Here is a 60,447-nt window from a genome sequence, read left to right as displayed (position 1 = left end):
AGGGCATTTGGATTCTCGAGTAAATGTTGGTATGTTAGCCATGTAAACCTTTTTTTTTTTGCCATCTGTTTGTATATCTCTAAGGCCTGTTGTTGCAGTGCATGTGGCAGTGGCCCCTGCAGCAGAGCATTCAGAGGACTGGTGGACAGCCCTCCAGAACACAGAGGTCTGATTCTCACCCCGTGGTTACGGCAAGTTCCCATGTTCCTAGTGGTTCTTAGTTTATATGTTTTAAGTTTATTGGGTCAGGAATTCTCCATCAAGTTTTATGCATAAGCTCATGTTTATGCATTTCCCTTAATTGCTTATGTATTAGTTCTGGAAAGTTGTCCCTTCTTCTATGCCCCATTGGTCGGTTCATGTAATTCCCTCCCTTAAGTTATCTCTATTGGATAGTCCTCTGTTAACTCCTCCTCATTCAATCCCCATTGGTTGTTTACCGTTGTTCCACCCCCCTATAAAATGCTGTGCTCTCCCTTCGTTGCTGGTCTTTGTCCCTGGACCCTCCACCGGCGATAAAGTGGCTGGAACCTATACAGAGATACCTCTGTCGTCCTTTGCTTCTGCCAACGCTTTTACACCACCTTTGTTTGGGGCTCGCTCCTTGCGAAGGAGCCAGCTTTCCCTGCTTGCTGCAGCTGCCAGCTTTCCCTGCAGCCTGCAGCTGACCGCTTTCCCTGCAAGCTGCAGCTGACCCCTGCCCCTGCAAGCTGCAGCCGACCCCTGCCTGCAGCAGCAGAAGCCAAGGACGTCTGCAGCTGGACGCTGTGCTGCCTCGGGCAGCCCCAACAGTGTCAGTCTGTGGCTGTAATATTACTGTTTTGACCACGTTTTTTCTATTTGCATCAGCCCGTACTCTTAATAACCTGGTCAACTCTAGCTCTAATAATTTCAAAATTTAGTTAGAGCTGGTAATTAATTATTTTTCCCAGCTGATAATTTTGTTTTGGTAGTGTGATCTTTATTGCATTTATCCTTTCTTAACTGTGTAGGTTTGAACCGTGCTCGGTGTTTTAAAAGAAAGTACTTTGAGTTGTTAGGCTCTATTTATATGCCTGAGAACGTGTTCAGTCTTCTAAGATTTAATTCCATTTTATGAAGAGATTGTGTTGCGTTTTAATACTTACATGGTAATATAAAATGTTCAAAGTTCAGAAATGAGATTTTTCTAATTAGATCCATAGCAAGTAAGCCGGAAACCAGGAGAGAAAGGTGTTAGATATCTGTCATGCTTGAGCATGTCAAATTTGATCTTTTATTTTAACATAGCCATTCCTTTGAAATGAGTAGATTTCAACCTAGCCCCAAGTCTTCTGTAAACTTGCTTCTAGCTATGTCAGTGAGTAGAATGCTCAAGAGAAAAGGAATCTTTAAAAAGCTACTGAAGGAGCTAAGCCACCTACAGTCAACAGGGTCAGCATCCACTGGAACTTCTCTGTGTGACCTGGGAATGATCCTGACTGCTGAAGTTGCAATAACATTGGTCTCAGGTTGTATCACTTTGCCTTCTGTCCCGCCCCGGTGCATTTGGTAAAAGACAGCAACTCTTATATATTAACTAATGTTTCAATTAAGTGTTTTTCCTACTCAAATACAATCGCTAGGATGGACAGAGGAGCTCTGATCTTTGAAACCTGTGGAATTATTTGGTCCAACCAAGGACCAAAATACATTTCTGTCGGTGACTAACTACTCTGGGTGGGTTTTCTCTTTTAAAAGCCTGTTTGGTATGCATGGGATCTCATTAAGTAGGAGGCTGTTCCTCACCCAAATATAGGTTATGTCTATATAAAAATATATTGCTGAGCTGCTGTTGTGTTCTCTCTGTGCTTCTCTCACTGAATCAAGAACTGTATGGTTAGAGCAACAGATTGTTTTACACCTGTGCTCAATTACCAATCTTGGTTTACTAATCTTTATTATGAAGGGATTAATTCTAGTATATTAAATGCATTATGAAATATGGTTGTTATAGACCTCAATATAGAATTAAATATCTAGTAATGTTTTCCTACTTTTCCAAGAATTCAACATTTAAAAAGTGTGTTTTCAGCCTCTTAATGACTTCTTTTCCATCAGATTTATTTTAGATTACAGCAACAAATCTGGCACTCTGATCCTGAAGTCAGTCAAACCATGAGTGTTATTCTGAGGCCAATTAGATGAAGAGCATGTATGTTTCAGAGCTACTGTAACAGATGAAAAAATGAGGTAGATTCTCATATTTCTGAAACAAAAATCCCTCAGGCAGATTTAAAGCAAGCAGTAATGACTCTGGAATTATTCAGAGGTCAATGAGAAACCAATGGAATTCATAAATAAACAGAAGTACTGCTGTTCTAGCAACACTTCTGGCACTGTCTGGAGACTCGAGAAATCATCAAGGCAATCTGTGGCTGGAGTTTAGTGAACTCCTTTCTAAAAAGGTCAAAGAAAAATTGTTGACACTAATCAAGGCTCACATGAAAAAAGGCATTCTGAACTGAGAAAACTTCCTGGCATCTTGTCTTGATGGCTCTAAGTTCTGTGTCATAAATTACATTATTTATGGATGTCATGCACTGAGTCAGCTGTGAAAGTCTGGGCCACAGCTAAGTTAAAATTTTACACTGGAATAAAATCTAGTGTAACATGTCAAAAATATGATCTGTGATTCTGGCTGATTCTAGACTCAAAGCAGAAAAGAGATCTAAGGAGAAATTAAACACAGATCTATATATGAAGAGAAATTAGGCAGTATATGTACACTCATTTTTAAAAGCTTCCTGGCTAATTAGTTTTGAAAGCTAAGGCAGGAGGGCAGAGAAAATTCAAGTAGTTTTCTTTGTCTTCTGTTTCAGATTCTATCCTTTCTTTTCCATTCTCTTCTCCTTTTGAATAATATTGAAAGGGGAATGATGTTGGATATTATTAGTACCAACTATGAAACAGGTGCAATGAAGGAATGAACTGTTATAAAGGACATTGGATGCAAGTTCTGTGTTTTGGGTTCAAATTTTGCCCGATTCAGCTGAGCCTGAAGGAGGCATCCTAAAAATACAATGGATTATTTGCTATTTTCCTTTTGTCCTTCTTGAGCTGTTTGTACCATGGTAAGTATTAGTTCTCCTGAGCATACCCAGACTAGATTTGTTTACATGGGAAGTGATATCAGATTAAGTCTGTTTCTGCTTCAGAACAAAGTAAGGGGGGTCCCATTTGAAGTTACTCACTTCTGGATCACATCTTGTACTTCCACATCTAAATTGTCACAGCTTGAATTTCATTATTTGGGTTGCAGTGAGTGAAAGAATAAAATTGGGTTGCTCTTAGTTTTGTTGAGTTTGGGAGAACCTATGAATAACTTAGAAATTTTATCATGTGCCATTTATATGAACATAAATGTAACAAAAGGCTATTCAGATGTATTTAATAAATTTTATAATAATAAAAAATTATTTCATAAATGTAATGGAAGGAAATTATGCTATATTCATTGTTGTAACAGGATCTAGAGCCAGCCAATGCTGCCTGCACATTTCCTAACACTGCTAAAGCTAAAGCTTTTAGAAGATGACCTTGAACAACATCCCTTTTGCATTGCTTATCTATTGTTCCATCACCTCAAGTGAAGCATTCACTTGTGGTTCTGATGTATAATATAATGACTAACCTGCTAAAATTGCTTTCATCACCATCTATGGCACTTTGATAATCTTGGGGCAACTATCAGGAGAGAGGCTAGAGGTTAAAAATTAAAATTAATGATTTTTTTTCCCAAGAAAAAAAACGAAGTCCTTTTTTCATGGATGATTTCATTAGCTCCCATCATTACTAGTTACCATTGTTGTACCAATCTCTCTGATTTCTCTTTAAATCTGTTCATTCACTTCGAAGTCCAGACTCCTGTCCAGCAGTCTTCCTATCCATGTAAGGATGCTCCCTCATCTTCCAGTGCAGTGTTGTCCCTCCCCTTTCTTCCTGCTGCTTCTCCAGTATTTCTGGCTTTGTCCATCTGGCTTCAGTTTCCTCCTTCTCCCTTGCATCTTATGTTTGGACTGCACCCAATGCTTTCTGTCTCCTCACATGTAAGTGTTCAGAATTCCTCTTGATATTTCTGTTCCAACGTTTTCAAATAATCTTAATGGATTTGTTCTCTCCTTTACTAGGAAAGACAATGAACTCTTTCAAGGTTTAGATTAAGGAGTCAATGTAGAGTACAGAGTGGTGGCAACACGAAAGGCAAGAGGCAGGAATTTGATGACAACAGATTAAACACATGCTTATTTGTGTTATCCTCTTCTCTTTTTAGGACAAATTAAACAAGTGGTTTTTTAATGGGAACCTAATTTTTAGGTACTCCTCTTTTGTGTTTCAAGGTAAGGGTGGAAGCCACCAAGTTCAAAAATATATTTTCTGCCACATAGGAAAAACAAATATATACTTCTTTTAGAGGAATAATACAAATTTTTCAGTGGTAAAAATAGCAGTTCAAATGGATGTAGTGAGGTGTTTTTTACAAGGGTTGATCCAAATAGTCAATGTAAAGATAGTCTTACTTTTTTTCTGAATATCTTTCTGTCCAAAGAAAGAAAAAAATTTAGATGATTCTGTCTTACAAACTTACTCAGAACTGTTTAAATTGTATACATATTTGTGCCTGTTTTAAGACACATTTCATTGTGTAGTTGGCAATCTTTGATGCTTTTTTCTGAAGACTTGTTCAGTCTTCCTTTAAAAGTTTTCTTTCATATGGATGCAGTCTCTGAATTAGGGGAAATCTGAAACCTTTCAACAAAAGTTGGAAACCTTTCAACAAAAATGGACCAGGCATACTTTGCTTTCTGTAACATCTTTGACTTCCAGATGAGCATGTGAGTGCAAATATCAAAATAGCTTGAGCAGGTGTTTTGGTGATATTTTGGGTCTGAATGAAAAACTCATGATATCAGCTGATTCATTACTGAGCCACATAGAGAAAATAATCATCTAGGTGTTTGCAATAATGCATTAGAAGCTTGGTAGGTGAGAAATGCTTATTCATCCCTACCGTGATCTGTCTTAAACCCCCGCGATGTTCCCATCCTAAGACACCAAAATTACTAAATAGTCCTCCTTACATATTTACTGGTTCATGTTAATCAGTACTTTGGGTGAGACCTGGAGAACCTGGTTCTTTGAGTAGGGGAGACCTTTGTGACTAGGGAATATGTGCTGGATCCCAATTCAGTCAGTTGTACTAGAAATGAAGCAGAAATTCAAGATGGTATTAACAGCACTATAGCTACGCATCCCTTTTGTCTTTCTGTATGTCTCTGACATGAATTTCGGCCATCACTAGTTCCTCTAGGAAGCCAGGCATTTATCTCAAGTCTGGAAAATAGGTATTTCTTTCTTATGATGTTCATAGTCATGACGCTTGTCCTGTAGTTAGGAAAATAATGCAATCTACATGGTGGTGGGGAAGAGAAAAGGGGTGTTGAAAGGAGAAAATGAGTTAATGGCTTGGGAAATTTTTAGAAAGGAGGAGAAGTGTGCTCACCTCCTGTGAATTCCTGTGAGTTTCCAGGATTGGAACAGCTGTCAAATTTTAATTTTTTATTTTCAAGCAGAAAAAGGAGCTAGCTTTGATTTTCTTCATTCCAAGTAGATTTTTAACCACAGTGTTAATAAGCAAAAGTATGCTGCCATTGTTGCTTCTCCTTTGCTGGTGTGTGGGCAAATACTACTCTGAGAGTTGCCTCATTCAACTCGGAAGGGGAGATCTTCATTTGTTAATTTTGCTGGAACTCCTGTACAGTGACAATGTCTGGCTCATCATCAAATATATAATGACTCTATAATAACAGAAGTGCCTTCAGACTACAGATGCAATCATGATTAGGTGACAGATAAGAGAGGTATCTTGAGGATCTAGAGATTTGACTTAGGTATTTAAAGGAGAAGTAAAATGTTTAAGTCCTTTAATGGATCTGTGATGATTAGTCAATTCAAAGGCTCCTGATGACTCAAGAAATGTTTGGAAAGGGTCCATTTTCCTCTAAGACAGTGGAAAGTAAACCACTGAGAGTGGTCATGGAAGTAGTGAAAACAAAGAATATAGTTAACTCCTTCTACCAAAGCTATGAGATGTTTTGATATGGACTGAAATATGCTGGGAGAAGGTACATCTGTCAGAGATAAGATTTGAGCTGAAGTCACCTTGTGTCTTGGCAAGCTGTGCAAATGCTGAAAGAGAAAATTTTGAATATGTTGCATATTTCACCATTTGCATACTCAGACCCTTCAAGAGGCTGGCTGATCTTTGTGAAGGAGTGAATGTTTGCATGCTCTGAGTTACTCAAGAAAATACTTCCGTGCTGCTGACAGCTACAGAGGACTCAAGCCCAGTAGGTACCATCTGGATCAGAAAAAAACCCCAACAGTGACTTGGTGAGGGTTTGCTTTTCTCTTCTGTTGCTTTCGTGCTGATGGCACAGCAAACCCAGCTGATTTCTGTTTTGCTTACAGGAAGTGAGTGAAAGAAGAAATTTTGAAACTATCTCATACACCAGATGAGAAGATCCTTTGCATCACCAGTGACACAAGCCCCCTATCTATTCAGGTAATTCACCATTCTCAGCCCCCAAAATTTCCTATCCATCAAGTCTGCTCTTGACTGTACTTTTCCAAAGAGAGTGGCTACTGCCTGCTGAGTCACCCTTGGCAGCCCATTAAGCAAGAGAGACATGTCAAAAACCAGAAAGGGAAGACTGCAGGGAAGACATGCCTACAAACTGTGATATGAGGTAGCAAAGGAAGCACACCTGCCTGCGTGCCTCCTGGGCAGGGATGAATAGTGTATGGGAAGGCTTCAGGCCAGTAGGCTGGCACCAGGCCATGGAGCTGACTTCAAAGGAAGCATCAAAAGAGGTTCCCTTAATCCAAGGACTACCTGATACTGGAACATACGAAGGTATGCAAATGTTCTTGCTGAAAGCCCAGTAGTAATAGCTTCAGGATTTATGAAAGGATCTGCCCGAATACCCACCCGTCTCCCGACACTTGACTTGTTACACAGTTTATATTCCTGAAGGAAACTGAGTGATCACTGCCATCTATTGGCAACAAATAAGCTAACATTACTATCCCACTGAGAAGATTCACTAGAAATTACACAATTAACCTGAAATTGAACATGCTACTGTTAAAGTTGATTTTTTTTTTTTTAAATAGGAGTATTAAACCATGTGAAATGTGCACTTCTTATGCTAGTTTTCTTTGTCTTACTTGGATTTTTTTGTGTCTTACAACACAAATCTCCATTTGTATGATTCGCATTAGATTGTGCTCCTGTTTCCAACAAACACCTGGCTAGGACAGCTCCAGGGGATTAAAAAATTGGAATTTCCAAGTATGAGATGACTTGGTTGCCTGAGGAAAAAATTTGTGCTCATGACACAAATCTTGTGAGAAGAAATACCATGAGATCTTCTCAAAGTAGGCACTGATTACCACCTTTAATTCCTTGTTCATGGCACAAATCTTATGAGAAGAAACACCATGAGATATTCTCAAAGAAGTGCCCCATTGTCACATTTTTGTTTATTATTATCACACTGGTCTTAACCAAAAAAAGAGGAAACCCTTGCTGAATGAGAGTTCTACCAACTCAAACTTGTAAAAGAGAACTGTCCCTACCAGCAACTATGGAATTAATCACAGACAAAACAAAGAAGTGACAAACATCTTACTAATATCTAAAATATTTATCTTTGACATCTGAATATCTAAGGGTACTAATTATACAGAACTAACAAATGTAATAATGCACTAAGTCTTCAACACCTTTATTTTGAATGTTCAGTGTTCAAAATATTTTCATACCTACAAATAAATAATTCAAAACTGATTTTAGACATCCTCAATGGCTCAGTATCACTAACTTTATTAGAAGTTGGAGCTATTTATGCTAGAAAGATGATAATATGAATTTACCATGAGTGATGCCATAATTGAAGTTGTGTCATAACTAACACCAAAAAAAAGTTTTTCTGCTGCATGTAAATTTGTATTTGAAGACATTATTGGGACTATAGATTAGGGAATTAGTCAAAACAAATTTGGAAGACAAAAGTTTTTTCCAATTTTTAGTCAATGGCATATAGACCTTCCTAAACACATTGAAGGAAATTAGTTCCTCTCAAAAATTAACTGATGTATTTTTTCAGAAGCCCCAAATTTCATCCATATTTGTGTTCCATTTACAGATTGGAATTTGAATTATTTCAGCTGACATCCTTTCTTCTAAACAATCAGTGTATATTCACCAAGTAAGATGAAAACTGATACTCTATGTAAAATCAGAAGTGTTGATCAAGTAGCCTAAAATTTCCTTTCTCATTCATTTAAAATGCATGTTTTTCATTTACTGCTTGGAGCAGTAAAGAAAACTTAGTGAACTTGAACCACAAAAAAATTTAAGCCTACTAGCTTGCAGGAGGAAACTGCTAAGCACAGACCAAGGATTTCAGGGTCTTCTGCTGTGGAAATACAAGGCAAATAAAGCTGCCTGACAAGCTTTATGAATGGTTGTTTGAATTCTGTAAGAGAATATTTTCATAGAGTTGTAATCCTTTTATCTTGAAAGGATTGTTGCTTAAATTACTGTTAAGAAAATCAAGAGTGGGAGGCAACAGAGGCTTCCCAGTATTAAGGGGATCAAAGCATGCTGGCGTCAATAGACATATTTATGTTGCAGGTTTACTGTATTAAGTTATTGAGGTATTTCAGAAGAGAAAAAAACTTCACTATCAATAAAAGAAATATTATATTGCTAACTTTAGTTTGAACTTATTTATCTTTTTAAAGAATGTCTTCTTAATTTGCCATTATCTAATAAATTTGCCGTCAACAGCAAATTGGGAGGAGCTGTCAACTTCCTCAAGGGCAGAGAGGCTCTGCAGAGAGACCTCGATAAATTAGAAGCCTGAGCAATCAACAACAGTATGAAGTTCAGTGAGGGACGTGCTGGATTCTACACCTGGAACGGGGCAACCCTGGATGTGTGTAGACTGGGGAGGAAGAGGCTGGAGAGCAGTGCTGCAGAAAGGGACCTGGGGGTCGTGGTTGGTGGAAAGTTGAACATGAATCAGCAGTGCCCTGGCAGCCAGGAGGGCCAACCCTGTCCTGGGGGGCATCAGGCACAGCATCGCCAGCTGGACAAGGGAGGAGATTGTCCTGCTCTGCTCTGCACTGGGGCAGCCTCACCTGGGGGCAGGTCTGGATGCCACAGTATAAGATTTTAAGGTATTAGAGAGCGTTGAAAGGAGGGCTAAGAGCATGGTGAAGGAGGGGAAACCTTTTCAGGAGAGGGTGAGGTCACTTGGTCTGCTCAGCCTGGAGAAGAGGAAACACAAGGAAAGCCTCATTGCAGTTACAGCTTCCTTGAGAAGGGAAGCAGAGGGGCAGGCACTGATCTCTTCACTCTTGCGACCAGTGACAGGACTTGAGGGAATGGCCTGAAGCTGTGTCAGTGGAGGTTTAGGTTGGATATCAGGGAAAAGTTTTCCACCCAGAGGGTGGTTGGGCACTGGAACAGGCTCCCCAGGGAAGTGGTCACAGCACCAAGCCTGACAGAGCTCAAGAAGCATTTGGACAATGCTCTTAGGCACAAGGTATGACTCTTGCGGTATCCTTCAGGGGCCAGGAGTTGGACTCAATGATCCTGGTGGGTCCCTTACAACACAGCATATTCTATGGTTCTATGAAATAATGTTCAATTATTTTTTTCTTTAAAAGAAAACAAAATACAACATTTTTCTGTACTTGTTTAAGGCTTAGGAGAAGGAGTGGTTTCCATATCCAAGATAACCAAATCTTCATATGAGGAGGTTTCCTTCATCTTTCACACTTCTTTCTTGTTATAACTTCCCTTTGTTGTACATACAAGGAGAGGAAAACAGTTTCTAAAATGCAGTAATTGTGGGTTTGTGTCGTTTGTCCTTCAGGCCAGTCACTTGTGCTTTGAAGGCACAGAATTACACAGAATCACAGAATGGATCAGGTGGGAAGGGACCACAGTGGGCCATCTGGTCCAACCTTCCTGTTCAAGTAGGGTCATCCTAGAGAACTTTGAACAGGATTGCATCCAGATGGTTCTCCAGTATCATCAGGGAGGGAGACTCCATAACCTCTCTGGGCACTCTGTTCCAGTGCATGGTCACCCATGCAGTGGACACCCGTGTGTCTCTGCCTCAGTCTTCTCTCTCCCTGCTACTCTGTACATTGGCTAGACAAAACTCTGGCTGGTTGGTCCAGCCAGCCAGGACTGCATTCCTCAAAATGCTGTTTATGCTTTTGGTCAGCTGAAAGCAACATCCTCAGGATGGCTCTGCTGGCCACCTCCACCAGTAGCTGCCAAAATGGAGAGCTTGCTCCTCTGTTTGAAGCAGTGATGTACATATTACAGCATTTTCAGCCTTTGCTATTCTATTTTTTTAGTATTCCATTAATTTGCCCTTTGGTTTAAAGAACCAGGATCAGAAAGTCCTCAGAAAGAGCTTAGAATCATCTCAGCTCATGCTTTATCTTTTTTTTCTCAACGTTGTCAAATTGAGGAATGTTTTTTCTTAACAATAGGAACAGGAGAAATATAAGAACAAACACTGCTGACATGGAAGCCCTCCTTCAAATACTTTTTTTTATTTTTAAATTAAATTACTTACATTTATTTCCTCTTGCCTTCCTATTTTCCCCATACTTAATAAAGCTTGGAAAAGCGTTTAGTGATGGTTGTTTAATGCAGGACTAAAAAAACTCTGCTCTATCAATTTAACCTCATGCCCTGGATCATATTTTATTGTAATGATGTGCAGTGAGAACATCATGACATTTTTTATAATCAGCTGGGGTCCCTGAAATTATCTTGCCTAATTTTGGCTTTTAGTTGCCTAAAACATAAAGTTTTAGAAACTTCATGGCAGAGAACAGCAAAAATTCATTATGGTCAACTGGAATAAGGATAACATTTCTCACAAGAAATAGCATTTTAAAATAGATGTACATATACATAGACATATGTATATATGATCTTTTTTTGCTTATACATAGATAGGCACATGTACACACACGTGTGTATTTCATCCTGGATCTGGATGAAAAGTCGGAAACTCGACACTTTTCATGGGAATGAGATCCTTCTAATGTATCTCTTGATTTGTTAGCTACCAAGCTCCTTTGCTTCCCACCCCTCCAACTGCTTTCCTGGATGCTCAGCTGCCTGAGGAGCCAGCTGCTCCAACAGGGAAGTGCAGGATTATGGGGGAGCAGGCAACCTCCCCACCCCACTGCCAGCCAACTGACTAGAGCCTTGTCAAAGAAAACATTTATTGCTGCTGTTAAATTTTTTATGGACTCCTGCAGGATCCATATGTGCCGTTTAATCCATACTCTCCAATGGAGCAGCAATCCTTCAGGACCAAGAAGCAATTTCCCTCAGTAAAACAAGTAATTTTCTGTGGCATGCAGAAGTGCTCTTCTCAAATGTGTGCTTTAGCTGTGATTGCACTAATGTGTGCTCAGCACACTCCCAAGATGTGCCAGTGTATCAGAACCATACTCAAACAGGGCTCAAGAAAAACTAAAAGAGAGCCACAGAGGTCTTGAAAGCTGATGACAGTGAAAGACACTCAAGTATTCCAAGAAATAAGCAAGCAGGGCATTTCAGAAGGATAGGAATGATCTCAGAGAATGGGAGGAATCTGGGGGGAAATCCTGATGAGCCAATGTCTTCAGCTTTTAGACACAGACACAGAAGGCTATAAGTGTGTCATGCTTCAGAAAACCCCAGAGTCAATTTATAAAAGCTCAGGGTTGTTGCATGAGTAGAGGATAGCTAAAGAACATCATCTGTGGTTATGCAACAGCAAAGCCAAGTTCATCATCTCTCATTTCCTCAGTAGCAAACCAAACCCTTCTATAATGCCCTATGCCAGAGAAAATGTTTTGCTTTGGGATTTTTTTCAGCTAGTAAATGACACAAAATCCAACTAAAATACCAAACAAAATCTATTTAACACAATTCATATTTGAGAAGAGTGTATGAAAAGAATCTGACCTGTCCATATGTGTTTCAGGTATGTATTTGGTGACATTTTGACAAAGATCTTTCTCCATAAATTATTATATTTGAGGTGGTGTTTCTCTTGTAAAGACCTCTCCTTCAGTTTATAAATGTTGTTTGCTTGGGGTTTTTAACTCCCCTTTTCAGATGTTCAATTCCAACTTAACTCTCCCTGTGAAAAGACCCCTCCATTTTCCAAGCAAATACGGTGACTATAATATTTAAACCAATACCTCAGCTTCTTCCCCTTCATATGTCAAACACATGCTTTTTCCTTTCCATTATTTCCTTTCCTACCACAGATCACTCTTCTCTTCTTCTTGTCTACCTCATCTATTCCAATTCCCTCATTCCTTCTTAATTTGCTTCAGTTTCTTCACTTTATGAAAAAGGTATGGAGCACAACTTCCTTCAGCCTATTCAGCCTATTCTGTCTTTCCATTTCTTTCTCCTTGCCCTTCTGATTTCACTGTAAGAAAATTCTTCCTTCCTTTTCACATTCAACTTTTTGATTTCTTTTTAATCACCTCCTCCTACTCTGCATTGACTCAGACTTTCTTTTCCTCCTCTTTTAACCCTTCTGTGCCCTGCATCTTTCCTCCTCCTTGCATCAATGCTCCTCACTGCACTCACTGAACATTCTTTTCAGATTTTTTTCTACCTCCTCCACTAGCTTATCTTCCCTACTTAAATTCTTTCCTTGACTCATTCAGTGTTATTATTGTTAATAATAATAGTAGAAAAGAAGCTTTCCATAGAAAGCAAAAGAGGTCTCTGCCAATGAATCTGACAATACAAAAAGATTATAGAGACAGAGGTGAGGTGAATAGAACTGAAGAAGGCAATGACACCTAATGGGAAAAAGAAGTCCTTGTTTAGTTCTCTATCATTTTGTTGTTTCAGTTTGTTTTCTGCTGGGGAAAAATTGGGCTAGGGATTAAAATACCTGCAAAGCTCACTTTAGATAGGTAGCTGTTTCAGATAACCAAGTGGGAGTGCTTCGACTGTGTCACTGGAGCCATTTGTCAGAGACGTCCATATTCTTCTTTCTTTTCCAGAATTGTCTGCAGTATTTATTCTTCTACCTTACGAGCTGACACTTTGTCATACAAAGCAAAAAAAGGTTTGTCTTTTTCTTTTTTTTAATCTAAATTGCTCTTCAAATGTTTAGTAGGGCTTACATCCAAATAAGTTAAACCTGCTGAAATCAGATTTAGTAAAGGTCCATATGTTGCAGGCAGGCAGTGTGGCAGGCTATCCCTAAGCTTAGTCTTTCTCCTGACAGCTAAGGGTCTTTGTCCGGGCCGAGGAGATCTGCTTATCTTAGATCCACTAGCTTTAGGAACACATTTTTTCACAGTGTTTTATAAACTGTCTAAACATCACAACTGGCAGATAAAAATCTATTTAATAGTTTTTTTATTTAGAAATGTAGGGAAGAAAGGGCTTGGGAAATGTAGTCATTGCCTAGCTTTCTGCTGGGTTTTGCATGTCTTGGTGTTGCCTACCAGTTAAGTAGGCAGCACAGGAGGAGCCTAGTGCAGTTTGCTCAGCAACATATTCAAATTCCTGCAATGACAATGAAATGAGAGTTGTGGAGGAAGGAAAACAGGAGATGAGACAGGAGATATGGAGCAGTAGCAAATGCAGTCCTGTGTCCACTTCCTGCTGAGTCAATTCTGTCCTGACCTGGGAAGGAAAACAGAAGAGAAGGGTATCCCTCAGAAAGATCTTTAGTTCCTTCTGCTCTCCATGCACTAATGAATTGCTCTGCCTGCCTTTGTCTTTTATATTTAGAAAAATATGAGGATATCTTTAACTGTTATACATTTGTCAAAATGGTTGAAATGTCCAGTGCACCCAAACGTTGTTGAGATGGTCAGAGAGCACCACAGTCTCACCAGGACCCACAAATTTGTGAACACTGTAAGACAGCAATGCTTCTGGAAGAGGCACTCCTGCTCTCCTTTGCTACCAGCAATTCACTGACATCTCCGTGGTATCTGCTTCTTCATATTCTTCCCAAGAGGAGTTGTGAGGCATGCAGTGGGCCTGGTGGGGGAACCAGCCATTAAGAACTAATTTCAGCTTGAAATGTTTACTTGAGCCAGTTCAGCTTCTTTTTCTTTTCTAACTCAGGTTATTCTATGACTCTGTGATCATGGTGTGCCTCATATTAATCCTGTCCATGATTGGAAAGGTTAATAGATATTTGGGGTTTTTTTTTTTCTTTATTTTCTGCTCCATTTGGTCCTTTCTATATCAGAAGTGGTCCTACTTTGACAGAGAGATGACACTGATGTAAAGTGGGTTACCTGAATTGTGGAGCCCCTTCAGTGGTGAACAGAAAGTGATCCAGTGGAAGCTATTAGGTAGGCACAGCTTAGCTCCCATATGGTCACACTGCCAGGACTTGTGGCAAAAGATGCAGTATTTCAGAATAAGGAATGTACAACCTCAGCAAAACTTCCAGTTTTAATATTAGTTTCAACTAGACTTGAAAATAATCTCCAACAACAATACACCATGTAATTAACACAGCTTGATTTTCTGTCAGTTAGTCTTTATTCTTTTAAAAGTGTTCAAGTCAATTTGGAAAAAGGATCCCACAGAAAAAAAGTGAAAATCAACGCCAAAATGAAAATCATTATTAAAATGAAATAATTAAAAAACATTTAAAGTGGTACTTAGCTTCTTTATTAAGTTGTTGTAGATCAGGACAAAAATTAATATATAGCAGAGATTTTGGGTGTGTTTAATTTCTTCTTCTTTTCCTTGGTAACAAAGGACATAGTAAATGTCTTTCTGTTTATTAGAAATACAAGGCACATGTAAAAACTGCATGAGTGAACACATTTGATATTTCAGCTGTAGTGTCATGTGTCATTTTAAATGAAAAGAAAAAAACCTGGATGGATGGCTGAAAAGAGGAATGCGGGATCAAAAAATGTATACCAAGGAGAAACTGAGGCAGTTGAAGGAACAGGTTATGTGATGATTTTAGATTTAGGAGTAGCATGGCAGGAAGGGCACTAGAAAAGAGGACAAAAAAGGACACAATTGAAGAGGGTTAGGAAGATCGACTGCTTTTATTTTTTTAATATGATTTTGGAGCTGAGTTCTTCAACAGTCCAGTCTTGCAATACAGTAGAAAGGAAGCAAAATTAAATGCCTGTTTTTTTGAAACTTATCAGAAAAAAACCACATATAAATTACATAATGTGTAATTTATTAGTTGCGCTTATGATTGTCAAAAGATTTAGTTGGGATCAGGGACATGGCAAGGTCCTTAAAAGCATTTCAAACCTGATACTAACAAATTAAACAGTTTATTTATTTTATTTATAAGGTCCAAAGACACTTCTACATGATTTGTTATAGGGTGAATTTTCTCTGCCATTGGCAGAGATTTTTAAAAAGTAACTTTTATCAAAGGATGGACATCTTAAGAAACAAGGAAAATCTACTGTCAAATATTCCTTCAAACCATTATTTAATTTAATAAGAAAGCTGTGGGGTGGGGATGGGGAGGGAGAAGATAAAGCCATTGGTCCCACTGCCCCTGCTAGCAGAAGAGTGCCAGACCTAGAAGTAGTCTGTTAAAAATAACAATGACTATACCCAAGTGAATTTAGAAGTTATAGGAACACTGTTCATCTATTTCATTTCCATTGCTTTAACCCCATGTTCTCACCTGATGAGATAGGAACTATTCTTTAGGCATCCCTTTGATGCCTTGTTTGCCTCAGGAGGCAGAGAGGAGGAACAGATTGGTATTTTTCCCTTCCCTTTGAGTCACTGGAGACTTTCACAGCTGGAGACAATATGTCAAAAAGAGCCATTAGTAATTTATAAAATTCTCAGCTGCTTGGCTAGTGTATCATAATCACAGGTTCAGCTTTAAATCAGTCACCAGGGCTGGAGTCATCATGAAATTTTTCCTCTAGGTCAGGTAGGCAGAAGAATTCTGACATTCATAGTAAGGGGATGATCTGCTTCCTCAGGTTGGTTTATTTTAAAAACCCCCTACTCCTACCAGGCCTTAAGGCTTTGTCATTGTTCTGGATTTTTTTTCCTGAAGTGCCTTCAGACATTACAGGTTTGCTTTTGGCCTGTTACAGGCATTTCAGATTTGCTCTAGACTATTTCATAATACTGTGTCATGTGAAGTCTGTAGGGGCATACAGAGGGCAGGTCTCTATTGCACTCTTACAGCTTCAGGTGTTATGGACTGAATGACCATGATGTTTCTGTTCCCATATTAAAGAGATTCCTTTCTGATAAACTTGAGTCTTTTGCTTTAAAGTATTTTTTCCAAACTTAAAAACATATTCCTTATTTTTCTCCAGTTTTTGTTATTCTTCCTGAGGTCTGAACTGATGATTAAAGTACAAGATTTGATCAGCAGTCTCATCAGTGAGAAACAGTATTATCTGAGATCTGGATATCAGCAGCATTGCTTGCCCAACTCTTTTTCAGGCAGGAATCCACCCTCAGAGAGCTTCACTCTCTGCATTTGGCTGTGTTCTGGTTGATTGTAACCCTCAGTCTCAGCGCCCATGTTGGCCTACAAAACAGACACCCATTTTCTTTACCTCTTTCCAGTTTAAAAACCAATTCCTGCTGAAAATCTCTTACCAAATCAACACTGATGTGCATTTTATTCAAATAAACATTACCCCACTAACATTTTTAGTGTGAAGCTCCTCAGAGAACCAGTTAATCCACTGAATTCAGACTGTGTTAACTTTCAAAGTTCTTATCTAAACTGTCAAGTGGCACAACGTCAAATGCTTCTTAGAAATCTTTTGCATTGAAACCATCAGTATGCAGCAGGTCTGGAAAGTTTGCCAGTCTCCTGAGAAGTCAGACAAGAAATCAGCAAGGATTCACAGGAGACCACTATCTATCCTTAAGGATATCTATCCTTAATGTAACAGGTAATCAGAAAATACCATTGCTGTAGGGAATGGCATCAAATGTCTTAGTTTCTGGTCTGGAAGTAACATGAACATGAGCTGGAGGACTTTTTCATTTGGGGTGGTCCCTACAGTTTTTCTAAAACTTTTTGAACCTCCTCTTTCCCCACTGACACAACATTCACATCCAAATTTTCTTTTTCTTTTTTAAAAGTTGATTATTCATCAGTAGAGGTGAGTGAGCTCTAAACTCAGACTACTCTGCTGCAGCACACCTGGATTGATTCTCCATCTTCATTGAAGGCTGCTCTTGAATGTTTCCATCCACAAAAATCCCTAAGTTCAGGCTCCCCTGATGAAAGCTCTCATTGCAAGATGAAATTTAACATTTTTTTTTCTGAATTGGTGACTCCGTGATTTGAGTGTAAATTTTTGATATTGCCCTTGTTGCCAAGCCCTGAAAATGTCATCCAGTCCTTGGTGTTGTTGAAAGGAAACATTTGGGTGATGGTCCTCGTGTTGGTTGGATGCATCTCCTCAGGATAGCCATGCCACTTGCACAGTTATTCATGTCACCAGTCAGCTTTTTGGTGGTGTCAGTAAGTTGGAGTCATGAATCTGCTGTCAAAAAGGGCATATGGTGAAGATGTCTTCTGTGCCAGGCAAGAGATTTAATTTAAACCTGCTGCATCTGCAAATAAACTCTTTTAGCTGCTATAATGACAGGTGTAATAAGCTGTCATTACCTCAGAAAGAGAACTTTTGTCTTTTGCAGTGCATCTGACAGAGCTGAGGATCTGGGTTCAAAAGAAAAAGACTCAAACCAGTGGGACAATTTGGTATCTATTTTTGGTATTTTGGGGTCAGATAACAGCAGGTGCCTGCAGCAGGATTCTTGTGGGGGAGGGTCTGCTTTGTCCTTCTTAAATGTAATTCTAGTCAAAATCAAAAGGTGACAACAAACCAAGCCACTATTGGATATTTTCTAAAATAAGCTAAGCTGTCAATCTTCAGAGTCATGGTAATACAAATAATTGCCTTCATATCTTCCATGTTGCAGCACTTGTGAAGAACTGCAAGCAATTCAAAGGGTCTTTGGTCAGACTGATTATTTCTCAGCCCTTGAGCCCAGCTGAGTTGTTCTCAGCACACCACTCTCAAGTCCTGGAAAATCTTACCAGGTTTTAAAGTCTTTCTATTTTTCTTCTTTGAAAATCTTGTAGAAGATTTTGTCCAGGGAACAATTTAAAAGGCAAGCCATGTTCATTTCTTGTTATTATGTTCTCAATATCACTTAGGCTAAGAGAAAAACTGTTTGGATTAGATTCTTGTGAAGTAACATCTATAACTCAGACTCGGTGCTTTATCCCGTGTGCCACCTTCAGCTGAACAGTCCCAGCTGCAGACAGTCAGTGCAGAAACAAAACCTTCACTATTGAAACTGCATCAGGAAAAATAAAAGAATATAGAAGGACTTATTTCACAGTCCTACCAAACTTGGCTCCTCAGTTTTCTCTCTATATCCTCTTTGCTTACTGCTGAACAACTTGTAGGTGAGTTTTCAGGTTATTGTTTGAGATCTCTGTGTCAAAAGCTTCTTCATGTTTCCAGCTCAGCCTTCCAGAGGACAGGGGAGCCAAAGGGCCTAAAAAATGACTCATTATCTCGTAATTGCAGGTGCAAAATACCCCCCAAACCTTAAAGGTGGTGACTTCATGGTAAAATTTCTTAACGATAAGGCCAGTAAGGATCATTATCGCTTGGTAGTTACAAATACTTTGATATGTTTTCAATAATAAAACTCATATGCTATTCTTTAATGGGAAAGATGATGATGTTTATTGTACAGAATAACCACGGGAACCCACCACCTAAAATTCAATTAAGAACACGCCACAATTCTCTGGTGTGATATTTCTACCAAAAATGTTCAGAAAACAGCGTCAGGTTAAGAGATGGACTCAGCATTCACACTGATTCTCACATCTCTTTTAGTAACACTGTTTTACTTCTTTAACTGTATGGCCTTCCCGTCAGACAGTTCATTAGCATGCCCTGTGCCTTAAAAGCCACTTGCAAAAACCCCTGTAGATTCTCAGAAATAAAGGGCTGCAAAAGGTATTCAAAAGGCCCTCTGATCAAGTCTTCTGCACTGAGCCTCAACAGGCATGTACGTAATGGCTGTGTAAAAACGCTGATTTTAAGGAAATGCTGTTGTCTGAAAACAGCTGGAATCCTCTGCTACTTATCAGAAATTACAACAGCCATCTATAATTTACTGCCTTGGCTAATACATTCATATTTTTGAGGTGATTTTTCACTTCCTCACCTCTCCTTTAGTAACAACCCTGCATTAAATCCCTGCTCAACAAAGTCAACAAGAAAATTCACATGAACTTCGACAGAAACAGGCTTTCTCTGTTTTTCTTCTTGATTTAGATGAGTGGCCATGGAAATCTTCAGCTGACAGATTTATGTAGAGACAGCAAGATACCTACATTTTAAATCTTTACTTTAGTCTGTCTTTCATTTGAATGTGTGCTTTGGGATTCCATTTAGATAATTTTTATATTTCAGTGTAAATCCCGAGGTAAAATGTCACTTCTAAACCAATATTTACCAATTTTTCATTTAATGGATTTGTGATGAAGTGTTGAGCTTGACGGGAGAAATTAAAAGTTTCTAACTGAGCCCTGATGACATAGGTACAGTTGTCTCTGCCTTGAGCAAGGGAAAGCACTAGATCAACTCTCTGAGTCCCTGTCAGCCCTGTGAGACTTTGACATAACTAGTTTGCTTTTAAGTTCAATCAGATATACTTGTGGCTAAGGCAGACCAGAAAGTAAAAAGAACATGTCACAGGAAAAAATAATGTGATGTACCTGTTTAAATCTATTAGCTACAGGAAGCAAATAACCAGACTTATTTCGGCTGTCTACTAACAGGTTCTCTGTTCCTAAATAAGAAACTGAGTGAAGTCTTAAGAGGATCTCTTTGATGTAAATCTCATGCTGAGATTTTTTCTCCATATAATGATGAGGAGAAACATTAGAGCTACTAACAAAGGGGCCAATGAGAATGGGGTTTCATCCTGCCAAAATTGCCTAGGATTAGTAATTCTCTTCATCACCCTCTGGATGCAGTCTGGTCTTCCTTCTTTCAACTGCTCTCTGATGAATTCAAATATCAAAACGACTTAAAAAGAGACAAGGCTTTGCACAAAAATAGAAAACAAATCTTTTTGTTTGTTTTGTTTTTAAACAAGTCTTTAAGGTTCTTGAGCATAGAAAAAATCTGAAAAAGCTACTTAAAACTTGTGAGTTAGATGTGCTATGGTTTTAATTGGTTCTTTTCATTTTAAGGCTTGTCCCAACTCCTACAAAAGTGAATGGAAATCTTTGCAGTAACTTCAAGGCCTGATGGACCTGCGTCTCAAGCTGCTCTGCAGGGACACCCACGCTCTTTTTTTCTTGACTTCTTGATTATTCTTTTGAATATACCAAAGGATAACATTAAAAAATGGTAAGAAATTAAGCAATCTCCCTGTTTATTTTGTCTAACTGAAAACTAATTATGAAACAGTTCATTGCCCTCTGGGTGGGTATAATGTCCATCCAAGGAAAGAAGGATACAGTTCTTCCAAAGGAGAGAAACAAGTTACAGCAGAGGTAAAGGACAAGGGTAAACCTGGATGGCTCATAATGGTAAAGGGCCTAGTTGGGTTCCAATACAAAACTTCAAAACCCTAAATGACCAACATGTAAATTAAAGAACGAAATTTAATGGCCTTAGTATTTATAGCAGCATTTGTATCTTAGGAACCCACTAAGTTCCTAAGTGGGGGTGACATTTGACAATCTTTGCTGAAGGGGTTACAAACTTTCCCAAACTAGCAGCTCCCGGATGTTGTCCAGCAAGATTGCATGGTCAGCCATGGCAGTCTGCAGACTCCCTAGATCTTCTCTGGGGATGTGGGTGAGAAATGAGGGACTATTTGCTTGCCTTTTGCAATACTGCTTTTAATCCTTAGGTATATTCTGCTATCCGCCTCAAACAGACATCCAATAAAGACTTTGGGGTTTTTATGAGCAGCAAAATTATTCTGTCTTAACAGTGCCACATGGATTTCCTTCCCATGTGACCTGCTCCCAGGACTAGAAGATGTAAACCTAGTCCATGATTAGTAATGAAGGTGGGCAGAGGAGCTTGAGCTAAGGCAGTTCCAGAGAAAAATTCAGTCCTATTCTGTGGTGTCAGTATGTGTCTCTGTGGGCAAAATAAAAGAATAATAAAACAATAGAAACAAATAAGAAAAGGAGAGAAATTTTGGGATTTATTTTGCAGCTGATTAATTAATATGCTGCTTTATTTCTCCCCTTTCCTTCTTCACTCAGCCTAACCATCAGCCTGACAAAAGTAAACTCCTTATATGCACCCAATAAAGATGCAAAAGCAGGAAATCCCATAGCGAGAGAATGGCACTTTGCTTCAGTTATCCTGGGAATCCACAGGTCAGACCAGAGTATCTAGTGCAGCATGCTGACCTCTAAAAACATTTGTGTGACAAAACCCTTTGTAAGTCTTTATTAGCTAAACATGGCTTGATCTCTGATCTTGTGGGATCACACCCCCAAAGATGAGTGAGGATGGCACAAGCATAGGGTGATGTGGGGAAGAAGCTGGTTCCCATCACCAGCAATGACATAGTCCCTGTGAGATACAGCCCTGAGTGTGTGCTGCCTGAGATAACCAGAGAAGGGCATGAATGAAGGACTTGGGGAAAGAGACATAGTTTGCAGGGAAATGTTGTATGGCAGACAGATTCAGAATAGTTTAAATCTTTTTCAAATCTAAATTCCCCATTTTCACATCTTAAAGGATATCTCTTTTTTTTTTCTTTTTCTCCCACTCTTATTAAGTAAATATCTAAGTGGTAACTTATGACAGAGTTATACTTGCAAAATACCAACATAAAATATTGTCTGGTATAATCTGAAAAACGTGTATTGCTTTTCAGTCTGTCGAGAGCACCTGAATTCAAGTGCTCTCTGAAAGTTGAGATTCTATTCACTAATTTTTGGCTGATCTATTTAGGGCTTTAGGAGGCAAGTTTTTTAACCTGTGGGTTTAATGGTTTTGTTAGGTTACTACCTTTCTTGCAAACTTTTCATTAAGTCTCATTGTCAAAAATTAAAAAAGCTGTTTTGAAGAAGCAAACTTTTACAAGGTTTGTAGTTCATGAATTCACCTGCCGAAGACAGATTACCACTTTCCTTACCATCAAAACAGAACCGAATTTATACACACTTCAGACTTTGCTCACGGCTTCTTGGTTCAATAAAAGAAGGGGAGAATTAGTTTCCTTGTTGTACTCCCAAGGGAATCCCGCTAAGTTAAAGCACATTTTAATCTCTTGAGCCGGCAGCTTTATTAGTAAGCGTTCCCCAATCTTCAGGGAAATCTAATTTCACAAATAGATCAGAGTCACTTCAAACGCAGCTTTCAGTTGCCATCCACCGGGGGACAATCGGGGAGGAGGAAGTTTGTCAGAAAAGACCCTCTCTGAGCCCAAGAGTGATTACCAGAGGTGTCTCCATCGACTGCCACCCACCTAAAGTCGATAGTACTCAAATGAGTACGCCGGTGTGGACTATATAAGAGAAGCGCATGGCCCTGGAGGGCGCATCCCCCATCTCCGGGCGCAGCACCGAGCGCCCCACTCCGCGCCCGGCGGAGCCTCCGCGGGGACACGGGCTCTCCGACGGCGGCACAGGACCTCGCTCCCCAGCCCGCACGCACCCAGCCGGACTCGCCTCCGCCTGAAGGTAAGCGGCCTCCCGCCGGCTCTCTGGAGGGGATCTTGGTGTGGAACGAGGGGGTGTCGCTGCCCCGGAGCCAACCGCGGGGTCGTTGCCCGGTTACTCACCGGGTTTGCCGTGCGCCCCGGCGGCGGCGGAGGAAGGGAGAGCCCCGAGCCGTCGGGGAGAGCCGGCTCCCTTGAGGCTCCGATTAACTCCTTCGCCCAAGAGGATTTGCAAGGCAGGCCAACTAGAACACAGTTTGTAAATAACAGAATTTGCCTCCCTCCCTCTTGATTCTACCCGTTTTCTATAATTAGACTAGCTTACTTAGGGCATTAAGGGCTGCTCTCGAAGCCCCAGCCTGCGGTAATTGTTTTCGCCCTTTACACCCTGATTTGCGGCAGTTCCGATGTTAACTCTCCGCTCACTGAACTCCATCCCCCTGCCGTCCGTGCTCGCTCCCCGAAGCCCCCGCTGTGGCGCTCCCCGGGTGGAGCACAAGGTGGCTGGACAAGGCTGGCCCATCGTGGGGGCTCCCCCGCCGCCCTGCTCCGCGGACAGAACCAGGAGGCACCCGCGGGCGCGGGGACTCCAAGGGCAAAGGGAGCCGAGCAAATCCCCTGCAAAACCCTGTACCGCGAATATGTGCGGCGCGGTTAATAACCTTGCCCTAATCCGTGACTATTAAACGCACTCTCCGAGGAGCTGGGCGAGCGTGGCGGCACTGCGGGGTGCCGGCCCGTCGGGTCCCCGCTCCGCGCCCCCTCCGCCGGCGCTCCGCGGGCTTCGCCCGGCCCAGCGTGCGGGAGCGGCGGTGCCCCGGGGCGCGGCATGGGGGGAGGGCGGGTGGGGTGCGGACCGGGCCCAACGCTGACCGCCTTCGCTGTCTGCCTCCTCCCAGCGCCGCAGAGATGCGAGGGGCGAAGAAGCGCCAGGCGCTGCCCGCCATCGTGCTCCTGCTGCTGGCCTCGGCCGGGCCGCCGCCGGGCGCCGAGGGCAGGGACGTGCCCGCCGCCGGAGCCGAGCGGGGGGCGCTCCTCGACATCCTCCTCCAAGCCCTGGGCGACGACGGCCGCCCGCCGCCGCCCCGCCCGCCGCGGAGGGACCGGGTGATCTCCCGGCGGTACAGCGGCAGCAGTGCCCCCCCGGCAGAGCCCCGCGCGGCCGCCGCCGCCCCCCGGCCGCCCCCGGCCGCCGCCGCCGCCCCGCCGCCCCCGCGGGTCTTCGCCGCCGCCCGGCACGGAGGTAAGAGCCGCCGCGCTGCCCCGCGCAGGGAGCCCGGGGGTGCAGTCCCTCCGGATCCCGTTCCTGCCACCTCCTCCAGCCGCCCAGCCCGACGGCTCCTTTGCCGGCGCATCCCGCTGCGGCAGGGAGCGGGCCAGCGGAAAGCGGGTCGGGGGATGCCCTGCCATCGTCCCGGAGCTGCCACGAGGTGGGCTCTGCCTTTGCTGAGTTCGACCCCCCTGAGGGCAGCGCAGCCCAGCCCCGCTCCCCCGCTGAAGCTGTGGGGGTATCCGAGACGGAAGGCAGGAGAGGGTCACTGGGGCTTCGGCACCTTCGGCCGGGAGGTCAGCTGCGGCCACCATTGATCCCTCAGAGCAAGCCTTCCAACTTCCCTATACTGCAGCGCAGCACTGGGGGCCCCGTTTCTCCCCAAACTTAGGACTGCTCCTCTGATCTGCACAAAGAGCATAAATGACCAATCTGAGCGACAGCTGTCTGGACGTACTCCTTTAAACTTCCTCTTCAACTTTGCTGCTTCTCGTGTGATGCACTTCTCTAGTTTTGCAGGGCAGGTGCAGAAGATCCAGACTGTGCTGGGCATGGGGCTTATTTCACCTTTCAGAGGATGCTCAGACTGGGGCAGGGAGCCATCTCCAGAACTGGCACGGGCCAGGCCTGGCAGTGACAGCAGGGACAGTTCAGGGCCAAGCACAGCTGCCTGCTGATACTCACACTGTCCTTGGCTAGGAGACTGACACTGCTAGGTTTGATGCAGAGCCACGCAAAAACATTTCGTACTGGAGCGGAGCTGCCTGAGGAGTTTGCGTGGGTTAGGATGGTGCAGTTCCGCAAAAAAAGCAGAATCTAGTGACTGTCCCTGGCTGTAGCCCACTAATATTTTTCTCTTGTTGCCTGTCACAGACCTTGCTGGAGAGAAACCAAACTGAGGGAACCCAGGGAAGTTCGGTTTCTTAGGGATTTGTGTCCCTGGAGAGCGCCCTTGTGGCTGATGGCTGGCAATGGATGAAGCTGAGATGCAGCCCTGCCCAAGTCTCACTGGTAGACTTACTCTTTTCTGTTCAGTAGTCCGTTTTAAAGGAAATTAAGCCTAGTTTTGGAAAATCTTGAAGTTGCATGACAAATTCAGAAGTTAATAGGTGAATAACTGATTGGTAGGGCAGCACTTGCACAGGGAGATTGCTGCACATTCTAAGGAAACTGGGCCAAAATTTATCAATCAAGAAGTAATCAATGCTCTGGCCTTGAAGCTTCTCAGTGTGATCTGCTCCAGGTATTGGACTGTACATCACTAAGGGGTTGTATTGTTCCAGTGAACTTCCAGATATTCTTGCCTTTTCAGACTGTAAAGTCTCTGGTAGTTATGGAAAACCAACCCAAACCAGATTGCCACAGATTTGTGTGCTGACTTGAAAAGATGGTGCAGGTTATCAGCATGCCTGGTCAGAGGTGTTTATTTACTGTGGCTTGAATACTTTATGTGCTGTGGGCAAGACCGCAGACCAAGAAAAAAATGTTAAATGGTCTTTTCAAGGCAGAATACATGAAGGCTTACATTCTTCTTTTCAAGAGAATGAAAGACAGAATAGTATAAATCTGAGAATTACTTTCAGGTTTATACTTTGCAATAATTATTGGAATAACTACTAGTATCAGGTGGCTTGAAGAAAATTCTATTTTAGACAACAGTATCTCCCATGTGAGATATTTGCTCTTAACTAAATAATTCTTTTAACTATAGAAAGCATAAATATTTCATAATATTTATATAATTTTGAAGGGGAATTTTCTTGAATCTATCAGTTTTATACACTGTAAGATTTTGTTTTCTGTTAGTTGTTACTTTTAGTAATTATGTTGTACACAAAAGAAACAGCTGAACTTCCTTAGAGAAATTCTCCAGTTGTCCCCAGTGTAGGTGCAGTGTCCTATGGGCAGCCACAAAGGTAGCTTTCTCTTCAGCCTGAAAGAGCAGATCTACAGTTTAAATAATAGTCACATTTTTGGATTAATCTCATTTTTAGTTACCAATACCAAGGATACAAATTAGCACCTGTTGTGATGGTGTGTACTTGCTTTGTTGGATAGAAGAATGTGACACAGCTTTTGTTACAAGTCATTAACTCTTTTTTTTATAACGCCTGTCACCAACACATTAATGGCAGCTTTTTACTCCAGCTGGTATTACCTGTTCATCAGCTGAACAGAGCAGCTTATCTTCCCCTCAGACAGGAAAGTCGTTGCATTCAGTGGAGTACTCAGCCAAGCATTTGAAACTGGAGTTACATATTTTGATTGTCTGTAGCTGCTGAAAATCAAACCCAAGTGTCTGATTTAAAAGACAGTTGAGCAGCTAATTACTTCTTTTGTTTGAAACAAAAAAGCATCCGGAATAATGCTGTATACAGAACAGAGAATGCAAGACAAATAATTTCTGTGTGTTTTCTCTTTTTCTTTTATATTTTCTGAGGATGCTACTCTGTATCATCAATGAGTTGAATAGCAGGAGTACTGAAATGTACTTCCCCTCCTGTTCTCTCATTCCTTCACTCTCAGGACTCTCTCCAGCTTTAGTCTAGCCACTCGCTGAGCCGCACCTCCACCCTCACCTTTCTTTTATTTCATTTAAGGCCTTGGTTAACTATTTGTATAGTGAGAAAGCTGACCTGGAGTACCACTGGGTGAATTCTAGGAGCAGCACAGGGTGAGTGGCTGCAGCACATATCCAGGGGTGAGGTTTGAGAGGGGATAGGACCTCCTCCGTAGTTTTATGGGGTCCCGCTCATTTAGCTCAGGCCAAATGGGAAAGCACAGCACCTATAGGGTGTCTTTGATGAGGCAGGAAAAAGAAGAGTGAAACCCTTAACTGTCAGACATGGTACATGTACCACTCAGTTATAGATGAATATGTAGGATATAAAAGTGAGAGTGGTTTTGGTCTGTGATATGCCATCTGGATGTGGCTAGCAGGTGGTTCACAGACAGGTTCTGGGCTAGAGCTATGCCATGGGAATAAGAGTTGTGCTCTACTTCATGTGGTTGTGTCACAGAGCAAAGGGGCATGACTGAAGTAGAGTGGACACTCAAACCTGCCCTGCTGTGTTGGGCCAGTGAGATGCTGTGACCTGCCTGGAAAGGACTCTTTAGGTCCTTCTTCCCCCTTAATAATCAAGGTTATATTCCATGTCATGTGCTTCTTAACCATAAGCAAATTTGTGTCATGGTTCTTGTAGCACCCAGGACACTCACATATGCAATAGAGATACCAGTTTCACCATCACTTCAGCTGTCTTAACTTCTTATCTCTTTTATCCCTACATGTTCAAAAGTCTTATCTGACACAGATCTGTCCCTGTTTTTCTTGGTGACCTGATTAAGGAGAGTGAGCACTTACTCTGAAGAGTACCTTTAGATGAAATTCCAACAAACCAAAAAGCAATCTTTGTTTTTTCTAGGATTCCTGGTAGGATGTCACTAAAAATACAAATTGTTCCTTTGAATTATTATATCCAGTGGGATTAAATTTTCTGTCATAACATCCTTTACTTGCCTGATTTCCATGAAGTTTCTATGCTTGAGTGTGATTTTTTTTTTCACTAAGAGATGTCTCAAAGTGTTTTAAGCTTAGTGATGAAAGCTCTTCAATGGGTAATCTTTTTTATAACTATCCCCTGCTTCTGATGCATAACTGTGGCCAGCTTTTTTTATGAAGAAAACATGTATTTTCACAAAGAGAAGGTTCAGCTTCAGGTTATTTTTGGATGTCAAGTCAGGGGAACTAGAATAGTTTGTCATTCTTCTTAGATTTTCTTTGTTACATTTATCCAAACACTTTCCTCAAAACGAGAATAGCTTCCATGTAATTAGATTTAAAGAAATATTGAGAAATAAAAAAATCTGCATTGTCTGTTCTTTCCTTACCTATTGCCCACCACAGTGGAGAAAGGAGCTATCTAAACTTACAAGGGGGCTGAAATTTCCTTTTTGTCCTGGGAGACCAACAAGACATTTTAAAACATTTTGAGTAGTTATTTTTCAAGCATGAAGGAATGAAGATAAATATTGCTCTCAGTTTATGAGTATGTTCAAATTAGCCTCCTGAGCATATCTACTTCAGATTTAGAATAACATATCAGAGGAGAGAATTTGGGCCTCAAAATATTTAAACTTTGAGATTACACTTAGGAGTTCAGTTTTATGCCAAAATTTCTGACACATCAGCAGCAGAAAACTGTAAGTTGTCCTATGACATAGTGCTAGTTTAACCATTATTCATAATGAATTAGATTTGAAAGATACATTTGAGGTTTATTTTAGTTTGGGGTTAAATCAAACCCATGTATCCTATGTAAGGTGTAAGAAAAGTTTTGGTTTTTTTCCTCACTTAAAAAGATCTCCTGTAGGTGTGGTGATAGTTGCAGCTGGAAGTCCCTAATTCTACAAGACCTGCTGTGCTTAATACTAAACTGCTTCAGTGAATGTAATTACAGATCTGGAATAAAAAAAGGAGACCATTGAGGAATGTAAACTTTGTCTCTAAGAAATTAAAATGTATGGTATGACATAACACAGAGTTCTTTGTAATGCTTAAGCCTCATCTGATTATTATTTCTGTTAATAAGCTAGCTTTTTTTTTTTCCCTTTCTTACTGTATTGTGTTAATAGGAATTAACACAGTCAGGAGACTTAAAATAAGATGAGAGTTAATAAAAATGACATTCTCCAAAATCACATTTACCAAAACAAACATTATCTTAGAAATTAGCAAAATAGTGGTTGAAATTGGTTTAAAAAAAGAATAACTGTTACATTAAAACAATCCAAATAAATTCTTGTGATCTGTAGTAATCATTCCTCATTCTATAACTGACATTTTTGAATTTTTACAGTCAAGCTGGTAGGTAGGCTTTTCTGAAACAAAACAAGGCAAATATATTCTGCTTTTGAAAGCTTAGTATAAGCCGTATTCCAAATGGTTTAGGGGCTTGTTTTTCTTTATTTTTAATGAGGTGGACATGATATGGAAATAAATTCTAAGTTTGTATATTCCAGATCTAGTGACTAAAAGAAAATATATTCTCATAGATTAACAAAGGTAATTAAATATCAAATACTATTCCTCTCAGCAGAACATCTATATGGCAGTGTCCTTGGGACAGGGCAACTGGCTTGAGTGCTGGAGGGAGTGAAGATTGCATAGGGCAATATGCTTCCCAGGCCACTGGTTACTGAGCCAGGATTGGAGGGGCTGTCAGGGTCTTGCCACACCATGAGGCAGAAATATAAACAGTCCCAGTGAATTCAGTGGAAATAACCATTATCTCTGCTTGTACCACGGTTAGGTGTCAGTTCCACCCAAAAAATACAAGTGGGCAGGATGAATTTTCATTTCCTTTGATGAAAGGAAATCCCAAATGGTGCTGAGATTGTATACTCCTTCAGCCTTCAGTCCTATGCAGTGCTTGAATCAATCATGATTGTGATTGCTTTGCTATCTGTCACACCACTGCTACATTCCTTTCCCTGCCTGCATGGGTTTTTAGGGGTATTGTGTAATGTGCCTTTTAGCAGCAATACTCTATGTTTGGCAAACATAATTCCCAGACAGTAGAGCCAGGCCACTGAACAAAACACATCTGAAATCTAGGATAAGCCATAAGTCTTCCATATCATGGTGGAGAATGTCAAGCCCTTGGACCAACTCTGAGAGCTGATGAGGGAGTGAGCAAAGATAAAAAAAAGTAGTTGTTACGTACAGGGAGACTTAAAATATAATGAAGTACATCAGAGCAATCCTTCAGATGAAGTGGTCTCCAAGGGGCTTTCCTCTCATTCCCTTTAATCCCAGCGAAGGGCACTCGATATCTGAGATGTGCTGTCCTGGCACAAGAAGGGAGAAGCCTTGTTGAACTGCAGTACCCTGAGCAGCGAACATTTCAGAGTGCACTGTGCTGTCTCAGGAGCAAGATAGGATGTCAGCATATAGAAAAGCTCTTCTGTTGAGCTATTGCTTTAATCAAGATGAGGACATCTTCTGGATTTTGTTTTTGTCCTATTTCATATTTTTATAAAACTTCTATTTAGCGTGACAAGACACACAATTACTAATGTGTGCAGTTCTGGCTCCAGAAAAGTGAATGTCAGAATTTTCACTGTATTACACCAGGATTGGGCCTGAAGTGTGCCAGGATTCCTCCAATATGCAGGGAAGAGAGCAACAAAGAAAACAGAAGTTTGTTTCAAAGTAGATCTTCCTGCATTACTATCTGTAATTCAGGAGCAGCATGCATTTTGAATTAGTCCAGCTTGGCCCTGAGCCTGTGAACAAACTAAAGAGCTGATATATTTCGTGTGGTTTTCTTCTTTCCATTAGGCACAATTTGATTTTTCTATCAGAAAAGAATGGCAGGTCTCTGTGTTTTTGTGGTTTGTTATTTCAGGTGTTAGTCTGCCAGGGAAAGCCTCTGAGAAGTGGGAGAATGACAGTGCACAGGGTGTAAGGCTTTGTAACACATTTATTTTTGATAAATAGCCTTTAGCCTTGAAAATACACTGCTTCATGTGTGGAGATGATGTTGCTTTTTAAATAACTATGTATACAGGGAGAGAGATTTAAGAAGAGATGTATACATACATCCATACATCAAGGCACACAGACTCCTCTTCTAATTAATAGGGTTTGAGGGCAATTTGCATGAGAATGATGTGATGTTTCAGACCCACATGTGATTTAAGAGTTACCAGTGTGACTTACAAAGGCTTTGTTCTGGGCATAGGGCAGTGATATGGGTTACACATCATAAAGTCACCCCAAGACAGGCTTATATTTTTCAAAGTGCTTATCACAGTATAAAAACAATTGCATAATAGTAGTCACTGTGGAAATCTATAAGCAAAACTTCATAACCAATGAGGTACCCGAGAAAGATGCACCATCTACAAAAAGAGCCACTGAAGTGCTGCAGAGAGAAGGGGGTGACTGGTTCCATGCCTAAAGTATATGTAAGGCCACTGTCTGCATTGGGATAATTTTATTGTTAAAGAAGATCTCTCCAAGTGATCTGAAAGGAGTTTGTAGGAAGGGGAAAATATCCCCCTTATTAACATCTGTTTTCCAGGGAACTAAAATTTTTGGAGTTTTATCTCCTACATTTCACGGAAGTTAAAAAAAACCAAAAACTGAAATGTGACCATACCCTATGTTAATAATTTGTAACACTTGCTTTAAAACATACCACATAAATACACTTTAATAGTCACAGTAAATATCTTCTTTTTCATTGCATGCATTCAGGTGACATTGTACTGAAAAAAAAAAAAGAAAGCTCAGCTGTTGCTTATGTTTGGTTTTGATGGCTGATGGTTAGGCTTTTCTATTCAATTTAAGGATGACTGCTTCATTTTGTCACTTGTGAATTAGAGATTACTACTTTTGTGGAAGTCCTACAGGCTATTTACTCAAGTTTGGTGGGTTTTTAATGTCGGTCAATTGGAAAACAGTTGCTCTAGTGAGGGGTTTAATTGGCTATTGATTGCCTACTGAGGGCATAGTTCTTTAGGTTATAAACAAGATTTAACACACGAAGGATCCAAGCATTTGATTGATTAGTGGCCATTTTTATATTATTGTATGTTTTGTTATGTCTGCTGTGCAAAAAATCATTTATGTGCTGTGCTCCACTGATTTTACCAAAACAGTGCATAAAAATGTGTTTAATACAAGCTTTAACACCCGTGAAAAATACTGTTTGAAGTTACAAACTGTGGCTACTTTTTGATCATAATACTTTGTTTTTAAACATACAGTTAAAATGTATGTAGTCGAGCAAAAACCACTCATGGTAAAGGCACAGTTTTGAATACAAAGAATATTTAAACTTTTAAAAAAAATTTCTTGTTGATGTTTTTTTAAAAGCCTACTAAGTCTTTCTTTCTCAATCCAAGTAAATTGGTTCAGTTGCATTTTAGTACATGCTATCTTACTACATTATTTGAAATCTGTGTCTTTAACTTAAAGAAAAACGTTTACAGTTACATCGGCAAAGCAATCATTGTCATGTTCCTTGCAGATTTTAGACAGAATCCTGAGTGACATAGCACAAATCTAATTAAGGCTTTGCTACTCAAATTATTTTCTCCTTTTTCACTCAAGCCTGTAAAATAAAGTGAAAAGCAAAATAAAACCCTACTGGAAAACAGTCCGAAACTTTTTCTTCCCTAACCTTTGCTGTTTATGATGTGTTTCAGTAATAAGAACCTTTGAAATGAAGTGTTAGAAAATGCATCCTTGTCAGTGTATGTGGCAATGGTGGATGTATGCCCTGGATTAGTAAAACCCTTAAATCCCATTGGATTAAAATGAGTAAGGAGATAGCTGTGATGTTATTACTCTAATCATGATAGAGTAATTACTTCTTTGTCTGCTAATGACATAGCATGCCTAACACATGAGAGACTTCTCTGCTGTCACAGAAATTTCAGTTTAGGAAATTCAGGAGAAAGATTTCAGAACTTGTCTTTTACATAGTAGACAAAGAGTTATGGCCAAAACATACTAATTATGAGGATTTCTTATGGTCTCTAGGGAGATCTTCTGGGCCAGAAGACAATCTAGAGTAGGCTAATTGCTTGCATTTAATACTATGCGCCTGAATTTTGAATGGACCTGTTAGTCAGTAGTAATTTAGCAAGGTACCACAATTTGGGCTTCTCATTGTTATAAGATCAAGTTCCAAGTTTGTATGGGAAGTTAACATATACAGATTTCCCCCTTTATTCAGTAACAAGTCACTTTTCCAGATATCAGGCAATTTTCGTTCTTTCAGAAAAGGGATTACTATAAAATACATAAGTTGTGTGTATAAGACTAGCAAAGGTACAGCAAATTTACACTCAGATCTACTTCTCGTGAACAGGGTGACTCCACATTACCTACATGGTGGAGTCACTCCATGTGTGTATATGTGATTCAGCTCTATGGAAATATGGAGGATCACTTATATAAAAGATGAAGTCAGGGCTTTCAAAATCCTTGATACAAATCCAAACTACACATTTATACTGAAGTCCACTGTCCCAGAACTGAGCTGCACCTCCAGAAAAGCCTTGCTTCTCCTTCTTTACTTTTGGCTGGGATAGCTGTTCCTTTCCTGTCAGAACAAGGAGTGAAAAAAAGGAGAAAATCTGGAGATTAAGTGTTACAAACATGTTAAGTCTTATCTCAGGATAAAGAGAAAACCTCTCAAGTGTTAAGGGTACCACTTTCTCTGCAGTTACACTCTATCTCAGAATCCCAGAATATTATAACTGTGACAATGGTATTAAAAAATCAGGGAAAGGTTAAAGTTGCTCAGTACCAAGATATGGAAAGTGTTTTCTGCTTTTTTAAGGTCAGCTGTTTCTGCTCAGCACCTTTTGGCCCACTGAAATGTATGGTTGCATGTATGTTACACCTGTTTATGATCCTTGAAGATAAAACCTCCAGTATTAGTATGTCTAAGTAGCTCACTATCTTTGATTCATTTATATGTAACACTCAAAATATTTTGATCTTAGTTATACGTTATAAGTGGTCTCCTTATGCAACTATGATAGGGTAAAATGACCTCAGCCTGAGTATAAACCTGACATATGATCACTGGGAACACCTTTAAAGCCGTTGTTTGGGATAAAGTATTTATAATGGAGAAATGGTGTATTATTAATCCATTTGTGGTAGTTCTGTATCTGTTCGAATTTGGAAAGAAATAGAAACATTCCTAAAATAAGCACAGGAAATATAAAGTACAGTTAAACATTATCATTTGCACAGCAATCAACCTGGAGCCTATGCATATTTAGAAAAAAGAGCAGGGTCTAATTAAGCTCTGGCAAACTCGATTCTATTTCCTTTCACACCAGTAGAGTTTGCCTGTGTTTGTCAGTGCTGAGTTTGGCTTGTACGCAGTTAAGCACATGTCATCAGTTTTCATTCAGTCCATTCAACTAGTTCATATATTGCCTTTGATGTATTGCAGCTGTTCTTGTGTTTAATTTATGCAAATATTCCAGAATCTACATTTATTACCAGCCATGATAGCTCAGAGTGCTTTGCATAGAGTCCTGCAGAGTTGCACAAAGTGAATTTCCTCTTAATACTTATCTATATGTAGTCTCTGTATCTTATTCTAAGAGTGGTTTTGCCTTCAATCAGGAGCCCTCCAATAACTTCCCAGGCATAATTTGGAGTCTCTGGATTCATCTGAAATACCTCCCGTGATAGTTTAGTGATTCCAAGTAGCTGATAGGTGAATTAATGGAAATTGTTTTCTGTTATAGAAAAAAAAATTATGAATAGGGAAAGATAGCTTCAGTAAATAATGCCTTGAATAGTTTGACCAGTCTTTCCTATATGTCTCAATCTTTTCAGTGAATTATCCTTTTGTAAGTTTAATGAACAATTAGTATGGTAATGCAGCTTTCTTCTTGGAAAGGGGCAAGTACATATTCACAGCTTTAGTATTCAAAATAGCAAGGGTTTCATAATACGCTACATTTTTTCATTTGGATTGTTTGAGGGATATGCTATCCTGTTTGTTAGATTTTCTTAAAAAAAGAGGGATCTTTTGCATAAAGTCATACATCAGATCTGTAATAGTTTCGAGATTTTTTTCTTTACTTTTTGTGCCAGTTTGGACAAAATAAATATATGTTTTAGTGTTTTCCATGTTCACATCTCTGACAGAGGAGAAAAGAAAAAAGGTGAAGTATGCAGATAATGCTAATCTGTATGTGTGTGGTGCTGTTCCAGAATCTCATAATGCTAAGTATAGTTGTTAAATAAGTTTTTATACTTCAAATGAAAACAACAGAATATGTTGACCTAGACCCTTATCCATTCTAGTTTTAACTGTTTTCTAAAGTGATCGCTAATAGCAATAGCAAAAAAGTAACCATATACACTACATTTGGCTTATTTCTTGATCTCACAGTGTTTTCTGATGGAAATAGGGATTTGCTGAGAGGGAAAAAAAGAAATCCATCCTTCTTAATGTTCTTTTGCCAAGCTAATATAAGGGTCTCCACAGGCAAGGATTAACTAATACAAATATGCTTTCTGAGCAGCTATTGAAGAATTACTAATACACATAATTACAGCTGAGTTCAAGATATCCAACCTTGTAAATACATCCTGTTATAATTTTGTTACGCTTGACTGAAGCCCTAGGAGAAGCCAATGTTTCAATCTCTTTGTTCAAGTCTTAATGAATTATTGGAAAGTGGCTGATTAAAAAGCATTGGATCAGAAGAGGCTGCTGCATTCTGAATGTTGCTCTCTTTGATGTTGTTTACCTCCCAAGCTGACTCATTTCCTTGGCCAACAATCTCGGCCCATGAAGCTGTGAGCCTACTTTGTTGGACCATTATATTGCGCTTGGAAGACAAATGTGGTAGGTAGCTGTTTAGTGAATATTTTAAGAGTTCATTGGAACTCACACTTTAGAATAGAATTCTCCCCAGAGGTGGGGCACAACTATATGGTAGCTAAAGGGCATACAACAAAATAAGTGGGATGCTCAAGGAGACCTTTAGTTTCTTCTCAGAAACCACAGTTTCCACACTTTTTTTTTTTTTTTCCTGTTTGGTAAACCAGTTTGCTACCAGTTTCCAGTTGCCTCTGAAATGAACGACTCTTCAGCTGTCCAAGGCAGAGTTTATAATGTGAAAATATCTCACACAGAGGCTGCTGTGTGCCACTGGGGAAGAGCTGTGGCCTACACTATGTGCCAGCATATACTTGTGGAGAGCTCCAGGTTTCAGTTAGTCAAAAAAGAGCACAGGCATGAGGGGTTAGGATGTGAGTGCATCTCATCTTGAGACTGGAGTCAGATCCTTGACTAGTTCCTCGACAGTGTGAACCTATTCAAAGACGTGGATGAAGTTTGAAGAATTGGTGGTCCCTTCACAATGTCTTAGCATTGTTCTATTACTTCCCACAGTGCACGTAGGAGGCAGTCCCCCCGTGAGCATTCACATTTCTCAGTAGATCAGTTCCACACTGCATTGTTGGTTAAAGTGAACTCAAATAAGAGCAGTGTTAAACTGCATCCTGATTTTTTTCATCTCCATTAAACTAGTTTCACTTAAGGTTCTTCTCATTGGATGCATCCATTACAATAATGTAGAAGGAGCCATAAGGTTCCCCACTCAGGCAGTGGTTGAAAAACACTCTTTTCAGATTGTGTGGAATTTTTCAGTTGAACCTGTCTTCAGGTCATCCTTTCATGCAGCCTCTCCTCTCTTGGAGTGGAGAGAGGGAAGTTGGCATGCTTGATTGATGGTCTTTTCTTTAGAGATGACCTTGCACTATGGTTAAATTATTAAGCATGGCCTGCACAGATAGAAGTGACCCGGAGTTCATGAGTTCAGAACTTCTGAGGTATCTCATTGGTAACATGCCTTGGAAGGATCCTCTTCCTCTTCAGGTGTCTTCTGAAATACCACAGAAGGAGCATCAGAGCAGACTGTGCTTTTACTTCAGTTACAGTAACCTAAGGATTATTTTAAATTAACCATATAGGTTTAATTTGAAGAGGCAAGTATACAGGCTAAGGATATTTGAAGCACAGTGATGAGGGCTGTAGCCCAGACCCAGGAATTCAATCTTTCTCATAAGAGTATGGTAAAGATTCAGAGGGTGCAATAGAGGAGGAAATAACATGAAAGCTGATTTTGCCAGACAGGTAAAGACTTATTCATGCTGAGGGAATCTCCAGCTGGGAAAATCCATGGTTGTTATAGCCTTTGTGCCACCAGAACAGAAAAAGGGTAGGCTCAGGGAAGAGAATCTGGCTCAAAGAACTTAAAATAAATATCAGATGTCAGAGCTGTGACTTAATTGTTTAGCTAAGTAGATCATGTGAATTACACACAGATTGAAGACCTGGTTTTGCTCCTGTTGAAATCAAGGAGAGCAGAATCAGGGCATACTCTCCTTCCAGTGTTTTTCTGTCCTCAAAAATGTATTATTTGAGAGTACACCAGCTCCTAGAATAATTGTACCAGCTGAGAATCCATAGAGCTGCTTCTACACAACTGCTTTGTGGTTTATTGTATAGACAAAAGCTAAGAGTCTAAACAGAATGCATTTCCTTGGCTGCTCTTTGTTTTTATTCCAAAATTTGACATTCAAACAATGGCTTCTGTGACTGACCATGGAAACTGGGACTCCAGGTTCAGACAGTGGTTTTTGACAGATGCCAGTCTCAAAGAGATACATCAAGATATATCTGTATTTTCCTCCCTTTATTGTAGTCTTGCAATACAGCTCTGCCACTTTGGGAACTAGACCCATGCCCCAGCTCAAAGACATTAGCTTATAAATATCCCCTTGGGAAATTGTAGTTTTGAAAGACTTACAACTTCATAGAGATTTTTTTTTCTTTTAATGAACATGCAAGAGATGTTTGTTACTTTTATGAATAAAAGGAGAAAACTTTTTATTAATCTCACCATTACACATTAATGAATGCTTTCTTTAGTATTTTAAAATTCTCTTTTAAAAAACCCCAAATAAAACCCAATATTTAAATCATGAAGGCTTTATAGAAGTGAGGAAACTATCCAAATAAGGACAGTAGCACCTGAAAACTTGAAAGGAATTTTAAGTTGCAACCAGAATTATATTTCTTGGAGCTGACTGACAATCTTACATTTATGAAGAACAGGATGGTTTTGGGAGAAGGCTTCACATGTGCAATTGAAGTTCATTTCTATTACCTGGCTAAGATCCTTCACATAATACTAGTGACAAGGTAAAATACTGGTAGATGTGACAGAAAGAAAAATGTTTGGAAACATCTACAGCCAATTAACAGACTGACATATATTTGTACAAATGCTGTCTGGATGATGAATGACTTGGTGGAGCATGTAACTGATGACATTGTAAAGGAACAGAGCATAGAGAATTTATTTAGTATCATATTTCTGGACATACTTGGAAGATACTATGGGAAATAGTCTGATTTAGATAGGGCAGTTTTTAGGTGCTGGGTTTTGCATTCATACTGCAGCTAGGGCTCAGCTTCTTCAAGTTCATGATGATGATAATACCTTTACAACAGTCTTTTCACCAAAAGTGAGCTGTGATTTCTTTTTCTGAGAAATTACAGTGTCTAAGCACTCAGTGATCAATTACATTTCGTTCACAAATGGTGAATTAATCAAAGAAAAATCAAAGTTTGAGGGGAAGAGGAGGAGCATAATATTCCCAGTGTTGAAAAACCTGGATAGTTCACAGCAGGCAAAACTATCCTCCCCATTCCCTGTCCACCTATCCTGACACTTCAGACATGATTAAATGTTTCTTCTGTAGCTTGAGTGAGTTAGCTCCCTCCAGCCTCAGGTTATGTCCTTCTCACAGTTCAGTGCCCAGTCTTGGAGGAGCCAACTCTAGGGATAATCTGTTGCCCTTAAGAGGATGTTGAACTGGATGTTGGCAAGCCCGTTCAGGCCGTAAATAGTCATTGCTCTGCTGAGGTGGGAAGGCCTCCCTGGAATTACTGTTCATGCCGTTAGTTGTCTTCATAGCAACGATTGCGAACTATTCCTGTCACTCTCTGTTCCCACTCAGCTCAGCAGAGTCCAGACGAGGTGCGGAGGGCAAGCAGGGCACAGGGGAGGGGAGAAGGCAAAGGGCAATGGCTTGGCAAGAGTAGGGCAGGGACGGGCAAGAGTGGGGGAAGTATCAGTCTGGGTCCTTACCACGGATGTGAACAGATCTGTATCATCCTCCCCTGATTGCAAGTCAACCTTTTCTGCTTCTAAGGCTACTGAAGGGCCTTGGTTAAAAATAGTTTTCCTCTGTAGCTTCTGAAGGATTGACGTTGGTATGAGTAAAGGTAGGAATGTGTCTTGTATCCATTGAAAGTGCTCCAAGTGATACAAGATGAACACCAAATGCTCCTATGCCTGTTTCTCCTACTTTGGTTCTCTTACATCTGGATGAATTTTCCAGTCTCTGCCCTCGTACTATTACAGGTGCTTTTACTTTTGAACAGTATGGTTCAAACAGTATGTCCATCACAGAGAGTGGGGAACTGAGACTACATGAGCAGTTGTGGTATCTCAAAGATGGTCATTGGACTTCAAGTCAGAAAGTTGGGAAAGGAAAGAACTTCTGTACTCTTTCCAATTAGCAGCACAATAAAATGAAAAAGAGCAAAGTCAAGTAAAATCAGTATGTGTTTGCTTTGTTTACTCTTAATTATTTGATTTTGTGAAAGTTTCTGTTGAAAACCTGATTTCACCTGAAGCATAGAAAACCCTGGAGACAAAAGTTTGTCTCAGAGGACTTCATGTCACTTCACCTCCCTCTACTTGCATGAAAGAAGGCAGGTTTCCCACAGATTGTGCTTGGGATGGGCTGTGCCAGCAAGACTGCCATGATAGTAGCCGCAATAGCACAGCATCCTTGGCCAGGGCAATCTGCTCTCACTGTGTCCTGTGATGTTTAATAGAGAGGTACAAGGATTACAGGACTAAGGGTCTTGTTTTCTCAAAAAGGACTTCATTCATTTTCTACCACAGATGAATGGAGAGAAAACTGCAGCAGTGAAGAAAATTTAGAATACAAATGAGCACAAATTTAGAATATAAATTTAGAATAGAAATGAGCACATAACGCCTTCTGAGACAGCAACACAATTGTGGCTCTGGTGCTTCAGAAAGAGAAACTTGAAAAAAATGGACTGCTTTAAAAGTTATCTGTCTCATGATGTACACCAAAGTTCATTTGCTTTTCCTAAAAACAGTGATGTTTTACAGTCTGAAATATCCAAAAAGGGCCTGGATAATGGACACTTTTTTCATAAAAACTAGCTGAATCAGTAGGATGTTACTTACAGATTTGCCAGAAATGTGGCAAGGAGTTTGAGACTTTAATTTCTAATCCCATGTACTCCTTTGTAATCTAGTAGTAAGTAAATTGAATTAGTTCTGAAACTGACTCCATTTAATGATTCGCAGTAAACAAAGAATAGGGGAGTTAGGAATAAAACATTGTAGCAAATAAATATATTTCTTCTCAAGGTTTAAGAACATGTTTTGGTTCATGGTTTACAAGCTCGCGTCATTTTTAGGTTAGATGTAGCATTTAATCAGAAGGACTCCAGGAGAGAGGTAGTAGTAGGGATTTAAGGAGAAATTATCCCTCTTAGGTGTTCATAAGCCATAACCCAATGGGGATGATAGGACATAAATCATAACTGAGATAGTTATTTTGAATTAAAATTGGTATTTCACACTTAGAATAATTTGGCGGAAATCTATTGTATTTGTTGAATCCAGCTATCTGCTATTTCAGGAAGCACATCCGAGAATCTTGGTCATAACCTTTTCCAAAGAAATGGAATGTGCCTAGCTAATGTAAGACTTGTCTTGCCTGTTTATCAGTTATTAGAGATAAATAAGTACCCCTATATTCTTGAAGAAAGATTTGAGTCCCATCTTTTGTGTTACTATTTATATAATAGTATGTGCAGAATCTTTCGTACTATTTATAACAGCGTTGATAAAGTTTACTGCACCATTGCTCAAATAAATTTCATTAATCCAACTGAAATTAAGTGTCTCACATTTGTCATCTGTTTTCTTGGTATCCCCCTGAAGGTCTCTGTCATAACAGGACAGCTGAAAACTATTTGGGTAAAAAATGCCTTGCATAATTCTCTTGAAATTACATGAATGGGGTGTTGATGAGTGAGAGGGAGTATACAACCATCAGTGAGAGTGGAATTTGTCTCTGGTCTCTGTAAAAAGGCAGCACTTCAAATAAAATTTCAAGACTATATTTAGAAATCTTAAAAGAAATAACAAATATTCCATTCCAAGCAAAAGGTGAATAATGAGAAATTTGAAATACTTCAAATCTATTCACATCTGTAGTGTGCAGATGTCAATCCATCAAACAAATTTTATGAGGACATATAAACATAGATCTACAGACAAAAACTAAGTGTGCTGAACTGGGAAAGCTGTATGCCTTTGCTCTCTGTATGTTTTTAATGTGCTCATTTTCACATTTTACTACCATCTGTAGGTGTCCTTATCTGGGTTTTTTGTCAGTTTTAGGAATCCCTTTGTACAATAATTCACACATTTTTTTATATGTTCAGTATTTGCAATACTGCAATTTTGGTAGAACCAAATTGATTGCAGCTACACTCTTGTATGCCCTGTGGACATTAATCCCCCTGGGTTTAAGGGAGCAGCTGATGGAGATAAGACTTACAAGGGTGAGTAGGAGAGACGGGACATACGTGAGTAGACGTTCTGGGATAAGAATGAATGGTTGACTCTAGAGCAAAGAGAGGACAAAAATAGAAATCATTACTAAATGCCAGACTGATTTTGGAAGCTAGTGCTTCCTTTTACACCCATCTTTAGCACAGTTAATAACAACAGTGATTTTTTTAATGTAATACTCTTGACAGTGGTGACTGACATGGTAAACTTCATCAACCATTATGAAAGCAGACCCTGTTAGGCTTTCTCTTTGGGGTCATTCTGTTGTACTTCTAAACTGCCTGATGTCACAGCCCACTTCATTACTTGAGTTCCTGATGAATATTCCAGAATAAAAACTTAAAATTCTGTATGTACAAGACAAGATACTGTGTTCATATCTGAAGTTGGGAGAATTTGAAGATATATCAGTTAATCTGCATTTAAAAGATATTATTTGCCGTCCTCACATCAGAAAAATATTACTGGAATGAATACCAAGGAAAGTAAATGTTAAGTCACTGGTTTAAGTATCCTTACAAGCACTGTTTCAGCCTGGACAAAAAATTAAACATGGAAGCATTTATCAGACATGGGAGCAGAACTAGCATTTTAGGACTTGACTAATGAGGTACAATCATATATCGCAATGTGCCTTCCAAATATTCTCTATAAATAAAGTTATAATTTGTATGGACAGCAGTTAAGTCCAGAGAGATTAGAATACTGTTTATGTCTACTCTTTGAGAGGATAAATTGACCAAGTCATTAATTATGTATTCTTAATTGCACTCTATGTGTAACCCTTAGGCTCTGGAGTACACTTTGTATTGTGGGAACTGAAAGGGCTCCCATTAGACAGGGTAATGGGTAGCCTGGTAAACTCTGCTCTCAGAGCAAGAAGGTATGCATGGGTACTTTCAGCATGTTCTACATTCAGTAGATGGCAGTGGTATGCAGTTATATATTAATTCAGGAATTTCTCTTGAGCAGACACTCTTACCTCTGTGAATCCAAGAAGTTTTGATTTAGGGATTTATCTGAGGCTTTTTCTTCCCCAGCAAATACTGAGATACTAGATAATTCTTCACTTGCTAGAGTAGAAAGTGATAAAAAATGAAAAAAAAAAATTGCTAATTTATTGTAATCCTCATTACACAGCACTTGGAGGAATCTGGTAAGTTGAATTTCAAACACCAATATTACAGCCAGAAAGGAATGTGTCTGTCTGGAGCATTGACTCATTTTCCATCTATGCTCAGTATGTACACATCAAAGTCTCAAAACAAAAGTATTCAGTAAGTGGGAAATGTGTGTGTAGTAACACAGTGAGTTCTCGGAATACTGCACACAGAAATAGGTATTTTCCGTTGTCTGAAGGAATGAATTGCAGATCTAGTGGGGGAAAGCAGGGTATGTGAGTTGGAGTGGGGGTATATAAACAAAAAAATTACTAAGACAATTAGAAATTATCATAAACTTAATTGTGGAAAACAAAGAAAAAGAACAAAACAAAAGCAGAAATGCAGTTTGTGTAGTAGAAATCGCAGATGAGTAGTCTAAGAGAATTAAATTACATCATTTAAGTAGATATTTTCTCATATAGCAGTTATTTCTAACACAAATAATATAAAATGTTTAATGATTTGTGATCAGTAAAGATGGAAGGAGTTGCTCCTTGTTGCACAAAGCAAAGGGGATTTTTTTCCCCTCTCTGTGGGAGACTGCAATAAGAAAAACATTTAAATCTATTAGTCTGTGAACTGAGTTGTAATACAACCACAAATTCATCCTAAGGATTTTGAGCACTCTTAAGGACCTCAGAATCAATTGGTGGTCCCTTAGTAGGGAATAAAAATATCACACATTTTTCAACAAAGAAGTACATACTCTGTTTCTGTGCTGTTTCAGACACCACATGAGGAACCAGAGAAACATTTCAATCTATATTGATATGGCTATTGTCTACAGAACAAAAAGTAATCCCATTCTGGTAGCAATGGCATAGCAGTATAGAAAAAATAGCATTTCCAGCCTAGCCAAAGCTGCTGGAAGTCCTCAGTTTTTCAGGTAAGGACTTTGTCCAGCTCTGGCCCCAGAAGTAAGAGTTTTGTGCAATCTGGTCACAGCCAAAGAATAATAATGAAAGGAGGAAGTTAAGACCTTTTAATTGGTTGGGGTACTGAAGAAAGAAGTGTATGCTAATTGATTCAGCGATGCTTAACATCATCTGCTGCTGAGGGCTGTGCTAGGAGCTGCTCTCTCAAGCACTGGGAAACCACAGTGTGGAAAGTGCCCCAGCCAGGGATTGGGATCAACTCCCTGTGACAGCTGCCCACAGTGGTGACCACATATTTCTGTCTACCTCTAGCAGTAATACCCAGGTCAGAGCTCTAAGCACACACTTCATGCTCCATTTATTCACAGGCTATTTTATAATGCAATTCTCAAGTATAACACTGTAGTCAAACACCTGTGCTTTACTCCACGCCACACTGAATTCTTATCAAATGAACATTTTTTCTCTACTAGGATGCCTTATCTTTGCTCTTTGCACTGTTTTCTATTTTGGGCAAAACCCTTTTTACAATTTCTTTAAACTGAGGAAGTACATCTATTTCTAAAATTCGTAGGAATACTTACGTGTGTAGATTGAGTCATGCAGAGAAAGGATGTTTTGGGACATTAAGGTTTTTGATTATATGTTGGGGTTCTTTTTAAACACTGTTTTTGTCGGATTTCACTTATATTTAGGACAATCATGCTGAGGGTATTTTCATCCTGGCATTGTAATGTCATTCTATTCAGTCATCTTCCTAGCATATCACTTTACTTGGATATTATTCTCTTGTTCTTGTTGAATTTCATCTCTGTTGCTTCAGTTCTTCTGGGAACTTACAAAATTCTTTATGAATTTACATTTGAAAGATTTTATTATCACTTTTATTACCAAACATTTTATTTTCTGTGCTAACTAAACCATCTTGACATTGTTGAAAGCACGCAAACCTCCTCCTAGTATTTCCCCTTGTGGTATTGTCACAGGAGGCAGGAGTTGCTATCTTTAGGCATGGTGGAGAATTTGTAGTAAAGGAAAGATCCATCCAAATAAATGAGACTTGTCTGTGTAAGTACTCGAGACAGTTTTGCTGACAGTGTTCCAATATTTGTGGGAGCATGATATTTCAACCACAGCAAGATTTATTTGTATACTATGAACAAATACAGCCTTTGTATAAGTTGAAACTTTGGAGAGTCTTGTCCTTTAAAATGTCACATTTATTTAAAACTCTGCTAATACTGTGTTGTAAGCAGTTTCCTGACATGAAATGTTCTTTTAAAAAACAAAACCAAAAACCAAACCCCACATGCTATTTTCATGCCAAAACATTTTGGAAGCCTGCATCTGGGTTTATAATAGAAAAGTCAACTGCATCTTACTGCTGACAATTTTCTTCTGCCATCTCACAAAGAAGAATATGCACAACTGTAGTGGGTTGACTCTGGCTCGATGCCAGACACCTACCAATGCCACTCCATCGCTCCACTCTTCAACTGGACAGGGGAGAGAAAATAAAATGAAGGTTTGTGAGTTGGGATAAGGACCAGGAGATACCACTCACCAAATACTGTCACAGGCAAAACAGGCTCTAATTAAAGATATTAATTGAATTTACTACTAACAAAACCAGGGCAGGATAATGAGAAGTAAGTAAGAGCTTAAAAACACCTTCCCCCCACTCCTCACTCCTTCTCAGCTCTATCTCCTCACCCACAGTGGCAGAGGGAGACAGGGAATGGATATTAGATAGTTCATAGCATGTCGTTTCTGCTGCTGCTCCAGCATGGTATCCTTCCCACAGGAGACAGTTCTTCATGAACTTCTCCAGCTGGAGCCCATCTCATGGGGAACAGTTCACCACAAACTGCTGCTACATGGGCCACTCTTTCATGGGGTGCAGTCCTTCAAGGACAGGCTGCTCTAGTGTGGGCTGCCCATGGGGTCACAAGTCCTGCCAGGAGACGTGCTCTAGCTTGGTCTTCTCTCTCCATGGGGCTGCAGATCCTTGCCAGGGCTCTGCAGATCCTTGCCAGGGCTCTGCTCCATCATGGGCCTCCCACAGGTTCACAGCTTCCTCTCAGGCATCCACCTGCTCTGTTGTGGGGCTCCTCCATGGGCTGCAGGTGGATTTCTGCATCCCCCTGGACTTTCATGGGCTGTAAGGGCACAGCTGCCTCACCATGGTCTGCACCATGGTCTGCACCAGCTGCAGAGGAATCTCAGCTCCAGAATATGGAGCACCTCCTCCTCCTTCTCCACTGACCTTAGTGCCTGCAGAGCTGTTCCTCTCACATGTTCTCAATCTGCTCTTCTCTGGCTGCAGTTACATCTGTGCAATAACTTCTTTTTATTTTCTTCTTAGATATGTTATCACAGAGGTGCTACCACCATTTCTGATTGGCCCAGCAGTGGTGCACTTTTTGCTGTCTGATTGACTCTAATTCTCTGAATAAAATAAAAATACAGAGAAGTTGCCTGTTGGGAGCATAAACTAATGGAGATCTTGATTTTTTTTGCCTGAGGATGTGGAGGTTTTATGTCCCAAGTCAACAAACTACTGTGTGGAGTTGGCTTACTTCAGGGCTGCAGTCACAGTTCTTTTCATTTATACTCCATCAGGACATGAATTTTCCTGGCACAATAATAATGACATGATACTGGAGACAGTGCAAACACGGGGTAAAAATCAGCACCTGCTGTCACAGCCTTGCATTCTAAACAGACAAAACTCAGAGAAACTGAAGGCACAGAAAGGTGAAAAGACCCATTGAAGGTGGAGCAACAATATCTTGAGTTACAAGCTGAGGACAAGCTTGAGACCAGGCCGTGGTTTATTTAATCTCCTCCCTCTTTGTAATTTCACCCAAATTAGTGAAAAATTAAACATTCCTGTCAGCTGCTGAATAACAACTGAAAGAATAATTTTCTAGGGAATTAGCTTTACAGCAGTGGTTAAATCAACTTTGGAAAGTTTATAACAAACTCAGAGAGGAGAGGCGGATCAGCTGTTGCTTACTGATTCTTAGCTCAGACCTTGCTAGCTCTCCGCAGCATCCTATTTACCCCAGCCGGGATAAAACTTAGGCAGGATCAAGTCATCTTTTACCTGAAGCCATGAGATTTTCTGTGAAATGTCACAGCTTGATAAAGCTAACAGTACGGATTGCTTTAGAGCCAACTTTGCATTATAAGCTTAACCATTCTGTCTGTAAAGCAGAGCTGGAAAACCCTCTAAATTTGTCTTGTCCCTAGAGTTTACCATAAATATTCCTACTATTTGAGACAGAAGATCCAGTAGCAAATCTGTTTTAGCACCATTTAATAGTTGCCCATGGCCAGCACTGTCTGTGGAAGTGTGTAGGACCAGCAGCATTTTGCCCCAGATTAGTAAATATCTAAGGATACACATAGAGGCCCTAGTAAGAAATAAATCCTTGAACTAAGGTTATTTATGATTATAAACTGAGATTATGCCCAGGATGAACACAGGGTCAATAGTTCAAGTGCCTTTTAACTCAGATGTACTCTGTGGTGGGCAGTGCAGACTTTGTAACCCTGGTCCCAAGAATGCCGCAGTATAAATATTCTCCCAGGTGATTAAAACCAGTGTTACTATATCCCATAGAGTATATGCTGGTTGTATTTTACAGTTGTGTAAAATGGTCTTGAGGCAAAAATGAATTGCATAAGCTCTCTCCACTCAATATTTCCCTCTCATGTGAGTTTCACACTTAAAACATTTTATTTTTTCATTTTCCTGTTCCTTTTTTAGTTTTGCCCAGTGTGACTTTGAAGTGTTTTGATTTTGGTAATACTTTGCCAATCTTTCTTATATTAACGCTTTTGCTTTTCTTTTGTGAAATTTATATGTCAAAGGAATTTGACTCGTGTTGTGAGAATATGAGCCTTTGTTGTGAAAATGGACATCTTAATAGGTGATAGATAACACATGAAATAAGACTGGAGTAACTAAGAGCTTATTAGAAGCCAGAAAAAGCTAGTTCAGGGCTTTTTCCTGATGATTTTTCAGAGCTTTATAGAAGCATTCTGTATGGACTTGGTATCTTGCTTCTGGCTGCAGTGTGATCAGGAGTCAGTGACACATATTCTATTCAAAGAAGATGTTCATTAGTTGGATTGAAATGCTAAGTCCTTTGAGTTGTGTACAGACAGAGGGTTTGGCTACGCTGTGCTTGTGTTGGGCAGTTCATCGTTTAGGGGGAGTTGCCTCTGCCATTAGAGCCAGAAGCATTCCAGTAACCTGTACTGCCCGTGATTCTTATACAAATGAGCTTAGGTTGTTTTTGTGCAGGGCTGGGGGCTCGCTGAGTGAGTTTTACCCGGCAAATGCGCTTGAAGGAAGCGAGCCGCGTTGCAAAGCTGATTGCTGCCCGCAGGGACAGCAGCCGCAGCGGGGAGCAGCAGGCACGCAGGCAGTGTCACTCGGCTGCTTTTCAACACACGACTGACCTAGATTTCCCTGTTGGGGCAGGCGAGGCTGGGCTGGTGTGAACCCTGGGCCAGTGTGGGTTACTCGTGGAAAGCAGGCTCTGCAGTGCTCCTTCTCAGGCTTACCAACGCAGCTACAGCTGCAGTCTTATGCTTGCAATGCATAGCTCCTTGCCGGAGCATCAAATCTGTCCTCCTGTTTCACCATCTGGGCATTAAAGGGTGGGGTTTTGGCTGTATACACGCTTTTCCTAAAGAATTTTACGGGGCAAATAGAGAATTTTATGGGGCGAAAGGCAGCTACTGTTCCCATAGGAAATCCTATGTATTTTGCAAGTGTTTGTGTCTAAATGTTCTTTGTCTGAGCAAGAACGGTCAGTTCCTAGCCTGTCCTTCACCAGGCTGTGGTTATTCATCAGTAATTGTCAACTTGCGGCATCTCATTCAAAACTCACACCAATTGTTTCCCCATTTTGCCTTTTTATAGTCTTCATTCTGTATAATTTTAAACTACCTGACATTTCAGTAAAATACTGGTTTTTGGAGAAGGGGTGGCATTTCTTCTGCAATAAGGAAAGAAATTAGTTAAAACTGATATTTTTAAGGAATCTTAAGTAAAGTAGATCTTCTAACCTTGATGAATTGCAGTAAGACTTGGGCATTTTAGCTTAAAATCCCAGCCTAAAAATACACCCATGTGACCTCTGAGAAACTGCCTAAAGCCAGTGGTAAGAATTTATCTTGGCAGATAACCAACATCTTCCTTTAGTATGAAAGAAAACTTGCTCTCTTCTGAGCTAAATGTTAATTCAGATGGGGAACTGAAAAAAAATGTAGAATACAAAGATTTAAAATTACTTTAGATGTAAGGAAATGTTCGTAGTGAATAAATATATTTAACTGCAGGTCCTAATGCTGCAAGTTAGTCATGTTCCTTGTATAACAGCCAGAGAAGGTTCTTTGAATTTGACATAACAGGCAGCTTTTTACTGTCTGCAGTAATAACTGCAGGTACCCAAAAATTTTGTAATAGTTTTTCAGTGGAAAATTCATGAGACTGGGGGGAGGCGTGTTGGTTCTGAGGATATTTACTTGCATCAAAAGTTTCTGCTGTAAACCAGAGGCAGCATCCCATTGAAAAAAAACGGGAAAGAAAAAGAAAAAGTAACTTTATTTTTCTGTGCTAGCTCCATTTTCTGTTCTTTGTGATTATTTGTATATTCTGAAGCTCTCTTGCACTTTCTGGAAAAAAAATACCATAAATGGAAAGGGACTAATTTAAAATTCACAACAGTTTTCACAGGAGAGGAGGACCATTTTTTGCTAATAGTGCAATGAAAATATCCATGGCCCATGTCTACTTTAGGTGATTTGTAGGAGACTTTTCTCTTCAGGTACTTGTTATTTCAAAACCCAAGAAATGATATTTGGTTTGTATTTATCTACTTATTTTACATAATTTGTTCAGGTACTTACATACTTGTCATAACATGATAATGTATTTATATTTTTTGTGGTCTTTCTATACTTACAGCCCCACTCAGACCTAAGATGTGCAGAAATAATTGTCAGAAAATGAAGAGGCATTATAGGATGACCATTTGGTATTCATTTGGGAATTACCTGAAATACTTCACAATGTTGTTTACATACCCACCCCCCTCCCCCAACTATGAAAATTAATTCCATAGTTAGTTTGGGAAGCTGTTTGGTCTCTGTTCATCAGACATCTTGGCATATTATGCTTTCAGGGCTTTTATTGTAATTCCTCGGCTACATAAATAATTTTTTTTTTCTTCTCTCCTCAGAAATTTTTCCAAGAGATTCCAGTCTAAAAGACAAATTCATAAAGCATTTTACAGGTAAGGAAGCTGCTTGTGTTTTCCTGCACGTGCATATTCTAAGTAGCTACAAGTGTCACACCATTAACTTTTTTGAGGCTCAACACCAATATTAACATTTCTAAAGTTAAATGTCCATATTTTAGAGCTAGGAATTGTTGAAGAACTCTAGTTTTATTGAATAATCAACTGAATTATCTAGTCTAAAGTAACTTTTAACAGGTGGTAAGTGAAAACATTATTTAAAAGTCATTGTTTAACTTTTATCCTCCTATAGTGCTTTCCATATTTATTTTCACATTCACTAATTTTAGAACTTCTCATTGGACTGCACATATCTTTAAGAAACAGACCTTTGTGACCAAGTAAGTTTTCACCAAATCAGGGAAGCTTTTTTGCATCTCGTATGTTGTGTACATGTGGATGCTTATTTTAATAGTGGAAACAGATAGAACAAAGAAGGATTAAATTAGTGTAAATGAAAAATAAAAATAACTTGCTGTTTCAGATATGAAAGTTTGTGATTATTACAGTCAGGTACTTGAAAACTGAGATGGAGTTGTATAATGCACTTAACTTTGGGACTGTATTGTAATTACTGAGAAAAATATTGTACCCTCTGAATATATGCAGTAAGAGTTGTCAGTGGCAAGGTGCTTGCACTGAATCTTTGCTCTCCAATTCCAGCTGTTCTGTAACTCAGAAAAGTGAAGGTCTCAAAGTATGACACTGCAAATCTCTTGGTGATTTTCAAGGTTATTTGCATTATTGAAACTAAAAGCTAGGGAAATAGTTGGCTGTTGGAGCATGAAAAAGAGAATTGGAAATAATTATGCATTTCCTCTTTGCTGGAAAGTTCAGGCAGTCCTTGACAAGAAAGGAAGGGATTTTTTGTCTCTTTTGCATGGGGGAAGTGTACCCCAAACCTTTGGGATAAGCACAACTTTAAGGATCTTTCTGCCAATGGCTCACTGCAACCTAACAGCATCTACAGGAACTGTGCCAGAGCCAGCTGGCCCTTCACCCTTGCAGTAAACAACAGTAATTTTGAACCTGACCATCTTCAGTCCATATGAGAAAGAAATTAGCATAGAGCTTCAAACTATGCTATGCTATGTAGCACAGCAATACTGAATATTCTCCTTCTGGGAAGGACAGACAAGGAAGATTTGTTTATGTTAGTACTTAATCCATTTCCTTTTCATTTTTAACTTTGGAAACTCCTCAGCTACCATAAAAAGCTCAACATAAGAATCTGGGGAAGCTAAGTAATGAATATGGAATGAGTTTCATTACTCAAAACCAGGGAAAAAACAGCCATGAGTTTTACAGAAGGTATTTTGAGAGTAGTAAATCATAGAAAAGAAAAAGGGAAAAAAAATACTTGAAGGCGTCTCTCTGGAGCCCTTCATTAAATTAATAGTCCTTCTCTGCATGAGTAGTTGCTATCAAAATTGCTGAAATTACTTGAGTAACATTAGCTGGAATGAATGAGGAAAGCAGGATCATTCCCAAATACTGAAAGTTCATTTTTTGGCTCAGAATTTCTGCTTACAGTCAGTCTTCCTTTCTTCCTTTCTTCCTTTCTTCCTTCCTTTCTTCCTATCTTCCTTTCTTTCTTTCTCTCTCTCTTTCTCTCTTTCTCTCTTTCTCTCTTTCTCTCTTTCTCTTTGTTTATCTCTTTCTCTCTCTCTCTTTCTCTTTTTTTTTTTATCTTAAGATCTTCAGTGATGGAGTTTTCTGCCTGTTGTCTTATTTTATTTTATTTTATTTTATTTTATATTTTATTTTATTTCATAGCTTTATTAGATCCTGTAATCCCTAGGCATTTTCTTAAAATACAGTGGAACTTTGAGTTTTGTTATTCTGTTCCAATCGTAATCCTTCTACTAGCCTTCATTAATTAAACTTTGATTATAGTCCTTACTAGTTCAAGAAGTAGTTAGTTCATCCTAAACTAATAGTGAATAAAAAAGAGAGAAGCTGAAATCAACATTATCTTTATAGTACATTATCTTTACAGTTTCAGGGTTATGAAAATTACTGCACACTTCTCATATGCCAGGAATAATAGACACATTTTAAAGCCAAATAAGAACCATATGTAACAGTCTTTGACTATAGGAAAAATCATAAATAATCTTGTGAGTCATAAAGCAGTCTATCAATTTAGCTTGGAAATCCAGCCGACACAAAGTGTTTTGTAAGGCACAAACAAAATTAACAGCCTATTTTTTGATGACAGGGAAGAGAGCTGGAAAGCCATATATTATCTGAAGGGACATGGAATTTATTTAGTGACAAAAGCCAGTGTTTTGTCTCCATTTATGCTGGATAATTTCAAATTACATACTTTTCCTCGAGCCTAATTGCTCACTCAGATAAAAAAATGGCAACAATATTCCAGTTCAGACTTGCAAAGGCTGCTCTTCCAGTTTATTGAAAAGCTTATTTGTGGCTGAAAAAATCTACTGAAATCCATGTACTAGTGTAAAATATATCTAACCTTCAAGTATGCTCACTGTCTTAGAGAGGAATCTTCTCTTGAGCTCATGGCAATTTGGCTTCACTCTACAGAGAGAATTAGCTTGATGTATTTTACCAGGCTCATAAACCATCTTCCAAGTTACGAAATAAGTATTTTTTCCCAGAAACACTTCCTATCTTCCTCTGAAAGGAAACTTAGCCAACACAGTCTGCTTCATATGGATCATTTTGTGGCATTGCTTGAAACAAGCTATTCTGATTCAGGGTTCCTACTTGTGCTAAATTTAGATTGAAATTTAGTCTTATTCAGTTAATGTCAGTTTATGTCAATGTTTTCTGTCCAAACCACAGGATACTCATCCCCAGCTGTCAGTGATAGTCTTGCTAAGCAGGTTACGTGATGCAAATATTACATTTTTGCTCTCCTTTTCAACTTGAATGTCATCAGTAGTACTTTCTCAGGGCCATCAGTGGTTTTGGAAGGGGTCTTTCAAAACTTGTTACATTTGAGCCATATTTTTATAGAAAAATAGAACCATAGAATGGTTTGGGTTGTAAAGAACCATAAAGATCATCTAGTTCCAAACCCCTGGCCATGAGCAGAGACACCTTTCTTATCAAATATTGATGTAAACAGATGGCACTGTATAAGTGAAGGGAGCAGCACACTATACCCCAGACACACAGGGATTTGCCTTGCCAAAGATGAAGCACATCCTGCCCTGTGCAAATCTGTATGCTTTTTTACTAGGATTATTTTAACTGGAGATCAGGTTCCTAGATGTTATTCAGCTGTCATTTTTCTTTCCTCAACACCCACACTGTATATTAAGAATTTCATAAACCATCTATGTGCAAATTAAAAGCATTAGTACATAAAAGTACTTAATCTTTCCAGGGAATAGAAACTCGTATTTACTTAAGATGTTGCTTTTATTTATCTTTAGAAAGAGTATCCTCATTCCAGGTGTGTTATTCCTTCTACATTAGACTACAGACAACTGTTGAGTAAACTAAATTCTATTGTAATTGTCATTCTATTTTTCACCACATAAGAAATTTTACTGCTAATTTTCAATTACTGGAATTTCAAGGCTAAACCAGCCCATCACTTTCACATGTCATTTTTCTGGTTTTCATGTCATGAACATAAAGGCACAGCAACAGAATTTCTTTCTGTTATTTCACTAGCATTATTTTACTTGTGTTGCATCATAGTTTAAGGTATAGTAAAAGATTAAATGCAAGTTTAGCCAAGAAAAAATGAACCTAATGCTATGTGTTGTTGTCATTCATTGAAGCTGCAGAGCAGTGTCACTGAGAGCTTGTTGTTAACTCCTTCTTACTTTCAAACAGGGCCAGTCACATTTTCCTCAGAGTGTAGCAAGCACTTTCATCGACTGTATCACAACACAAGGGACTGCTCAACGCCAACCTGTAAGTAGCAAAGTACCTTCTAATGCTAGCTGTGATACTTGTTTAAAAGCAACCCACTTTTCCGATTAAGTGTTTGATGTCCTGGTCCTTTTTTAACTTTAGGTCTACATTACAAAACATATCCAAGGTCTTCTGATACATAAAGATTTTCTGTTAATGCACTTGCTGTCAGCTGAACATCATGGAGTTCCTTCAAAGTGATGCTGGAATAAATGAAATGAAAACTACACTCTGAAAAAAACCAGTAGGGCATGCTTATGCAGAGGGCACACATATTCTCCTTCCTGCTCTCTTTAGCTTTGCTTGTGCAATAAGATAAAATCTGAGCCATTCTTTACCTTCTCTTAATGCTCAGTAGTAGGGTTATATCTTGGGGGTTTAGAATATTCCAGCTTGTGAAGATAGTTTTCTATACTCACTGTTAAACAACAAAAAATCATTTGATTCATCATTCTGTTATTGATACTTTCAGTTTTCATCAAACAACTTTCCTCTGTGAGACTACAGAAGCTTTGCTTTAACATAACCTGAATATAATTTTGTCAGAGACACTGAAGAATAGAAGTGTTCTTGGATAAAATGGATAAAAAAGCGAACAAAAACCCCAAACCAAAATGGAAATTCCTTAAATGGAAGTTACTTCAGCATTGTCTAGTGCAATGGACAATTCAATGAAAGTGAGTGGAAAATAAGCAGTACGTTTTAATTAGAGAAGGTGAATATCATTAGGGATGTGTAAGCACAAACTGTGGAGCAGTTTGGTGCTTTGGAAGCTTTTCAGGATTTAACATGAAAAAACAATGACACTTTCTGACTGCATCAGTCAGAAGCACTGTTCCTGAGCAGCTGAGATGCTCTCTCACCATAGCTCAGCAGGATTTAGCATTTGAAGGGGGATGGAGCAGCCCTCATCTCCATTTGCCTTTAGGCTTATCAGAAGCTGGAATGTAGGAATCCATGCCTGATCCTCAAAAAATATACACACAGCTTTCTAAGTAGACAGATGAGTATGCAAGGCATGTATCTATTGAGCATGCGAATATTAATTGCACTCTCACGTATTGCCCAAGTGCTTCACTTAATTTATTAAGAAACACAGTCATATTATTTCTCTTCTAATTAAATAGCTTTTCTTAAAGTTAAAAACAAGACTGTGATTCAGAATGGTGTGAAGAACTTATCTTTTAGTCCAACTATCAAAGCAAAATGTAAAATAAAAAGGGTGATTTCAACCAAAACAGAGTTTTTGTTCCCCCTTGCACCAAGCAAACCCAAAGCAGACAATGAGTTACATTCACCTGAAATGTTCTGTTCTAAAAAGGAGAGCTAAATCAGCAGAATTTTCTCCACCTTATCCAGCACTCAGGCTGATCATAGCCAAGATCTTTTCCTGTGTCTTTAGAGGGGTTTCATATTTTCTTTCGGGGACATCTTAGTCATCATGGGATGTCTGAGGATGAGTTATTTCCTCTCCTTCTGACATGGTTATACATTGTACAGATATTTTCTGAGGAACTGAAACCCAGATAGCACTCACTTTCTTGCTGTTTGGCGCAATTTATATTAAATGTTATTGAAATCCTTATCAAGCACGAGAAGAAATGAACACCTAAGTATTTCTTGTTAGCAAATACCAGAAAGAATGGCAGTGACTCAGGGTCCACTTGAACCAAGTGGTTGTTTTAATCAAGGACACAAGAGAGAGGGATTGGAAGTGGGACTTTAGTGTCTTTAGTCTGATGATTGGGAGATGTACTTAAATATGGAAAATATGGAATTAAATCAATATTAATACTAAATGGAATAAAATGTTTGAAACAGCCTGACTTCCGACTATGTCATGGTCTGATGGTTGGAATAGCCTCCCAATTAATGAATTAAATTCCTCCAGGTGCAACTGAGAGTTGTACCTGGTCTTCCACATCCTAGGAGGAAACTGCCTGGTAGAATTTTAATTCTTACCATCACTCACTTTTCCTCTAGAGCACTGACGGTGCTACAATACAATCTAATATTACATCTTGCACACATAATTTCATGAATTTCCATCAGATAACAGTTTCACTATGTAGAGTGTCTGAAATTCTAGTACAAATTTTACATTTAATTTTATGCAGTTTTTGAGGGTATCTGGCAACTGAGATTCATTATTACTGTGGGTAATTTTGTTTTATAGATTACAAAAGGTGTGCAAGGTTGCTAACGAGATTAGCAATGAGCCCTTTGTGTACGCAGTCCTAGGATGTTTGCTATGTAAGTATCATTTTCCCCACTCATTTTCTTATTTGTCAAATGATCTAGTGGTTTACTTCACACTTGTACCTTGTTATCAGGAGTGCATGCAAAAATGGTATTAACAGAGGCTATCAATGTGCAGCTTTGGCATTGCAGAACTGACTGGTTCCTCCTGGAAATACACAGAAGCACAAATACCTCTGACAGGCTCCGCTGTAATTAACTACAAGTCACTTGTGGCACTGCAGTCCATAATTATGCACTGGGTGGCTTCTCAGTGTTCAAAATTTCAAGAAGGAATCTGCTTGTTGAAAGAAAAATGCCCAAGGATATCATCAGCACATTTATTTCAGGCTGTTCTGCAGAGGACTTTGTTGTTAATCCATGGAAGAACCAGAATATCTTGGTCTCAGGTCTACCAATGCGATCTCCATGGATAACCTGTCACTTCATTCATTTCTGGGACCCCTTTTCATTCCCATGTTGTCTCCTGAGAATTTCTGAAAAGTTAATACCACTTCATGGCAATGGAAGGAAACTGAGCATAAAGATGTGACAAAGCTAGAGGCTTCACTAAATAGTCTGAGAATGAAACCAGTCCATTCTTGTTTATGAATAGCATGTGAAATGTGTTAATTAAACAGCATTGTCACTGATAAAAGGAACATCTCCAAGTCAGCTGTTTTCTCCTGTTGTTTGAATATTAACAAGATGGTTATACTTTCAAAGGTTAATTTGAAAATAAGGGCTGATTGCTATTATTAACCAATCAGATGTATAAAATCAGTGGATTTTATTTATTTAAATTTCTTTAAAGATGGTTTCCTTTCACCACCTCCTCCTGACAAAAACTGCAAGTTTGGAGCTTGGGGGAGTTGCGTATGTCACTTCTTCCTGCATCAAGACTTCAATTCATACTAATCAAGAGTAAGAAAAGAAGAGTAGGATATGAGTCAGTGTTAGCTGATTTGATTTCTCAGTGGAGGTGGGATTCATTTTGGTGGCTGTGCTTTAAAAAATGTGGCACTATTTCAGTTCTGAGAAGAAATGACATAATTTCTTTCTCTTCCTCTTTTCTAAACTGTTTTCAGTCTCTTTGGCCTCTTGATTTCCAGGTGTTGCAGATGGTTTTGAATATACCAAGGACAATGAACCAGAGACTGACTAGGCATCTCATTACTTTGCCTGTATCTCCTTTTCATGATTAAAGGCAGGAATCCTTTTCTGAATGCCCTCTTAAAAGAAAAAAAAAAAAGGTATTTTTTTGGGAGGTGCTTAAATTCCTATTTGTTTTTCAGTGTTCTTTTTAAAATCTCAGCTTTCTCAAGCATCCCACCACTCTCTCTTTTTCTACAGTTTTAGCTTTTTAGTCTCTGTTTTTCCTTTATCAGTATCCATTTACTCCTCTGGATTCATGTATCAGGGCTTTCAGAAAGATTTCTGGTGTTCCAAAATCTTTCTTCTTTTTCTTTCAAGAGAATGAGTCAAAGATCTGCCTACATATCTACAGTACAGAAGCATCTATCTCATCCTATTTCTATCTTTAAAATACAAAAGGATCAAAAGTTGCTATGATTTGCAAAGCCAGGTGTTTTAATTTGCCTGCCAAAAATACACTCAAAGACATGAAAAATAGAGAGGGAAGGTTTTAAATGGTAAGCCTTGCTAGCAGCTCGTGTGCACTCTGTTCACTTAAAGTTGTATCTAGGCTGGCTTTCTGTCTACTTTGTTAAAAATAGAGAAAACATTACAGGAAAAAGTAGAGCCGTGATCTGAGTGTTTCCCAGCTGTCTCTGTGCTCCCTCACCCTGTTCCTCCATCAAATACAGTGGATAGTTTCCATTATAAATAAGACATCCTCAGATCTTCATGTTTACTCTTATCCACTGATTCTTGGAATGGAAACATTCTTTTGAGAAGGCTGAAGGTGTCAGGAGTCACTCTCTCTTCCCTGTCAATAGGGAGTGCAACAAAGGAGTTATGTGTTCATCCCTGAATAACATTGCATTTCTAGCATGATTCTCTGATTGCTTCTCCTCCATCTTTTTGGCACAGGGGATCTGTTTTCCTCACCACCCCCACAGTAGCATAGAGAGGATATGGCCATAGATCCTGTTGCCTGAAAGGAAATTTGCCTTAAATTTAACATCTGAGAGAGTCTTGGAGATTCTTGGTTGCTTTGAAGAAAGAGGCTCTCTCACTTGAAGAACTGACAGCTATTTTTAAGCCTTTTTCCTGCCAGTACTAAAATAGGCTGCCTTTTCCTCATTAAAAAAAGACCTGCAGTGCTATTATGCGAATAATTTCCTTCCTCGCCTGTAAATATCCGGATATACAAAGGAGACGTGGTCTTTTCCTCTTCGAAAAGAACTTTTGCTTGGGGAAAGCCAGTCATCTTCCACTGGCATCTGGTGGCGCGAGCCGTGGCGGGATGTTTCAGCACCATGGAGAGGTCCGGCGGGACGCGGCTCCGGGGCCGGGATACCGGGCACTTGCTGCCCTTACAGCTCTTAGAGGTTTGGGTGGGTTTGTTTTAATTTCCTAAGCCAGATCCCTAAAAATGGAAGAAGAGCATTTGATGAAACCCAGAATGTAGAAATCCACGTGGCTATGCGCATGGGGAACTTCCCTGCAATGTGCAGCAGCGCGGACCACTATGTGTTAAAGCTCTTGGCATGGACGCTGAGGATTTGCCACGGCAAAACTCATTAGTGTTCACAGGAGGGCAAGACCCACGGGCATTCTGAAGTTAATCTTAAGATTTATGCAATCCGCAGGAAACTGTGGTTTATGAACAGAATTATACTAAGCGGCCTGCTTCTCTGGTTTGAAACTAGTTATAAAATGGGATGTCCTTTTCTCTTGCAGACTTTCTACCAAGGAGGGAATTCTGATTTGCCAAGAAAGTGCCTTGAAATCTTCAAAAATGGAGAAGACATCTTTTATCTTTTTGATTTACAACATTTTGTTACTAGATGCATTTTATTTTCATATATTTGTCCAACATTCCATATTTGTGTGAAACATTATTTTATTTTGTAAATTTGTTGCCTATAGTTCAGACAAGCCAATTATTTAAATACATTGTACATAAAGAATACTAATGATATACTGATTAAATGTTATAACCATATGCAGGGAGTTGGTAAAATTTTGCTGTTTCTCTTGTTCCGTTGTATTTACATTGTTCTGCTCAGGCTCTTACTCTCATTATTTGCACTAACTTGAAATGCAGAAGTCTGTGTAACTGAAATCTGAATAAGCTGTAAGTGGGGAAGTTTTACTTGCCATGGAAGATATTTTATATTATGAAGCTTTGTTAATATATACATATATATTATTGCGCATCAGAACAAATTTGCTCAGAAATGCACCTTGCTTTCAGGAACATTTGTATGACTATTCTGGATTTTCATCAGTTACATTTGTACTGGCACTTATGGAAAGAGTTGCAAATAATGTAAATATAAAGACTGGAAAACTGCAATGCAGTTTTGGTGGAATAAAGAAAATAAAAATGAACAATTTTGTGGGAGGAGTTATTTGTGTATATTAAGAGGTCGCTTATTTCATATACAAATTTAATCTATCTGGTGAACTTGAAATAATTTTCCACTGAGAACTTAAAATGTGTGGGTTTAGTATATTTTACAGCATTTCATTTTCAAGTGGTAAATTTCATTCAGCCACTTATTCTTCAGCTGCATAAGGTGCAAACAAAAATGCATCATGTACGTAGTGTGAACAACAGAAACCATCTGCAAGTATGCAAAGAGGGTAATAAAATAGTCCAACAGAAGAGAAAATGCTTTAAAGTATAATACCATAAATCAAAGGGGTATAATGAATGAATTTGGCTGGTGACACATCAATCTTAAATATTTGTAGGGAATCCAACACAATATGCACAACTGCTGCATATTTTCTATTTAAAATCAAATTGTGTTGGTCACATTTGCTATCCATTTGTCTCAGCTCTTTTATTGCAAGCTCATGTGATTGCTTTACAAAGAACCTAGCATGAAGTGAGAGTTTTACAGTCAGGCCCAGAGTAATTGACAACACACATTGATTATTATGCTCAAATCACAATTCTTGAGATTTATTGACCATTCAAGATAATCCCTTCAGATTAAATATTATCTCTATGCTTTTCCTCACTGTGGGCTCCATGAGCCCCTTAGCTTCTATGCCCAGCAGTCTTCCCTCTACAGAATAGCAGGAAAGCTGCCCTGAGATTCCACATCAAATAGCAAAGAGCTGCCTTCTTTCTATATGTTCAGTGTATTACCACACCAAAGCTGTGCAGTGTCCTCTGATGCCCTAAGCAGTCCAACCCACAACTTTTAGAAGTAGTTCCTCCATCTATAGTCCCAGCTAGAAGCTTGTCCTGTGCTGTTTGTATTTGTGATTAACTGGATTGGTTTTCAAATTTTCTGCAATATTGTTCTTTTGATAAGAGCAAAGTGTTCAAGTCTCCTTCTAATCCATGTTGGAGTCAATATTCATAATGAAAATCCTAGTGGTTTGAATGGTGGAAGGATATCTTCGTTTCTCTCTGAGTAACATACTTCATAGAAGGCATTATTGGCCAAAACATTTCAGCAGAGAAGAAAGGATGAGGCAT

General features: G+C 39.4%; 1 protein-coding gene across 1 annotated transcript; it reads left to right on the top strand.

Annotated features, from left to right (window-relative positions):
* The first annotated feature begins 22,374 nt into the window (after positions 1 to 22,374).
* ALKAL1 (ALK and LTK ligand 1) lies at positions 22,375 to 59,350 on the top strand. Its single transcript, XM_039550167.1, has 6 exons — positions 22,375 to 22,826; positions 23,704 to 24,047; positions 49,629 to 49,682; positions 53,505 to 53,585; positions 55,762 to 55,838; positions 58,689 to 59,350. The coding sequence occupies exons 2-5, from the start codon at positions 23,714 to 23,716 to the stop codon at positions 55,824 to 55,826; spliced, it is 534 nt and encodes a 177-aa protein (XP_039406101.1). The 5' UTR covers positions 22,375 to 22,826; positions 23,704 to 23,713; the 3' UTR covers positions 55,827 to 55,838; positions 58,689 to 59,350.
* Positions 59,351 to 60,447: the final 1,097 nt, after the last annotated feature.

The sequence above is a fragment of the Corvus cornix genome, chromosome 2, assembly GCF_000738735.6.
Source record: "Corvus cornix cornix isolate S_Up_H32 chromosome 2, ASM73873v5, whole genome shotgun sequence".
Lineage (NCBI taxonomy): Eukaryota > Metazoa > Chordata > Aves > Passeriformes > Corvidae > Corvus > Corvus cornix.
The sequence above is the reverse complement of the archived record's forward strand: the minus strand, read 5'-3'. Positions and strand labels throughout refer to the sequence as shown.

What these genes read in the sequence shown, in the direction of transcription:
- ALKAL1 (XM_039550167.1), top strand. Translation starts at nt 23,714, where the DNA reads ATGCGAGGGGCGAAGAAGCGCCAGGCGCTGCCCGCCATCGTGCTCCTG. An exon ending in ATTCATAAAGCATTTTACAG is followed by an intron (nt 49,683 to 53,504) that starts GTAAGGAAGCTG and finishes ACTTTCAAACAG; the next exon opens with GGCCAGTCACATTTTCCTCA. An exon ending in GGACTGCTCAACGCCAACCT is followed by an intron (nt 53,586 to 55,761) that starts GTAAGTAGCAAA and finishes TTTGTTTTATAG; the next exon opens with ATTACAAAAGGTGTGCAAGG.